This window comes from Enhydra lutris, unplaced genomic scaffold, assembly GCF_002288905.1.
Source record: "Enhydra lutris kenyoni isolate GAN:26980312 unplaced genomic scaffold, ASM228890v2 scaffoldscaffold5, whole genome shotgun sequence".
Classification (NCBI taxonomy): domain Eukaryota; kingdom Metazoa; phylum Chordata; class Mammalia; order Carnivora; family Mustelidae; genus Enhydra; species Enhydra lutris.
In genome coordinates, this window is record NW_019154089.1 from 5,005,083 (window position 1) to 5,076,504 (window position 71,422).

The 71,422-nt window shown below is 48.1% G+C and overlaps 1 protein-coding gene across 1 annotated transcript; it reads left to right on the forward strand.

Annotated features, from left to right (window-relative positions):
* The first annotated feature begins 35,679 nt into the window (after positions 1-35,679).
* On the forward strand, positions 35,680-38,161 carry LOC111141289 (TIFA inhibitor). Its single transcript, XM_022493739.1, has one exon. It carries the CDS (start codon positions 35,690-35,692, stop codon positions 36,281-36,283), a length of 594 nt encoding a protein of 197 aa, XP_022349447.1. The 5' UTR covers positions 35,680-35,689; the 3' UTR covers positions 36,284-38,161.
* The last annotated feature ends 33,261 nt before the right edge of the window (positions 38,162-71,422 follow it).

A 71,422-nucleotide genomic window follows, 5' to 3' on the forward strand; every position in this document is an offset into this window, starting at 1 on the left:
CAACATCTCACCTATTTAGAAATCACTCCGAAGAAACCTGCCCCTTCCTGGAGTGCCACTGAGCATTGGGCAGCCAGCCAAGGAAGAAAATGCCCAGGCTGCACCAGGGATGTCGCTTAGCTATACCCGGGATCCCAGTGGATCCCAGTGTCCATCCCTGATTTCTGCCTTGGCTCTGCACTCCGAGGCGGGGTAGCTAGCTGGGCTCTGAGACTGAGGGTGTCAGTCAAATGGCGGGGACTCTTGTCCAGGCCAGGTGCTTTGGAAGGCATGGGGCACAAGGCCCGCACACAGCAAGCAAGCCATCCCTCAGGGAGGAGTTTCCACTCTGGTGAGTCCTGCTCTGGTTCCTGGCTCCGTGCTCAGCACAGAGTAAGAACCCAGGATGGGCAGGTTTGGATGAAGGCGCTAGGGAGGAGGCCCCTGGGTGTGTAGCAGACTTGGTCCATGGCACTTGGTGACCAATTTGGTTAAGAGCTCAAGCAGGACCCACAGATTTCTTTTTCAGAAGAGCTACACTGGGATTTTTCATCCAAACAGAAGGCTCAATAGGGCTTCCCAGCTTCCCAGCTTCCCAGAAAATCTGAGGGTGCAGGATAGAGTCCTCACTTCCCTCAGAATCAGCCAGGCCTCCACTACCTACCACGTGTGCCGGTGAGTCCATGATTTGGTGCTATGGACTGAATGACCACCCCGCCCCACCCCCCCACCCACCACGCTTCAGGTATTAAAACTCTGGCCTCCAAGGTGACTGGATTTGGAGATAGGGCTTTCCGGAAAGTAATTAAGTTTCAATGAGGTCGTAAGGGTGGGATGCTAATCCAACAGGATTGGTGCCCTTATAAAAAAAGGAAGAGCAGAGAGGGAACTCTCTCTCCCTCTCTGCCATAGAAGGACACAGTAAGAAGGTGGCCATCTGCCACCCAGGAAGAGAGCTCTCCCCAGAATCCTGACCACGGCAGCACCCCCATCTGGAGCCTCCAGCCTCCAGAACTGTGAGAATGTTCCCTTCTGTTGTTTAAACTCTCCAGTCTACGGTATTTTGTTATGGCAGCTTGAGTTGACGAATATATTTGGCCTTTCCCTACTTTAGTCTCCTTATCTGTAAAATGGGTGTAACAATGGAGTCGTTAGACCCATTAAGGGAGCTTAGCCCGGCTCCAGGCATCATAGCAAAGGCTCATGAGTTTGGTCCGCCAGTATCATGATCATCCTTCCACGATGATATGCATCTCACCTGCAGCGATGTTGACCGGATGTGAGCCCCCGCCCCCAGCTGGGTGCAGACCCACAGTGGTGCAGTAAGATATCTAGCAAGCAAGACCTGACAGGCATCTCCTGGACTCAAAAAAATGCCCTCCTGGAAGAGGAGAAGGCAGAAAAATATTTTCCTAGTGGTTCAGTTGGATTATCCCCCTCCCTTGCTCTTGAGGCAGGGAAGGATCAGATCAGAATAAGGGAGAAGTAGTCAGCAGGAGGAAACAGCTGTAATGGGGGGCTCACCTGTGCCCCGTCCCCCTCCCACCCCATCTCCTCCCTTCAGCCCATTCTGGGGCCACTCAGGGGCACGATGATCACACAGAGTGAGGAGAGGGCTGTTGCCTTGGGGAAGAGAAAGCCCTCAAGAGCAGGCCACTGATCTCAAAGGGAAATAATGGGATTTTCTGGGATTCACATTGATCCCCAAAGGAGAAAAGCTTCTGTTTGCCTTTTTTAAGCCGCCAAACAAGGAACTAAAGCCTCTTTCAGCCCTGACACAGGGCTGTCCTTTCTGAAGTCCTTATTATCCCTGGGGCACTGGGAGAACAGGCCCCAGCACTGGGCCCTCCACACAGGGAGCTTTCCGCCGGGTAGAGGCCTGCCTGGTTTCCTAGCGACCCACACCCCACCAGACTGCAGGCGCAGGCACCTTGACCCATGGTTCTTGACTGTGGCCTGGCCAGGGCCGGGCTCCTCTCCTTGATTTGCTGGGGGATGTGTTTCCACATCCAGGAGCCAACACACAAAGCAATAGCTCTCCACACCCTCAGATACCACACAACACATTTGTTACCCCCACCGACAAACGAGGACATCAGTGATGGTAATAGTCCCATTAAGAGAGCGGCTAGTTCTTGAGTGATGATTTGATCCAGACTCCATCTTCTTCTCCACTGGGCCTTACCTCTGAAGATCTCAATGCCTGGTGGGACAGCCAGCCCTTATCCCAAAAGCCTACTCATGGCTCCAGACCTACCAGCAACCTTCCCCTCTTGTCACTTGAGCTGTTCCTCTCATAGCCACACTCTAGATGTGGTCATCATTCACCACTGCTCCCTCCATCTCTGAAACCTCACGTATACATCCACACACATGCACACACTCACACACACACACACACACACACACACACACACACACTCACACTCACACCACTACAATCCCACCCCCCAAACTCAGTCTCCAGCCTTCTCTCTGTCCAGCTCTTAGACCCTCTGTTCCTTGGACACTCCTCCACTCCAAGTGCTCTCTTCACTCCTGGCCAGCTTCCACAAACTCCAGAAAGAGAATCCCTCTTCCCCCTACCACCAAAGCCTGGTCCTTCCCCATCTACCAGTCACCCAGCTCACAAACCTAAGAGGCCCTTCCCATTCCCCTCACTTTCTCTTCCGGCTTCATATTCTCTTGCAGATTTGACTTCCTAAATATTTCAGTCTAGAAACTGAACTACATTTTAGTGTAGGTTAGATGATACACTACACTGAGAGATAAAGCCAAATCCATTTGTCGGGGGCACGGGGCACATGACTTGAGGCTTGCCTGTCTTTCCAGCATCAGCTCCTGACATTGTTGCCTGCCAACATGGGTACATGTACGTATGCACACACACACATACACACACACACCTGTGCATACACCCAGGCCCTGCCATATTTCAGTCCTGTGCTCTGCTCACACAGTCTCCTCTGTCTGGGTTGTTCTTCCCGTCCTCTGTGAATGGCCACCTCCTCCAAGAAACCTCCCCTCATTCCTGCTGCCACTGCCACCTCCTTGTGTTCTATGTCTGTGACACAGAGACGGCTATCTTCTCTTCTCCCAGGGTAACAGAATTTTTGGCTGGATAATGGTCAAGAAGAAAACTACATTTCCCAGCCTCCATTGCAGCTTGATGGGGTCCTGTATCTAGGTTCTGGCCAACTAGGATATAAACAAAAGTTGCATGTGGCAGCCTTCAGGGACCTTTTCCAAGAGAGCGATGAAGTGTACCTTTTACCTCTTCTTCATCTCTTCCTCCATCTGGCCACCTGCAACAGTGAGTGCCACCATCTTGAACGATGAGATGAAGGCCACAGACCAGGAAAGGAAGGAACCTGATTCTTAAGGCTATCATGGAACAGAACCATCACGTTAGCCACAGACAGAAGATCCCGAGAGAAAAAGCAACTTTTAACTTATTTAGGCAACTCTCGCTTTGGGTTTCGTGTCATTCCAAATAGCATCTTTCCATTTTGCCATCTTTAAACTGCAGGTGTATTGAGAACATCATAATGTGAAACAATCATTTTTCATGGGTCTGCCACTAGACTGAGGCCAGGGGGTATATCTAACGAACTCAACACTGTATCCCTCCAGCCAGGAGCATTGTAGGCACTCAGTAGCGAATGGATAAACAAATGGTTGCTTGATGAGTAGATGGGAAGGTTTGGAATGAAAGACTTACCTAGGGAAGGTGGGTGGGCATGAGGGGGTCACACTGCAGATGCTCACACTGCTGTCTTGGGACTTGGTGTCTTCCTTTCTAGAGGGCCAGGCGGCACAGCTTAGAAGGACAGGAGAATTGACACTCTGCATGGGTGAACTTTGACCAATGAGAGACAGAAGCCAGAAGACAAATTCTTCTCCCAGCCTTCTCTGGACTGGCTGGAAGCCAGTCGCCTCAAACAGCTCTCTGAAGATGTCTCCCAAGACAGTAGCAGCCAACTCATAATGCTCTCCCTTATATTTGTTTCCCTCCTTGCTTCTCTCACTCCCTTTCCCCCTTACTCTTGCTCTCCTGGGATTGAATTCCCCAGAAAATGTTAGCACTTGAGTTTTACACTCTATTTTTTTAAGAGGGCCCACGGGTATCAAGTTCAGAGGACAATGAGGGCTTTGGTATGGTTGTAAAGCAAGGGAGTGTTACAATATGAGGCCGGTAAAGTCAGCTGGTGCTGGGTGAGGCGCCCAGGAACGACTGATTGCCAACCCAGTGTCTGCTTCTTCTTGCAGCTGCTTGGGCACCGTGAAGACCGTGAGAGCCATCACTGGATAGTTTTCTGTGTTGTCCCTGCCACAAACTAGCCAGAAGTTTCCCTTATCTCCTCACTTGCTGTGAAGTCAAGGGCTTCTGTGATGCCCAGGTATTGGCAGAGAAGATTCAATATGTTGAAAGTGAGCCTTCCTTTGGCCCATCATTGCACTTCTAATAAAATATGTTCTAGGTCTACTGTCAGGTGTGTACAAAGTTGAAGGTATCAGGGACTCAAACCAGGCCAATTAGACTCCATTTGCTGGAATTAACAAGAAATTAACATCCTCCTTTTAGGTCAGCTCATAGGTTTAGCTGGTAGGATGTGAGCCTGGAATAGATCTTGCCTTCCACAGGGAGAGCCTGTCAGAGAAGAAAGCCAGAGAGGTGCAAAGCCAAAAATAAGGGAGACAGAATGGGAGAGAGAGAGAGGGAGAGAGAGCTGAAGCCATCATAGGAGCACCAGGATTGTGCTGACCTTGTAGTTGAAGCCAGACTCATGCCACGTGAAATAATAAATTTTCCTTTTCAATGAAGCCAGTTTGCACTAGGTTTCTATTATTTGCAAATGAAAATGCACTCAACCCTATAATAAACAAGGAGGTTTGTGGCATGCCCTCATGGAGCTTGGAGTGTGGAGGGGAGAGAGCTTTTTAACAAACTTTTCATGCAGATTTTTTTTGGTAAATGTCTTACTAGTAGTACAAGGGCCACAGAGGAAAGGTACAAGGCCTGAGACTGCTGTGGGTGGGGGAATTCTGACCTGGTCAGGGGGATGGGCTACTTGGAGGAAGGATGTGTGGGAGCTCATTTTGGAAGGGAGGCCAAAAGATGTTCACTCAGCAGGAATGGCATGTGCAAAGGCTCCTTGGTTATGGGGACAGTGCTACATACTAGGGCCTAAAAAGAAGGACAATGTGTTCCTAGTGCAGAAAATATAAGGTAGCATGAGGTGAGAGATGAGGCTGGAGAGGTTAGCAGGGACCAGAGCCACGGAGAGCCACTGAGGGAGGGAAGTGAGACAGAGGCTCCCAAGATTAGTTGGTGTTTTTAAAAGACCTTTCTGGCTTCGGACACTGGAGGTGTGCAGCTTGACCAAGTCGCACCCCCCAAACCTGAGTTTTCTGCTCTGTTACATAGTAATGATGCTATTCCTGGCCACGAGCTGACTGAAGAACTTAGAACAGTGCAGGACTCACAGTAACAGCCCAATCCATGAAAGCTGCTTTCCCTGGGGACAGAGGCTGTCCTGGGGCGTTGGGGTGGGCAGGTGGCAAGGTTGAGAAGTGGGGCTTATTCACAGGGTCTCTGATTCCTCAATGTATTGAATGAGCCAAAAAGCTCCCCAGAGGGCAGAGTCTGCTGCAATGGCTTCTCTAGGGAAGAAAGTGGAGACATTCACCAAAAAAAAAAAAAAAAAAAATGAGTCCAAGAGATGAGGACCTGGGCCAGAACCCATGGCACCCAGGAAGGTCAGGAAGAAGGGGAAGGCAGGAGAGTCTGGGAGGGCAGGGTGTGGCTAGGGCCTCAGGGGTAGGGGGTAGCTCATGCAGGGCTCCATTCAGGGGCAGCTAGGGCTGGGCTTTTGCTATTTTGCAAATGAGGAAACAGGCCAAGAGGGTGAAGTCACTTACTCAGAGTCACTTAGCTGGTGAGTAGCCAGGGCAGGCTTTGAGCCCAAACTCCTTCCTTCCAGAGCCAACAATCACTGAGCCAGATTCACACCAGCAACAAGAGGCAGATATCCAGGGATAGGCAAAGAAGCCAAGAGGGAAAGCAGTAAGGGACAGAAGGACCAGGCCCACCCCAGAGCTGCCCGACCTATCCTTCCCAAGGTCTGATTATCCAGCATCCCTATGTGCCCGGGGAAAGAGTATCCTTTTGATTCCTTCTCTCCCCAGCTCTTGTGATTCTGCAGTAAGTCCTGCTTCTGACAACTTGACAGAACAGAAGGCTTCCCGGAGGAGGAGGTATCAGTGATGCTGGGCATTGAGGGATGGGAGAGAGTCAGCAAGGGCATTCCGGGAGGGGGCACCTCAGATCAAAAGGCTAGAGACTGGAGCAGCCGTGCTCAGCCTGAGCAGGGATTGAGGGCAGCCTGGCTCAGAGAGGATGAAGGGACAGGGGGACACTGGGAGATGCTCTGGGGGCCAGTTTCTCAGAGGCTTTGAGCATCCAGCTAAAGAGCTGATTGTTTATCCTGTAGACAATGGTGTGTGACTCACAGGATGAAGGTGCCTCTTTATCATCCAGACCGACTTGGGAGGTGTGGGGGGTGGGCAGGAACTAGGTCAGGGCCTTGGAAGCCCATTGGAGCAAGTGTTTGCCTGGCGGCTGGTGGGCAGGGTGAGGCAGGTGCAGAAGGCTTTGGCCCTGGCCTGCCCCCCTCTCCCCAAAGGCAGCTCCAAGGCCCAATTCTGGCCCAGCTAGCTCCCCCACTGATCGCTTGTGCCCCTCTCTCCCCCCAGCCCAGCTAATCAGCTTAGGATGGCAGCAAATGAAGGCTCCAGAACCCCAGGGCCCTCACTCTGCAGCTACAAATTAACACTTCAATTAAAAGCCAGCCAAGCCAGACCTGACATCCACACTCTCCCTGGGTGAGCATTTAATTAAGACATGGTTTGGAAGTGGCGACCTCGGAAGGCCTCACCTTGAGCTGCCCATCGTGGCAACCTATTGTTTCCAGCTCAGACCATGGCATTGAGACTGCAGGGTACATTGGAAAGGGCAGAGTTGGTCAACAGAGTTCCCTTTCTTGGGGAGGGAGCCTCATCAAAAATATCTATTCCCGGGCCCCACCCCCAGGCCACTGGACCATGTCTCAGAGACGGATGAGCCCAGGGGCCTGTATTTTTATCCAGTATGGAAGTTGCTGGGGGTTCTAATGCCTGTGGGTGTTTGAGAACTCCTGCTCTGGTAGGTGCAAAAAGTAATGTGATACCTCAAAATGATCGGCATTTTAAGCCATGGAATGGAATATTAGAATAGGAAATATCAGAGAGTGTCCCATAGACTTGGGGGAAGTATTATTTTGTGAAACTTTTGCTTTAGTTATAGATCTGTATGTATATTGGATTGCTATGAAAAAAATATATATATATTATATAAATACGTATTTTACTATAGGTTTCAGAAAAAAAAAGTTTGGAAACCACACAGTCACTCCCCAGCAACAGAGAGATGGGCAAGCCCTCTCCAAAGCTTGAGGCACACAGTTCACAGAGGGGGCCCAGCCGTGAAACCTCACCAGAGCTGTTCCTCAGGTCTATGGGCCCCCAAACATCAGGCCCACTGTAACCTGCCTTCCCCCAGAAGTCAGCAGCAGACTGGGGGAGGGTGCAGCCCTCAGCTGCTCCTCAGGCCCCATTTCTGGCCCAGGATAAGCAGGTATTAGAAAAGGGATCCCCCAACAAGAGACCAGAGCTGAGGCTTTTCCTGCTGTCCAGCACAGAGTGCCCAGGCCAGCCTCCTAGGCAGCCTCGAGGCCTCAGGCAGCACAAGGGCTGAGCAGTCCCATCCACACCTTCCAGAGCTCACTGCCACTTGGGAGAAGGAGAAGCCGCAGCATTGGGGGGCGGGGGCAGGAAAGAACCAGAGTCCATCCGGAGGAGGCAGAGCAGAGGGAGGAATGGATAGAGGGGAGCCCGGGGGGGCCCGTGCGGGAGGGTGGAGCTGGCGAGCAGGCTGCTGGCCCGGAGTGCTACATTCCCCAGCCCTTGCGAGGCCACCCTGGCCCTGCCCTCTCTGCCTTGGAAATCCCTTTGAGCTCCAGAGGGCAGATGGGGGTCAGAGAGTGATGAGCCCTGGCCCCAGCCCCGTTTGAAATCGAAGCATCCCGGGCCGGGGGCGAGGCCTGAGAGGTGGGGTCGCCGCCCCAGGCCCGCAGCATCCTCCCGCCTGGGCCAGCCCGTTGCTAGGGCCCCTCTTCCGAGGCATCAGGTTATAGGGCCGCGTGGAGCAGCCCATCTGCCGACTAACTTCTCACTTTCCCCCCTAAGGCTGCCTGTGACCCGGCTCCCCAGGCTCTGGCCCGCGTGTAAAGTGGCGGGGGGCCTTTATTCCCACCGAGCCCCTTCTCAGCAGCTCAGCAGCCAAACTGCTCTTGGATTACATTTTGATGAGTTTTCAATTTAGGCCCAGCAGACAAGAGAGGGGAGGGGATGGGGGTGAGGGGGTGGGGGTGGGCAGGGGCGGGCAGGGGAGCGGGCGGAATAAATGCAACAGATGGGTCCAATTGTGCTGTCTAGGCAAATGAAGGAAGACATCTGTAGCTCCCGAATACTGGTGGTCTGAAACGCAATTAGCCCTCTGTGAAAGGGGCCCCTCGCAGCCCCCTCGGCCAATCCCCTCCGAGGCACTGCTCACGTTACAATGGCCTTGACCACAATCCATTGAGCAGAAAAAGGAAAAAAGAAAAGAAAGAAAGAAAGAAAGATTAATCCAGGAGTTGCTGCTCGCGGTGGGGCTACAGGGAGAGCTGGTATGCCGGAAAGGTTACTTACGCCTCTGCTTCTCCCTTTTTCTCCCTCTGTCTTTACAGAAGGCTGGAAGGTTCCTGCTGAAGAGAAGGGGCGAGGGGAATGTCTTAGTTTTGGGCTTGGTGAGGCTCTGTGGACCCACATCTTGAAGGGTCGCTGACTGCAAACCTCAATTTTCCACTGCCGTGTTTGGAAAATAATGAAGGGAGCCACAGTCCCTATGGTTGCAAGTGGGCCCCACCTCCTGCCCCCCGAGGGGTGAGAAAGTTGTTATGTGATAAGACCCCTTCTGCACGTGGTAATTATAATGGCTGCGGTGAGGTTCTGGGAGTTATCTTGAGCAGCTGGAAACGTGCGTTCCGCCTGACTCCTCGGGGGACCTGTCTCTTCCCCACTCAGGGAAGGGGGGAGCCCAGTTGGACTCCTGGGACGGGACTGGAGTCTCCTTTATCTATGCACATTTATGCTCAGTGGTACCTGGCAGGAAAGGCTGGGGGGATTCCAGAACAACAGTGCACGCTGCCCCTGGGAGGGTGGAGGGGGTTCAGGGCACCCTGAAGGGGGTCAGTAGCTACCCTCCTGGCTTTTGTTCTCCTCAGCTCTTTGCTGTCTGATCTGGGAGATGGCAGCTCCGCCCCAGGAGGTCAAAAAGAGCCCAAATTCTGGAGAAACCTGTTCTGGGGTTTCTGCTGCCTGTGTCTGGTCAGAGCTCTTGAACAGCCCAGAAAGCTTCTCAGCCGGGTCATAGGGATCCAAGAACCTATACAGACTGAGAGCTGAGGGGACGTGCTCCTGTTGTTCATTTTACTGTGGTAAAATACATATAACATAAAATTTACCATTTTTAAGTATATAGTGGTGTTAAGTACACTGTGCCGCCATTGCCCCTATCCATCTCCAGAACATTTTCGTCATCCCTGAGTGAAGGTCTGTATGTGTTAAACAATAACTCCCCCGTCCCCTGTCCCCAGCCCCTGGCAACCTCCATTCTGCTTTCTGTCTCTCTGAATTTGCCTTTTCCGGTACTTCATATAAATGAAATCCTAAGTGTTTGTCCTTTTTGATTGACTTATTTCATTTAACATAATGTCTTCAAGATTCGTCCCTATTGTAGTATGTGTGAGAACTTCCTTCCTTTCTTAAGGCTGGATAATATTCTAGCATCTGTATAGATCACATTTTGTTTATCCGTCCATCTGTCAATGGACCCTTAGGTTGCTTCCACTGCGGGCGACTATGAGTCAGGCTGCCACGCACGGGGTTACACATAGCTGCTGGGGTCCCTGCCTTCGATTCTTTTGGAAGTGGAAATGCTGGATCATACGGTAATTCTGTGTTTAATTTTGTTTTGGTTTTATTTTGTTTGTTTGTTTGGTTGGTTGGATGGATGGGTTTTTTGGTTTTTGGTTTTGTTTTGGGTCTTTTGGTTTTGATTTTGGTTTGTTTGTTTGTTGTTTTTTGTTTTCGTTTTTGTTTTTGTTTTTGCTTTTGGTCCTTTTTACTCCAAGTCTGGAAGTTTCAGTTCCCAGGAAGATGCAGGTTAAAGACCATATTGATGATGACTTCTAAGAGCTTTAGGCAGCTGATGTCTGGATTTCTGAACTCAGGCTGCAGGTGCTTTCGCTTGCTCTGAGTTAGAATTGTGTGCGATACAAGCTCTGGGGTGAGCTAGCTGTTGGAGCTGGTCTGGGCCTCCCGTTGCTTTTGGCTTGGGTCTCCATCAGGGCCTGCCCCCGCCCCCTGGACCCCATTAAGGCCTCCTTCCCCCTCTCTCTTGCCAGGTCAGGCTGAAGCTGTGACAGTGATCCAGCTGTTGGGAGGTTTTTGTTGTGTTTATAATTATTCTCAAGTGTGTGCGGACAAAGTAGTGGATGCTGGGACTTAATTTCTACAAGCTTCACTAACCAAGTGCTCTAAGATTCAAGGATTTCCTAGTTAACCATCACCTGATGCTATCTGGTTAATTGAGGAAGCCAGAACTGAAATGCATTATCTGTGCTTATGTGACTGTCTTCCTGCGAACTCCCACTATTTCCCCAATGGGCATATATGTCTTCCTCTTTCCCAAATCCCAGGTGTAGGGATAGTTTGAAAAAGTTGGTGACCACCCATCCCTGATTTTCTAGGATGACCCTGAGTTTAAGTGCTATATTCCATATGTCATTCCTTTGGACCTTTTGCATAGTCCAGAAATCCCAGGGTTTCATCCCCTAGACTCTCTCTCCTATCCTGGAAATGGGCAAAATCACCTATCTGAGCAACTCTTCCTAAGAGGGGTCTGACTACATATTTACAAGCCACTGTCTGAAGGCCCCTCATCTAATCAGCCTTCCCCCATGGGAAGACTGTGATTCTCCCCTTTGGGACACTGACTGGTCTTGGCACACCCTCAACTACTGGGATCCGTTAAGAATAAAGTAGGCTGTTTGCACGATCACAAAGGGCCCATATACTCAAAGCAGTCTTGAAAAAGAAGAACAAAACTGGAGGCATCAATGTTCTGATGTCAATCTATATTACAAATATATAGTAATCAAAACAGTATAGTATTGGCATAAAAACAAACATAGATCAGCAGAACCAAAAATAAACCCCAGAAACCAACCCGTGCATATGTGATCAATTAATTTTCTTTCTTTTTTTTTTTTTTAAAGATTTTATTTATTTGACAGACAGAGATCACAAGTAGGCAGAGAGGCAGGCAGAGAGAGAGGGAGGGAAGCAGGCTCCCCGCTGAGCAGAGAGCCCGATGCAGGGCTCGATCCCAGGACCCTGGGATCATGACCCGAGCCGAATGCAGAGGCTTTAACCCACTGAGCCACCCAGGCGCCCCACATATGTGATCAATTAATTTTCAACCAAGGAACCAAGAATATACAGTGGAGAAAGACTAACTTCTAACCTTGGGAAAACTGGACAGCAAAATATGAAAGAATGAAACTTGGACCGCCATCCTACACCATACGCAGAAACTCAAAATGGATTAAACATTTTGGTCTTGAACAAATGACCTTGAACATAAGACCCGACATTGTAAAACTCTTAGAAGAAAATGTAGGGAGCAAGCTCCTTGATATCAGTCCTGGCAATGATTTTTTGGATTTGACACCAAGAGCAAAGACAACAAAAGCAGAAATAAAACAAGTGGGACTATATCAAACTAAAAAGCTTCTCCACAGCAAAGGGAATCATCAGCACATGAAAATGCAACCTATGGGGCGCCTGGGTGGCTCAGTGGGTTAGGCCGCTGCCTTCGGCTCGGGTCATGATCCCAGGGTCCTGGGATCGAGTCCCGCATCGGGCTCTCTGCTCAGCGGGGAGCCTGCTTCCCTTCCTCTCTCTCTGCCTGCCTCCCTGCCTACTTGTGATCTCTGTCAAATGAATAAATAAAAATCTTTAAAAAAAATTAAAAAAAAAAGAAAATGCAACCTATGAAATGAGAGAAAATATTTGCAAACCACATATTGATAAGGGTTAATATCCAAAACATACAAGGTACTCATATGACTCAATAGCAAAAAGCCAAATAATCCAACTTAAAAATGGGCAAAGGACCCAAACGGATATTTTTCCAAAGAAGACATATACTTGAAAAGGTAAGACATATACTTGAAACAGGTACTTGAAAAGATTGTTAATATCACTAATCAGGGAAATGCAAATCAAAACCACAATGAGATGTCCCTTCATATCTGTTAGGACACATAGTATCAAAAAGACAAGAGTCAACAATGCTGGCAAGAATGTGGAGAAAAAGGAACCCTTGTGCACTAATGATAGAAATGTCCATTGGTGCAGCCACTAAGAAAAATAGGATGGAGGCTCCTCAAGAAATTAAAAATAGAACTACCATATGATAAAGCAATCCCACTTTGGCATACATATTCAAGGGAAAGTAAATCAATAAATCACTATTTTGAAGAGATATCTATACTCCTGTTCATTGCAACATTATTCCCAATAGCAAAGGTAAGAAAACAACCTAAATGTCCTTCAACAAATGAATGAATAAAGAAAATGTGATACACACACACACACACACACACACACACACACACACCCCTGCTGCATGGGGAGCCTGCTTCTCCCTCTTCCTCTGCCTGCCACTCCCCCTGTTTGTGCTCTCTCTCTCCAAAATACATAAATAAATAAGAGGCTGTTAAAAGGGTACAAGCTTTCAGTTACACGGTGAATAATGTCTAGGAATCTAAAGTATAATGTTATACATTAGAGTTGATAATCCATATTATAGCATTGAAATTTACCAAGGTAGTAGAACTTAATTGTTCTTACCAAAAAGAATACAAAGGGGGGAAAAGTAAATATGTGAAGTGACTGATGTGTTAATAAACTCAATGGCGTGAAGTCTTTCACAATGTATACATATATCTAATCATCACATTGTACACTTTAAATATGTTACAATTTGATTTGTCAATTATACGTCAATAAAGCTAAAATTGAATGAATGAAATAGTAATCTTATTTCATGTTAACATATAACTTTTTTAAAAAAAGATTTTATTTATTTGAGAGAGAGACAGTGAAAGAGAGGGTCAGAGAGAGACGGAGACTCCCTGCGGAGCTGGGAGCCCGATGCTGGCCTTGATCCCGGGTCTCCGGCATCATGACCTGAGCCGAAGGCAGTCGTTTAACCAACTGAGCCACTCAGGCACCCAACATATAACATTTTTAATGAAAAAGCTTTGTTTTTTTAAAACAAAGCATTGTGGGGCACCTGGGTGGCTCAGTGGTTTAAGCCTCTGCCTTCAGCTCAGGTCATGATCTCAGGGTCCTTGGATTGAGCACCACATTGGGCTCTCTGCTCGGTGGAGAGCCTGCTTCTGCTCTCTCTCTGCCTGCCTCTCTGCCTAATTGTGATCTCTCTCTCTCTCTCTCTCCCTGTCAAATAAAATAAAATCTTAAAAAAAACCCACAAATCTTTGTTTTTTAAAACAATAATTAGTAAGAAAGATGACATTGCTTTACAAGTTTGCAAATCTCTTTAGTATCTGGCTTAAAACAAGACAACTAGATTCACATATCTGCTTCTGCATTCAAGTTGGTATGATATGTTTTTGAATTACACGAAAATGCCATCTCAGATAAATATGTAGCTTGAAAACAAAGACCTTGCAGACTCCATGCAAGGGTCTCAGCTCCCCCTCCCCCCAGGGGTCTTTAAATACACTTTGAGGACCACTGGGTTATCAATGCCCTTTACCTTAACTACCCAGTGTGTGTTTCCTAAGAAAAGAACATTTAAAAAGAAAATCTCAGCATAATTTTCAAAATCGGGAAATTTAATATTGACATATGCTAATACCTAATATCCAATCTGTATTTAAATTCCCCATATTGTCCCAATAATGTCCTCTTTACCTATTCCCTCCCCAATCCGATCTAGAACCACACATTGCTTTTGGTCATCATGTCTTCTTAATCTCTTTTAAATCTAGAAGAGATTTTTCCAATTTTTATTGTTCATGACCTTGATGTTTCAGGGGTGTATAGGCCAATTATTTTGTATAACGTCCCTACATATAGGCTTTTCTGATGTTTCCTCATCATCAGATTCAGGTTTTACATTTTGACGGGAATGCCACAGAAGTGATGTGCGAGAAGTGAGATGTGATTCTTCTCAATGCCTCAGATGAGGAGGTACTTGATATGGTTCCAGGGTTGCTGATGTTAACTTTAAACGCTTGGTTAAGTGATGTCTTCTGGAACTCTCCACTGTATAGTTACTTTTTAAAACAGCTATTAAGTGATTTGTGGGAAGACTCCTTGAGACTAAATACTCTGATTTGCATCAAACTTTCACTGACAGTTTTAGCATCCATTGTTGATTTTTGCCTCTATTGATTATCACTTAATGTTTTCTTTTTTTAAAAGATTTTATTTATTCAGGAGAGAGTGCACAATTAGGTGGAGCTGTGGGGGAGGGGAGAAGCAGAATCCCCACGGAGCAGAGCAGGGAGCCCAATGTGGGGCTCGATCTCAGGACCAGAGATCATGACCTGAGCTGAAGGCAGAGGCTTAACCGACTGAGCCACCCACGTGCCCCTACTTAATGCTTTTTAACTTCACCATTCCTTCTCCATTCATCGGTTGGCATTATACTATAAGAAAATGTTTCTCTTTCCCACCACTTATTCATTCGCCTATTGGTTCCTTCATTCATGCATTCATTTATATCATTTTGGACTCATGGGTTCTTATTTTATTCAAGGGTTATAATCTTTTACTATCATTATTTGTTTTGGTGTTCACATTGTTCCAGGTAGGACTCGTGGGTGCCTCTTCCATCTGGCTTCTAGACATTTTGATTTGTCCTTACCATTCTTTCTGGCATAAACAGATGTCTCATGCTCATCTTGTACATTTCCTGACGCAGCCATCCTCCAACGAGATTCTTTTTTTTTAGTAAGGAATGGTATTTAGCAACCAAAATCTAGTTATTGTAAGTAAGCATTGTAACTGTTTGCTTCTAGATGTTTTCTTTGTACAAAGCTAGAAAATGTGTGTATGTATGTATATATGTATATTTGTTCATATATGTATGTATTACATATATTGTATGTACCAATACTTCCAATCATACAGTTCTAATCCATCTCACAGAATTCTTTCGAGCCTTCCTCTATTCCATATTTTTTATTTCATTCTCCAACAGTGAGAATCTAACTCTCAATATTATCTACATATTTACTCACTTGCTATTCCTTCAATACACAGAAAATTGCTATACTCATGTAGCCATGAAAAAAACACGTTCTAAGTTGAGTTTAATGTTTGCACTTCTATTTTGCCTTACACTGAGAGTATACACAAAGTACTGTGTTCAAAAGTTGCATGGGTTAGTTTTCTTTTTCTTCCTCCATTATGGCCATGGTATTCATTGGAAACCCTGATTAGGCTCATTTGGTTCAACTTTTAGGATTTGCTCCATCTTTGTTGATTTCATGGAGCCTGGACCCTTAACTACTAACTATTGTTGCAACTCTGATTCAGGTGTGGACCCAGGTAGCATGGGGCTTTTGGACATAGTTGTATAGTTTTTCCTAATACCATAATAATACATAGTTTCATCCTGATTTACATTTCTGGGATACTTCCCAAGAGTCTTTTACAAACCTAGCATCTGCAAATGCTCTTCCCTCCTTCCAGACTTGTCCTGCTCCTGGTCTTTGTGACGCCGTTCCTCCCCACAGACATCCCCTCGTTGGTCTCTCTGGAATCAGGCCATGTAAGGCTCAGGTGAAGGCCCACTCCTCCAACCTATCAGGATGGCAGGTTGGGCCCAAGAGGGTCCTCTCCAGATTGCCAAGTATCACCCAGAAGGGCTCCTGTTGTAGCCAGGGCCCTTCTGCTCCTGCCTCAGCTTCCTTTAAGGGAGCCCTGGAATGAGTTTCAGGGTACACTGAACCAACGCTTCATATTCAGTGGAGCCTGAGGGGAGCGGGACTTGGGAAGAGCCCTGGGATCATGGTCTAGAGCCAAGCCACTTGGTTTCTCTGTGAAGAGTCCCTCCTAGAGGGACAGGCACAGGCAGTGGGCTTTGGGATGTGAGGAGTGAGGGCTTACATCTGGAGCAGAACCCCTCCTCCTCCTCCTCGTCCTCTTCCTCCTCCTCCTCCTCCTTCTTTTTCTTTACGTTATGTTAATCACCACACAGTACATCTTTAGTCTTTGATGTAGTGTTCCATGACTCATTGTTTGCATATAACACCCAGTGCTCATCCCAACATGTGCCCTCCTTAATACCCATCACCGGGCTACCCCAACCCCCCACCCCAATCCCTTCTGGAACCCTCAGATTGTTTCCCAGACTCAACAGTCTCTCATGAGAATCCCAGCTTTTTTTTGTTTGTTTTGTTTTGTTTTTCCAGCATATATTTACTTGTCAATATATAACAAATATCATATATGTGGTATGTGCATCATAATTTTCATTATTATATATTCTCTTTGCCAGTAATACTTAAAAGATATAATAGGAAAAGATATGTCCTTTATATTATCTGTTTAAAAAAAATGTGAACCCCTTCTTCTATAAGGCCAGATATTTCTGCTATCACTGGCCCCTGGCAGCCCTCCACCCCCACCCCAGGGACTCACTCCCCTTGCTTCTCTCTACTGGATCCCCTACATGGGGAATTTAATCCAGAAGAGGGCAATTTAAAATCAGATGTCAAATATCATTGTCTCCTGTGGCTCAAAAGAATGGCCTCATCACCCACAAAGCCCTCTCACTTCTTAGCCACCACCCTTAGCTCTAGGACTTCGGTCAAGGTTCTAAGGGTTCAAACCCTTCCTTTGCCTGAGCAATGAGGCCTACAGACCCCTGAGCTGCCAACTGCTACCTGGGGCTCATGAGGTTTGGGGAGTCCGGTTCGGGTGTTGAATGTCTTGCCACTGGGAGAGATTGTGCGCGGCCAACTTGCAGCTACCCAGCCCCCGCCCCACCCCATCCCTGCCAACACTCATCTCCTTAGATCTCTAGCCTACGGGATGGACTCTGACCTCCCCATCAGGTCATCCCCTGCCCGACAGTGCTGCGGAGAGTGGCAGATGCTGCTGAGTCCCAGGGTTCCGGGCAGTCGGTTTCCACTTGGGGACAGTGAGTGTAAATTTAGCTCTTGTTACCAGGACACACCTCGCTCTGGGTGCACTTCTAATAAGGCAGCACATACACGCACGCATACACTCAAGCTGTTAGACTGTGGACACGCTGCCGCTTTCCAATGAGGGAGGATTTCAAGGGTGTATTTTTATAAGGAAGAAATGACATAAGCATCCCTCTTTGTTATTTAAATTTCATGAAAATCAACTATAGATGGTGTGTAATTGAGCACAAAATGGGTCCCAGAATATATTCTGAAATGACGGGAGCTCTTTTATCGGGTTATATCTGAAGGAAAGAAAGTCAAAGAAAAGCAAAATCTCCATGCAAAATAATGAACTATTTGAAGGGAGGGGAAAAGAAAAGCGAGAGACGGGGGATCAAGCACAGCTGGGAGAGTATTCAAGGGGCTGGTTTGGGGAAGTTACTCAGGAGTGGGGGATTAGAGACGGTGTGGCTTCTGGTCATTATTGGTTGACTTGGGCACAGAGGCAAGGCTGTAAACAGAACTGTGACCAGGAACCAGAGCCAGGCCAGTGAAAGCCTGGAGGGCCCCTCGAGGTGGAACCGGCGACCCAGGTCCTGGATGAGGACAGAAGGGACTGCAGGTCCTCAGAAGACGTGTCCCCACACCTACCCTCTGTATTCTGTATCTGGTGGCCCCCAGAGGTGGTGTGCCCCGGGGGTCAGACACCCAGGGGATAAACAGAGCTGGCTTGACTTGGGAAAAGCTCTGCAAGGATATGTTCTCTAACAAGCCCCCCCCCCCATCACTGGCCCTAGTGGCCCCCAAGTACATCACAGCAGCACAGCCTCTCATCTGCCACTCACCCTGAGTACACCTAGACCTAAGACTGTCCTTCCCTGAACCTCCAGGGTCCCATCTGCCTAAAAGAAAAGATAATGTTCCCAGAAGGTCTTGCAGTGAGGATAACATAGGAGACAGGGCCGAGTACAGTGCTGGCCGCAGGAGAGGTGTTGAACTGAGGATACTATTTCCTCTTTCTGTCAGCCGGATCCCCCTCCACGCCCTCCCTTCTGCCCTGTTTCCCTCTGCAGGCTGCTGCCCCAGCTCCCCTGCAAGTTCAATCTCCCTTCAAGGCCAGGTGCAGCTCTGAGCCCTAGGATGACGGCAGCTCCAGAGAAGTCGCCCTGAGTGCCATAAATGAGCCAGAAAGTCCCCAGGAAATGATCTCACTGCTGTTCTTGGAGCTGCTGGTGCTGCTGCCATGCCACGCAGCCTCCAGAATGCCCTCCCCTGATATCCCTGATTTCTTGAGTGCCGACTGTCTGCCTGGTGCTACCTGGTCCCGAACACTCCCTCAGGCACAGCCTATGAGAACGCTAACCCCAGCCTTCTCCCCAGATGGTGCAAGGCCACCCAGCCCAGTGATCCCCTAACCCCCAAGTTCCTGCCCAGGACCCTACTATCCTGGTCGTGGTCACACTGAATTGCAATGGCCTTATCTGTCCTCCTCATTGGACCATGAACACTGAACACTGGGCACACAGCACAGGCCCCGATACTCAGCAGGCGTCACCTTAAGTGTCTGTTAAAAGAAGAACAATGAAGACGCAGCTCGTCCTCTGAAGGCTGCCAACTCCCATGCTCTGGGGGACCCGAGCAGGCGAACCTCCGCAGCCAGAGCCTGAAGCGTGGCACTGCAGAACACAGAGCATGGAGCGGGGTGGGAGCGCCATCTACAGGCAGCTTCTCAGACTGGCAGGGAAGAGCTGACCTGGGGCGAGGACCCAGGGCACCTGCAGGACCATCCTTACCGCTGTGATAGCAAACTTGATTTGCGACGCTTCTCCAGAGCCCACACTCCAAACACTCTGCACGCTGCCTCACAATCCCCAGCAAATAGGGTCACCTCACCATAAAAGTTCCGGGAGTGAGTAGGAAGCCCTGGATTGCTTTGAGAATATCCAGGCATAGCTTCTCTTCCACCAGGAATTACCAGGAAACTCTCCTCCGTGGAAGGCTGAGGGCAGGTACCGCAGAGCTGAGGTTAGGGCCTGCTCGCTGGGACACCAGCAGGCTTTGGGGTCAGACAGACCCAGCTCTGCTGCTTACTAGCTGTGGGATTAAGGCCATTGTCCTTACTTTCTCTGTGCCTCTGTGTCCCCACCTGAAAAACAAGCTCCATGATCACAGGGTTACTGGAAAGACGAAAATCATGTCTGTAACGCAGATGCCCAGACGCCCACTGTTTCCAAGGGTCAGGCTTCTCTTTCGTGCCCAAATAGCACAAAAGACCCAGGCTTCGCTCTACTTGGTCACTTGGTATGGCCAGCTTCTATCAGATTCCCCTCCCCAGGGTTTTTGGGAATCTGCAGGTTGAATTTCCCCTTCCCTCAAATCCTGGCTGCAGTGCTCCTGACTCACACTCTCCCCCACTTTCCTCCAGTGACCTCTTGCCACCTCATAACAAACTTTCCCAGATCCTGCTGATCCCCTGACCTCCTTACCTCAAGTGTGGCCAGATATGCTCCCCCAGTACCCCAAAACCCAACAGGACCAGACTTGCCTGAAAGAATAACAGGAACCACAGAACATGCTGGAACCCCCCCAGCTAGCTCCTTCAAGTGACCAGGCTCAAAGTCCTAAAGCCATCCTGGCCCCAGGTTCCTCTTGACCCACTCTCTCTGGGGCTCCTAGCTAGCACCTCCACAACAGAGAGCCCAGTCATGTTGTGCTTCCCCCGTTCCAGAAACATCCAGCTTTCTGCGTTCCTGAGAGGAACATTGCTTCCTTTATATTTCTGTAAACAAACCAGCCAGAGATACGGTTCTACCATGAACGAAGACCATCTTTCATGTGATTGTAAAAAACAAAACTCTCAAGTATTTTTATTTTGTTGCCTGGAAGCTCTCCATCCCAAAGCAGCATCTTGGATTTTTTTTTTTCCTATATAAAATCACATGTCTTGTGTGTTATTTTTTCCCCCCTTTTCAGAACACAAAGCAATAGCTTGCTCTCAAAGTTGTCTCCTGCAGACTGAAAATCAAATAACAACAGTTAACATTTATTTCATGTTTCCTAGTCTGAGACCCTGCTACAAGTCCTTTGCCTGTTTTAGGTCTTTAAATCTTCACAAGCATGCCAGAAGGCAACCACCATGTGATTTCGTAGAGGAGGAAAAGTGGGGGAATACGGCTCTGCCAATACTTTTCAGCCCAGTAATACTGACTTCAGACTTCCAGCTTCCAGAACTATACGGGTGTAGAGTCTATGGTAGTATGTTGCAACAGCCATAAGAAGGAAATGTCCCAACCTACCAGTTTATGAGCAAATCCTCAGGGCCAAACCCAGTGCCCAACACACAGCAGGTCCTCAATACCTATGTGCTAAATTACTGAATGAAAGAAGCCATAGCTAAACCAAACTATCAGAAAAATTAATGGAATGGGGAAAAATGAAGCAGGCAAACATTAACCCAAAGAAATATGGTACAATTACGTTATGAGCAGAGGAGATGGTAAGGCAGAGGAAAGCCACTGGGGATTGTGTAGACAACCAACAGCATGATCTTGAGATAGATAAAGCTAAAATTTCACTAAATTGAGAGGATCGAAGGGGGAAAGAGATCAGAACATAATCATAGTAGGAGACCGTATTGTTCCTCTCAAAAATGGATGGGTCAAATGGCAGGTGAATATGATGGTAGATTTGGGTGTCACAGTTAGAAGTTGGGTCTAATAAATGGATGAATGGAGAGGAAAGCCTGAAGTCAGGCCAAGGTTCCGAGAGAAGAGGAGAGGCTGCAGGTCCGCTTGGGAGATGGGGATGTGGCTGGGCCAGAGAGCAGAATGAGGGAGGGGGGATGGAATGAGAGAGGCAAGGGGCAAGCTTTGGAGAGAGAAGTGGTGCGGGGACAGGTCTAAGCATCTCAGTCGTTGGCTATCTTTATAGTCTGCTCTATCGCTGACAAGGTCTGTGACTTTAGGCAAGTGACTGAAGCTCTCCAAACCTGTTTCCTCCTCCATAAAATGGGGGTGACGGGTGGATATAATATAGTCATCAAGAGGGTTAGAGGAGACAATAAACGTCGTAAGTGCTCAGTAAGTGACAGCCCTTCATAGCATTTGAGAGTGGGATGAGGTAGATAAGCAAGTGGAAAGGTGGGTTTACCTGCTCTGAGGGCAAAGCAAGGAGTGTGTGTGTGGGGGTGGGGGGGTCTTTCCCCTGCCACCAGCCAGTTTCCCTCCAATGTTTTCTCTAAGAGACATATGATCTGAGTTCTGATGAGCATCCCCTCATTTCCTGCCTGGACTCCTGGGGAGACCTTGTATAGCTCCCCTCCACTCCCAAGGGTCAGGGCTGACTTTCCTGAGGGGTCCCATCTATGCTCAGAGCATCTTTATCTGAAGGCAGGGTGTGGGCTAGTTAAGGTCACAGACTTTAGAGACATCATAGGAATCATTAGTGTGATCTTGGAGAATGACTTAACTTCTCTGTTCCTGAGTTTTCCCCATCAGTAAAATGAGGGTAATAATGGCCCCTGCTTTATAGGCCTGCTGAAGAAACCAAATTAATCCCTGTGTATAAAGTGCTCGCAGCAATTCTGCCGCACAGTATCACAGGTGCCTGAGAGTTAGGGCGGCCTTCCTGGGGCTCCATGGGGGAACTCGATCCCCCCACCCAAAGGTAAATCACCCTAACCAGTCTGAATGCTGGCACAGCTGTTTGCAACAAGAGTCCTGACAGTCATTCCAGGGAGGACAGAAAATATCAGAAATGAATGCAACATTGTGTTCTTGATTTTGATTTTTTTAAATGCTGGTGTTGGGGGGGGGGATTTGCGGAATTTAGTTCATATCAAAACATCCTAAAGGCCCTTGAAATTGTGGAGTACAGAATGAAAGGGGGTCGGGGGAGGTAGAGATGCACTTCTGTTCCCTCACATCTCCTAGGCCCCTCTGCAACTGCCTGAAGACAGATGGGGTTAATGCCACTGAGAGGGAGAGGAAGTGAGGCGGGGGGTATTCTGGCTCCAACAGAGGAGGGACTCTGCTCGGGTCCCAGCAAGCTGATTGAGTGTGGGACAGCCTGCCCCACTCCGCAGCCTGTCCTCCAAATATACAGGCGGGAATCCAGCAATCATGTTTCTTGCTATTTACTCAGATGAGCTGAAAACTTAGTTCCACACAAAAACCTGCTCATGGAAGTCCCTAGCAGCTTGCCTTATAATCACCCAAAATTGGAAGCAACCAAGATACTCCTGAGTGGATGAATGGATAAAGAAGCTGTGATACATTCAGACAATGGAACCTTATTCAGCACTGATAGGAACGAGCCATCAAGCCGTGAAAAAACCTGGAGGAGCCTTAAATGCATATTACTAAGTGAAAGAAGCCAATCAGAAAAGCTATGGACTGTGTGATTCCAACTATATGCCATTCTGGAAAAGGCAAAACTACAGAGACAGTAAAAAGATCCCTGGTTGTCAGGGTTTACAGGGGAGGGAGGCGTGAATTGGCAGAGCACAGAGAATTTTTAGGGCAGTGAAACTGTCATGTATATTATAATAGTGATTTTGGTCGTTATACATTTGTCCAAACCCATAGGTTCTACAGCACCAACCATGAACCCCATGTAACCTGCGGGCTTTGAGTGATACTGATGTGTCCGTGCACGTTCATAGATTATAATTCATGTACCACTCTGGTGCAAATGTTGATAGGGGAGGAGGCTGTGTGTCAGCACAGGTGAGCGGGTATGTGGGAACTCTCTGTACTTCCTGCTGAATTTTGCTGTGAACCTAAAACCGCTGTAAAAATATAAGTCCACTTAAAATATATATACAGACAAGACCTTCGGAACACACAAAAGTTGCCCAACAGTGCCCCCTAGCACCCACAAACTATAAACTTGCTTAGAATAGGGCTTGGAGGTTAAGTATCAGAGAGCAAAAGACTGGGGTAGGTTTTGCTCCTGTGAACCACGCTTATCCATAACTTGTGTCTATGGGAGTTAGAAGGACGGGTAAGGGAGGGAAGGAAAGGTAGGTTGAGGCTGGCATTTGGCAAGCCCTGACCCTGGGGTGGTAGCCAGGTCCAGGTTTCCAGGCAGGCCAGGACCTAGCGCTCGCAAAGGTCTGCCAAGGTTGAGGGGGCAGCTCCTGGGCTTTTTTTAAGTGTTGGAGGCATCCCGCCGTCTGTGGCAAGCCTGTTAGCAGTCGGGTTTGCCTCTGAATGACCAAGGGAGTTCCAGCAAGATCCAAGACGAGCCTGAGAGTGTAGGGAGGGCTTCCTCAAGCAGATGACACCAAGGGCGGGTCTTGAAGAAAAAGAAGGAGTTGGCTGAGTTAATAAGGAGGAGCGGGTGTCCCAAGATTGGAGGGGAAGAGCCAGGAGGAGCTGTGACAACCACAGTTGTCCTGGGCCTCAAGTAGAAACCCCAGTCTTTGTGCAGCTGGGCCTAGAGGAAGGGTCGGTACCCACCCCAGGGACAGGTGTGTGGGCAGCAGGCAGAGAGGTGGACAGGCAGAGAACAATTGTTTATGCAGCATGGGCACTCAGAGTCACTGGCCATCACACACTAGGCCACTGGGTCACAACTTCGCCAGGCCTCAGTGATTTATGCTTCACAAGGTGACACGGTCCCAGGGAGCCTCTGGAAAACCACTTGGAGAGAGAGCTCTGTTGTCAGGATTTCTCATTTTCTCATCACTTTTCCATTTTTATGATGGAGTGCCCCCCCGGGGCCAAGGGAAAGGGAAAATGCTTTTTATATTATATGAGGGGCCATGTGGAAAAGACATATTTCCCACGACATTCGGTTCAGAATGAAGACGCACATTTGTAAAGCATATGTGAAAAATGTCATGCATGAAGGGTATGAAATATTTGTTGTCGTGGCTGGGCTAGTTTGGTGAAATATCATAGGACAGGGAGAACAATTTTAAGAGTGAGAAACCCCTGGGGAGAACGTGAGCTGCTGGTCTTAAGGACACCTTCGCAAAGCAAGGTACCAGACGATGTTGGGGAAAGAGGAGGGTGGGGCTAGGCTCTGTGTTCGTGTTGGCTTGTACTTGCACAAAGAATATCTGGAAGGAAGCACAGGACCCTGGTGAGAGAGACTTTTGAACTCTGCTTCTTTTTTTCTTTTCAGAAATTGAGGACTATGTGAATCCATGACTTTTTCAAAGCATTACCTAAAACAAGACCAAAAAAAAAAAAAAAAAAAAAAAGCCTTTCACTCTGTGACCCTGCATCTCAGAAACAGAACTAGAACATTCAGAGAAATACTGCACATTTTGTCTGGGGAAAAAAATTTCCTGATACACAACTTCCTCCCTCTAGCCATGAACCCAAGCAAGTCCTCTGGGTTTGGAACCATCCAGACTTTACAGCTGGACACTGCAGCCCGTTTCTCTGATGGTCCCGGGGGCAGTGACTGCATGTGTTTTATGAGGGGCTGTGGTTGTACCCTAATAAATAGGACATTTGACAGGACAGCAGAGATGGGAAAACAAGTTGAGTGATGAAGGCCAACATGTGGCATCAACCAGCCCTTGGGGCTTTGATGGGGTCCGGGGAAGAGCCAGGAGGATCGGTGAGCAATGATGACAGCAGAACCCTGGGAGCTTATAGGTTGCTGTGGTTCTCCTGACATCTGGCTCTCTGAAACTTCTGAGCGAGCCTTTGCTTGTGTGCAGCCCCCTCTTGGGAAACCCACTCCTCCTTATTAACTCAGTCAACTCCTCCTGTTTCTTCAAGACCCATCCTTGGCGTCATCTGCTTGAGGAAGCCCTCCTTACACCCCCAGGATGGTTCTTGGACCTTGCTGGAACTCCCTTGGTCTCATGCTTCTGGGTCTGCCTGGCTGGTCCTTGTCTGAGAGCCCGTCTCCTGCATTAGCCTGGATCTCTACGGTGGGGGGTTGTCTCCTGTGCTTGGCTAGTGCAGAGCCCACCAGGGGCTGGAAGAAGAGGAGGCCAATTGTCCCTGGGCTCAGCCTCTTCCTTTGGAAGAGGTCCAAGGGTCCTGTTTGCAAACACAAACAAGCTGAAACATGGCTCTGGAGCCATGTTGGGGTCGGGTCCTGAAGTGGGCAAGTGTGCTAAGCTTCTGTGCTGTTCTGTGTGTGGAGACAGCTATTAGTTCCTACAGATTCAGAGTGCATGACCACAGAAGGTGGTCCAGGAGCTCCAAAGTCTAGGGATCCTACTGCCAAGACCCCCGCTCCCTGGAAGTTTCCAGAGTCTCATTTTTTTGGGTCCCAGACTGAAATGCAGGTCATGTGGGATCTGTCACCTACTCAGTGGGTTTTCTGAACGTCACTGGTTTTGAAATTCCAATAGGTATTAAACTGGTAAAGGAGAATTAAAAGCAGACAATTTAATTTTGCAAAACAAATCCACAGAAATTACAAGAGGGCCTTTCCTTTGTTTGGGCAAAATCCAGCCAGATTGCCCTAGCCATGGTGATGGCAGCTTCCGGAAGTAGCTTCTGAGGCTCACAGCTGCAGAGCTAGCCCAGACAATTTTTCTTGGCACCAGAAGCCTCCGTGACATAGCATTCTTCCCAGGAAATGTGGGTCCTCCTCCAGCTCATGATGACCATTCTAAATGCAGGAGGTGACTTGAGGTGTGAGGGCTGGTGGGAGTGAAAGGACACCCAGTGTGGGCAGCACAAGACCCTTCCAAGTCCCACTTCTGGTAGCACTCTACACAGAGGGGATTCATTTTCCTTGTGGCTATGAGCCAACAGTTTAAAGAATCTAGGAAGAGTTTAAAAGACCAAATGCAAAAGTTTTGAAATGCTGTGACCTTCTCGGTTTTATACGTCTACGGTACTGAGGGCTCGGAATTTGGCTCCCGGGCTCTGATTCTGGGGCCCAAACCCACGAAAACAGGTACACAGTGTAGGCTGTCTGGCTACAGCTTTGTTTAGAAGCCCATTAACAGACACAGAGTGCTCGCAACTAACCCTTACCCTTAAAATCTGTGATGCCAAGAACATCAGGAAAGAACCAAGAGTGCGGGCCTAGGATCCAGTTCACGGGCAGGAGGGCAGGAAATGATGAAGTCGGGCGCCTGGCAACTCACAGCCTGGATGAGTCATCGATCTTCCCACTAACACCTCCATGAGATTCATATTGTTAGAAACAAACCCGTACTGCTGGCAGGGTGCTGTGGTATTTCCGACAAAGAGTATTTCTGTGCAACAATATAAAGATGGAAACAGGATATTAACAAAAACTACAAGGTGAATCTGAGTGCTTTCTGTTTTGTGTTGTTATCAAGATATATAAAATACTTTATTCAACCTGATACGGTCAGATTATGGTACATTGTCACCATTAATCATAAATCTTATCTTTAAATAACTCTTTGTAGGAAAACTGTGTATCCACATGAATGTGGACCCTGACCTTAGATGGTAGAGGAAAATAATCTCAAAATGGATTAAAGATCTAAAATGTAAGAACTAAAACTCAACAATTCTTACAGGAAAAGCATTCTGATACTGGATTTTGCAATGATGACTTAGATAGGACACTAAAAACACAGGCAAAGAGTAAAAACAGGTACATTGGGTTACACCAAAATTTAAAACTGTGCATCAAAGGATTGATCAACAGGGAGAAATGGCAACCTATGGAATAGGAGACAGTATTTGTAAATCCTGTGTCTGATAAGGGGCTAATATCCAGAATATATAAAGAGTGCCTACGCTTAACAATAGGAAAACAACTCAATTTAAAAATGGGCAAAAGACTAAAGTACCCATTTCTTTAAAGAAGATATACAAATGGTCAACATCACAGGAAAAGATATTCAATATCACTCAGCATCAGGGAAATGCACATCAAAACCACAATGAGTATCACTTCACATTCATTAGGACGGCTGTTTAAAACAAAAACAAAAACAAAAACAAAAACAGGGCACCTGGGTGGTTTGGTTGGTTAGGTGACTGCCTTCGGCTCAGGTCATGATCCTAGAGTCCAGGGATCAAGTCCCACATGGGGCTCTCTGCTCAGCAGGAGTCTGCATCTCTCTCTGACCCTCCCCCTTCTTGTGCTCTCTCTTTCTCTCAAATAAATAAATATAAACTTTAAAAAAATTTTTTAAAAACCCAGAAAAATAACAAATGTTGGCAACAATATGGAGAAATTAGACACTTGTGTGTTGCTGGTGGGGGAGGGGGGTGGGTGTGGAATGTAAAATGGCGCAGCTACTCACTATGGCCACAATGGTGGTTGCTGAAAATGTTAAACAGAAAATGACCATATAACCCAGCAATTCCACTTCTGAGTATATATGCAAAGGAACTGAAAGTGAGGAATCAGACAGATATTTCTTTTTTTTTTTTTTAAGATTTTATTTATTTATTTGATAGAGATCACAAGTAGGCAGAGAGGCAGGCAGAGAGAGAGGAAGGGAAGCAGGCTCCCTGCTGAGCAGAGAGCCCAATGCGGGACTCGATCCCAGAACCCTGAGATCATGACCTGAGCCGAAGGCAGCGGCTTAACCCACTGAGCCACCCAGGCGCCCTAGACAGATATTTCTATAGCATATTCATGGTAGCATTATTCTCAATGGCCAGAAGGTAGATGGAGAACCCAAGGGTCCGTTGACAGATGAACGGATAAACAAAATGGGGTACATTCAATGAAGTAATACAGTGTCCAGCAGTAATACTGTCCAGCCTTAAAAAGGAATGAAATTCAGACACATACTGTAACATGGATGAAACTTAGGGAGATTATGTTAAGGGAAATAAACCAGTGACCAAAGGACAAATACTGTTTGATTCCGTGTATGAGATATCTAGAGTAGTCATAGAAACAAGAAGAGAGATGGTTGCCAGGGGCTGGAAGGAGGGGGGAAATGGGGAGTTTTTTAATTGGTTTAGAGTTTCAGTTCTGCAAGATGAAAAGGTTCTGAGATGAGTTGCACAACAATGTGAATATACTTAACATGGTGAACTGTACGTTTAAGATGGCTAAAATGGTAAATTTTATATATTGGACATCTTACCACAGTTTAAAGACAGATAACTATTTGCAGAGGGAGAGCTGTTTATTTTCCTCCCTCCTGTTGCTATCAGATCTGCCCAGAGAATTTCTAGGCACCAGGAACCACCTAAATTCCCACACGGAGGTTTTTTTTCATGGTATGTTAAAAGTTTGCCTTTGAAGGCACGCTAATTTCAAAATACACTTTATTCCTAAACTGTAGTTAAAAGTATTTTATTTATGCTAGGCTTTTACCTCACTTAATTAAAAACAAAGAACTCATGTTTGATGTGTGTTACGCTGTGTTTGAGGCCATCTTTCCTAGCCAGATGTATCCTCTAAATAAAGCAAGCTGTGTTTCTTCCATCCGGGTTCTTGACTGAAACAGAAAGCAGCCCCAGGCAAATCCCTCTGACCAGGCAAAAGCTGCCCCCTCTTAAAGTGTTAAATGAAGATGATGGCTATAGGGCACGAATGATAATCCCCTTTCTCCAGATGAGGACAATGAGGACGCCAGAAGGGAAAGGAAAGGAAAGGTGACTTGCCCCCAAGTCTGTCCACAGCAAAGGCATGGCTGGTTCAGGGTAAGGGCTCCCTCTGGGTGCTGTGAGGGATGGTAGAGGGAATGCACGCTGGCCAAAACCAGGCCGTCCCCTCCTTCACCAAGCCCCTGCTCCCCAGGCAACCTAAGGGATGGCCCTTTGGCTCAGTGGGGAAAAAGGAGGTCAAAAGCATCAAGTAACTTCTGGGCTTACTGGTACCAGCTCCATGTGGCCTGACCATCTCACCAGATGATAAGAGCCAGGAAGGCCTCAGAACTCCAGGCGCCTATCCCCACCCCTGCCTCAGGCATTGGTCGGGGCTCCAGGACTTACCCCTTAAGTAAATCCTTATTATCAGATTTAGCAGTAAGTAAAATTGACATATATTAAGCATTGAGCACAATCATGAAATTAGGCTTAGCAGTGACTCCCGGAAGAGGGGAGGGAGCGTGGGCCTGAAGCAGCTCCTGAGAGCCGCCTTCTCACCATTTCTGGCTCCTTCTGCAAGTGGGGGCTACCACAGTCATGCTGACCAGCCCACCCTCCATCTGGAGGCCCAGCCAGCACTCTGGAAGGGAACATAGAGGGAACAAGTAATTGGGGACCCCCTGATTGCTTCCCCCAGGGCTCAGCCGAGCTGGCCAAAGGTTGAGAGATCACCCTGAGGGGACTCAGTTAACGGTAACTTTTCAGACCTATGGTTACCTTGCAGTTACCATTCTTACTAGCCAAGAGCATGGGCCTGGGTGAGACAGAGTCATTTCCAGAAACTGGGTACTGACTCCCACCTCCTCCACCAGGCTTCCTCCCACATCCCACCCTGCAGAGTAAGCCCAAGTGTCCCCTCCTCCGGGAGGCCCTTCCTGGTGTCCTCCACCCCCCCATAGGTTAGACTCTCCTCCTGGGGTTCACAGTTTTGTGCGCTCCCCCCACCCCCCACAGCATCTGTATCTATGAGTTACAGGTGCTCTTTTCGTTACCTGAGAGCTCAGTGGGGACAGGGAACAATCAGTTACGATCAAAGCAACAATCGTACTGTGTATACAATATGGACAGAGTCACAACCACAACAAATAGTAACTCCATCCATATTCCTCTTACCACGCATGCGTGAGGCCCTGGCCTAGGCTGCGTACTGCGCATGCATTTCTTCTCTGGGGGCCTCTCTCCAGAGAGCCCCAGGGTTACGCCGCTTTCCAGAGAAGGAAGCTCGGCTTCTTGTCCTGGCGGTGCTGGGCACCCAGGCTGTGTTCCTGCGCAGGCCACTTACCCCTTCGGAGCCTGTCCGTCCCGGCCACCATGCTTGGAAGCGCTACTCCATAGGGCCTCCCGCTCCTGCTTCCTGCTTTATCCCCTCGCTCCATGGCTTGGTGTTCTCTGGTGACATTTGCGGCGGAGTCACCTGGGGCCATTTCAGGCCATTTGGAGTCAGAGAAGCAAGGACTCTGTCCCCGTGCCACTCACAAGTGCTGGGCCTCCCTCATGCTGTCCTCCCCAGCTACCCGTGGGTCCCAGGCCTGAAGCTTCCATCCTTTCATCACCCTGCCCTTCCGGATGAGCGCAGGCCACTAGGTTTACGGGTGCTGCCACCTGGTGGTCACAGGGCGCCGGCACATAGCGGGGTGGCTGCCGCAGGCTTGGCAGGCTTGGCAGGCTGCAAGAGGGCCCCTCTCTCCACCCAGCGCACGTTTGCAGGACGCAGGACAGCTGGGCTCCAGAGAATGCCACCTAGAAGGCATGGCAGCTTCGTGATTAGACCCAAGCGCGCGGCAGAATGGGTTCGAGTCCTAGTTCTGCCGCTTCTCACATACGGGACCTTGGGCCAGAGGGCTGATCGCTGTGAGCTTCAGCTTCTTCTTCTTCTTCTTTTTTTTTTTTTTTTTTTAAGATTTTTTATTTATTTATTCGACACACGGAGATCACAAGTAGGCAGAGAAGCAGACAGAGAGAGAGGAGGAAGCAGGCTCCCTGCTGCGCAGAGAGCCCAATGTGGGGCTCGATCCAGGACCCTGGAATCATGACCTGAGCTGAAGGCAGAGGCTTTAACCCACTGAGCCACCCAGGCGCCCCGAGCTTCAGCTTCTTAATGGGTCAAATAAGTAACCTTGTCCTTCTGTGTTGGGGCCACGTGCCCCAGCCATCACCTGGAGATTCTTCCCAGGGCACCCCCTTAACTTCATTATCATTTAAAATGGAATTTCTGGTAAATTTCTGCAAATGAGGTATTCAACTCCAAATTATGTTCATTTTAAGCAAAACATGTGGCCTTTGGAGAATTTGGGGTGTGTGCAAGCTGCCAGGCTGCTCCACCAGCCCCTCTTGCCAGCTGCGTCTTTAGCTCTTCTGCTGTTAAGGGTTCGACCACGAGCAGCACTCATGCACCGGCTTCTTAAGGCCGTTCTCAGCACGTGGTGTGTATCTCATTTAGCCAGAACATAACAACAAATTACCGTGATTTCACAGAGCAGAGATCTGATTCAGAGAGGCTGAGTAACTTGTTTGAGGTCATGTGCTTGCTAGAAGAAGGAACCAAGCCTCACACCAGAGTCTGTCTGACACTAGAATCCTCGCCTGCTCACCATTGTAGAAAGCTCTAGAAGCTATTGTTCTGTCCCTGAGTTCCCCTAAGCAGCACACGACAGGGACATTAGCTCACTGATGTATACTCCTCAGGGTCCCAACATCAACCAGAGAAGGGCCTCCTGGCCCAAGGTCCAAGAAGGTGAAACCAGACCCTCAACTCCCTCTCGCCTCAGGGGACTGCCAGCCAGTGACCCACAGGACTTGAGCAGGACTTCTGGCTCACCTTTGGAAGGTACAGCCCAGGCAGGACTTCCTAGTACCAGATGAATTCCTTGGCTGTTTCAGTTCTCCCTTCCTGGAACTTCTCCGAATTTACTGAGGGCACAGGGGTCATAAACACATCTTTTCTAACCACCTCCTCTCCTACGCCAGGGCTGGGAACGGGGATCTAGCCTTCCTCTCACTGAATCATGGGTGCAGGGTATAGTAGGGGACGCAGTGTCCCATCCCTACCGGAGGAAAACTAAGGTCCAGAGAGGGGATAGGACTCACCCAAGGTCACACACTAAGGGGCACCAAAGCCCTTGCCTGGTTCCTACCTATTGCTCACTGCCTTGGGCTCCTCAGGGGAATGCTGACATCCTCTGTGGACCCTGGTGGGAACAGGCCTCCCACACACACCTGGCCCAGTTCTGTGTGTGCTAGAGCTTAGACACACAGTGGAGAAGATGGACTATGGGGAGGTAGCTGGTAGCTGATGCTTGGTTCCCTCCAGGAGCAGATATACTTCCCAGCTCTGGGGAGCTGGTTTCCTGGGGGACCCCCAGTGGTGGTCTCACACTGGCTGGGGTACACAGGGATGGATGACTGTTTTCCAGATCTTCCTATTGTTCTTTTTAGTTACTAAGCAACTAACTAGAGTCTACATGCTCAGAAGAGAGAAAGCAGGCTAGACCCTGAATAGTGCCCGAAGGGGCTTAGTCCCCAGGGTGGGGCCTGCTGAGATATCTGGGGCTACAAGGGTCACCCATGAGAAGTGGGTAAGCAGGGACTCTGGGACAGTGGGACAGATCGGGGGTTACTGTGCATGGCATCACCCACCTGCACACCCTCCAAGAGTCCCCGGGATAGCCTGGGTTTGAGAGGCAAAGGAGGAAGGATTATAAGCTGCTTCATTCTGGGGCCTTGGGGCAGGTACTACCCCTCCTTAGGGCCTCAAGTTTCCCCTGTATAAGATGGGTGTATGTCTCTTGCCAGCTTGGTGGACACAGTGAAGCCAGTATGAGTACACAGGTGGGCTGTGAAGACTTGGGCCACATGAAAGTTTAGCACCATGGTGACACTGGGTCACTCCCAGGATGGCCAGGGCCCACAGTGCTGGGCCAGCACCCATCGCAGTCTCTTCTAGGCTGCCCTGGAAGGCCAGCAGAGCCCAGGAGGGGTGGGCATAAAAGATGTCCTTTCTGCTGTCCTACAAGAGAGGCTGCCTGCCATAATCAGCCATTAGCCCCCGTCCCCTGGGTCCCTGCCCTTCCATGACACTCTGTAGATGGTTCTGTTGCCCACAGCTCCCTTGGTCACTCCCGGTCCAGCTATAATGCTCTCCTCACAGTCGCTCATGTATGGGGGTTCCCCTCATTGACCCTCTATTCTAGAAGCTTCTCCTTTCTAAGAGGCTTGGGATGCTTCCCCCCCCCCCACCCCCACGCAATTGGCAGCAGAAAAGAGGAACTCTACCAGTTACCAGCACTGGACTCAGCTCTCCAGGTCCCCGGGGATGGGCCACAGACACAGGCAGCACGGAAACCCAGCGGAAACCCCACTTCTCAGGGGCCTCTGCTGGCAAGGATCCCAGGCTAGGGTTTCTCAACCTCTCAGCACTGGGGTTGCACTTCTGCAATGGGAAATTATGCTCCCATTTTCTTTTCTAAAGGGAAAAGGGAAGAAAGCAGTGACATGGAGGCATGACGTGATGCATCAGAGCCCGGCAGCAGAGCTGTAACCGCCAGCCCCAGACCCAACTCGGCTCAGCCCCACATGCTCCTGAGAGCTCACAGCTGCAATGTCAGACTTAGAGGGGCCCCTGGCAGTAAGGTAGGTGAAGGTCAGGGGGACTGGAGCCACAGCCAGGGGAGAGGGTCTGGTGGGACCGGGAGCAGGAGCCCTGCTGGCTCCTCGTCAGGTGCCTCTCAGAGTGTCTCATCCTACTGTTTCATCCAAGAGACGGCACTGGTAGGGTGGCTTTCTGCTTCCCTAGAAAAACTGGGGGGTCCTAGAGACATGAAAGGGCCTCATCAGGGCTCTGTCCTGGCGGAGGATTTCTGTCAGCTCTGGAGCGCTCAGTGGAGCAGCGAGTCACGTCTCACGAGCAGTGGTGAATTTTAATTTCTGGGGGATTCTCTCAGGATCCCCGTGCCATGGGATCTGGTCCTGGAAGGGAACTCTGAGTTTCTGGCCAGGCCTGAGGACGTGGGTACCCTTTTCGGCTGTCCTGGGCCCAGCTTACCTTCTGAACATCCGGAGGAGGTTTCCTGCAGGCGGGGTCCTGGGATATGGATGGAGACATGTGTATGTCTGTGCTTTAGGGAAGAGGGAGGGTCCTGAGGAGCCTGACCCCTGACTATCAAAGTGCAAGATCCTCGCCGTTTGCCTGCTTCACCCAGAAGGTAGAAGTGTCCAAGGATCTGGGACTGAGACTACCTGTGACAGGTTTCTAGTCCCACAGCCCTTGAGGACCAGGCTTTCGTTTACAGTATACCAAAACCTGATTTCACAGGATTCTCATGTGTGTGTGTGTGTGTGTGTGTGTGTGTGTGTGCGTGTGTGCGTGCGTGCGTGCACCTCCACATTTAGCCATTTAGCAAATGTGCCCCCAGACAGATGTTGTGGTCGGGCCTGGTGAGCACAGGGCAGTGGGACACAGGCCAGCAGCTCAGACCACAGCCTGCCCCCGGGGGGCCTCAGGAACCGCAGGAGGAGCAGAGTTCAGGGAAGACAAGACAAGGACCCACATGACTCTGGTGTGGAATGAGAAGACGGGCTGAATGGGGGTCTCTGGAGGGGGGTGCAGGGCAGAAAGAGGAAAAGAGCTTCATAGAAGAGGCCACCTTTGAACTAGGACTTTAAAGATGAGTGGTATTTGGGTAGAGTTTGGGACGGAAGATGACCTGTAGCAGAGAAAATACTGTAGGCTGAAGCCTGGAGCCGGGAAAGTGTAGGATTAGTTATTCAAACCCACTCATCCTTCAGTTCCCAGTGCAGGCAGTGGCAGGCTTTGCACCATATGGCATTGGTGGCTGTGCTAGAGAGTTTAGATTCCTCAAATCCATGTGGGAGCAAAGCCGACTGTTGGAAGTAGCTTTATTGCATATGTGCCAGTGAGATTCTAAAGAACAGATTACCAGAGGTGGAGTGGCTGGGACAAAGGAGGTGCACACTTCTCACTGTGGCAGAGAGTGCACTTGGCCTCTGTGTTACTGTGTTACTCGGCCTCTGCAGAGTTCCTGTCAGTTCTTGAGTGAGATCTCTCCATGCTCTCCACCTTCTTCCTCAGGATCTGCCTTCTGCCCACATAATAAGACATTCATGCCCAAAACGTGCTTGGCATGGTGCCAGGTCCATGGAAGCCCTTGGAACATGTTAGCTGTTTTTATATTTTCTCTGGGTCTCCAGGCAGCCTTTCTGGTCCCCCAGGAGCCAGCTGGGCTTCCCGATTCTGTGTCTGTCCACAATTCCTGCTGCTAGAAGCATCTGTCTCCTCCGTCAGCTGGGTGTTCTGGAGATCAGCAGTTTCTCCTGTTGCCTGTGCTCATTCCCAGCAGCTGGTCAGTGCCTGGCTCAGGCAAGGGCTCAGCAAGGGTGTTTTGGGGGACTGTTGGATACAAGGAAGGTGTGTCCTGTCTGCCTGTCCTTCTCTTCCATGAAACAGAGCAAGATTGTCTCCAAATGACAGTAGGCCACCAAAACCACACCATGCAAGCTGAAATGCCTTATACCTCACAAAGATAAGGATAGGCATCCTTATATTACAGAAAAGAAAGGTAAAGCTCAGAGTGGATGAGTGGTTGAGTCCTACTCCCAGAGCGTGCTGGAGGTGAAGCTGAGGCTAGACCCAGCACCAACTCTAGTCTTGGCACCATCCTGGTTTGGACGGAATCACCATATCCACACTCAGGGCTCTGCTGTGTTTGGCTGGAGCTGATTCAGGGGCCCTGAGGTGGGTAAGCAAGTCTAGGCTCCAACCACATTTTTCTCTGTTCCCTCCTTCCCAGCCTCCCGTCCATGGAGCGAGTCCTCACCGTCCTGCATGTGAGCCTGTACCATCCCGAGCGGGACCCGGCCATCTTTGCCAAGGTCCCACCACAGCTGCAGCATGGTACCAGCCCGCTGCTGGTGGGGCGGGCCCCGGAAGCCCACCTCCAGCTGCAGCTCCCCCACCTCTCCCGCCGACACCTGTCCCTGGAGCCCTACCGGGAGAAGGGCAGCGCTGTGCTGACCTTCTGCCTGAAGGCCCTGAGCCGCAGGGGCTGTGTGTGGGTCAACGGGTTGACTTTGAGGTTCCTGGAGCAGCTTCCTCTGAGCCCAGTCAACAGGGTCGCCTTCTCCGGCATCCAGGTGGTGGTCCGCATAGAAGGGGGCACCTCGCTGGAGGGCTTCGTCTGCTGCTTCCATCTCAGCCCCTCACCCCTGATTCACAGGCCACAGGCTGAGGAGACTGATGAATGGGAGAGCACCTCCCAGGGGCAGCCTCCCCCAGGTTCTGGGCCACGGGCACCAGGTCACCAGGGGCTTCTCCATTGCCCTTCCCTGCCTAGCCCTGGAGGAGGAGCAGAAACACAGCTCCAGAAGGAGATCTCAGATAGTATGTTGTGCTAGCCCCACTGGCTGCCCAGAGCAAGCCTCGCCTGTATGAGAACTTGAACTCTTGGAGGGACACCACGCAGAGGTTGACCAGCAAGACCTGCCGGGTAACAATGAACTGATTCTGCAAATATGCACAGCCTGGGGAGGGGGTTGGGGGGGGGCCGCGGCACACCCTCCGTGCTTACAGCTCTGCAAGGTAATGGGAGCTTCCTATACTTTTAGAGGCCCTGAGGGGTTCGGAGAGCCTCTCTCAAGCCTTTCCCCACCTTTCCCTCCTCTTGTCTGCCTAGGAGTTACTTTATGTTGCTAATTTCGTGTGTTGCTTAAGAGCTGGAGTTTGAGGTTGCGCCAGGAATGCATGGACACATGTAACAATTACGTTTGTGGTAGCTCGGGGTTACCTTGGGCTTTCAAATACCCACAGGCACTCCGGGCTTAGGGAAGCCTGTGTTTAATAAACTGCAAGTATTTCATTAAACTGGCATACCAATAGGATCCCCTGACCCCCAGATGGGCTGCATGCTCGCCGTGTTGTCACGCAGAGGCGGGGGTGGGAAGTAGAGAAGAGGTGTAAGAGGAAATTGGAAAGGTGGGGGCTCACATTTCTGGAAAGGATGCGGGCAGAGCTCAGGGTTTCCCTGCATGGTGGGGAGCTGGGGGCTGAGCCTGCCTGGAAATTCAATGTCCCAGTCATCCTCAGGCTCCCTCCCTGTGTCATTTCTGGATCAAAACCTTGGCTGATCAGAGGGCAAGGTCTTCAGGGAAAGGTAGCTTCCCAGAGCAATGGGCTCTTTCAGAGGGTGGGGAGGGAGGTTGTGGTAGAATTCAACTCAGCCGTTTGACTCAAAATGGCCATTAGGGGTGGGGTTGTCTTTCAAAAATAGGGGACAAGTAGTGAGCCAGGCGGACCAAGGGTGGGACAGCTTTCTCAGTGAACAGGGGAGCTGAACACAGGCACTCACTCTTCATGTCATTCTAGTGGCAGTGGGGGATTGGAAGTGTCATTTAAGAACAGCATTCACCTGTGTAAGGAAGTGAGGGACGTACAAACCCGGGGGGTCGTCATCATCCTAGATCCTGCTCTAGGATATCTGAGACACTGAGGCCATGGGGCTGCCTACAGGCTGGCTCACATCCTCTGGCCTCTAACCACCTCCAACAAGTATTTCAACACTCTCTACTTCCCACCCATGAAGAAAAACCCATTTGCACCCAAGGCAGCCTACAGGGACATTCAGCTGCCCTGCCCATTCCTCCCTGAGCATCGCCTCCCGGGGGAAGATAGCAGTGGGCAGGACCCTGGCCTGTTCTGGCTGGGGAAGCTTCCCTTTTAATAGGGAATAAGGCAAGGACCCCGAGGTTACAGGTACAAGGCACAGGAGGGCAAGGGCTATAAGGAGAAGGGGCTGTCCAATACAATGAATGGCCCCTCAGGTCCCCCAAGCAGTCCTTCACTCAGTCATTCAACAAACTTTCACCAGATGCTATGCAAAGCCCCAGGAACCCCCAGTGAACTAGTCAGGCAAAGGCCTTGCCCTCAGAGAGTTTATGTGGGCTCACGAAAGACACCTGTGGAGGAGCTAATCACTTCATTACTTGATCACCACTATTACTGGTGCTGTAAATGCTGTGTTTTCTCTGTCTTCAAGCTGGAGTTAACATTCACAGTACCATTAAGTGGCCATGTCTGATGAGTGCTTACTGTGTGCTCAGCGCTCTGCCAGGTGCCACGTGACTTGCTCGGCTGAATCCTCAAAACACCCAGACAGATCATGGTATTAACACATTGTATTGATGAGGAAATCAAGACTTAGAAAGGGCATCTTGTGTGGCATATATGAACAATGGAATAGTATGCAGCCACCAAAAAGATGAAATCTTGCCATTTGCAACAATGTGGATGGAACTAGAGCATATTATGCTAAGCAAAATAAGACAATCAGAGAAAGACAATTATCATATGATCTTTCTGATATGAGGAATTTGAGAGGCAGGGCGGGGGAGTCATTGGAGGCAAGGAGGGAAAAAGTAAAACAAGATGGGATCAGGAGGGAGACAAACCATAAGACACTCTTAATCTCAGGAAACAAACTGAGGGTTGCTGGGGTGGGGGTGGAAGGGGAGGGAGATGGTGGCTGGGTTATGGACATTGGGGAGGGTATGTGCTATGTTGAGTGCTGTGAAATGTGTAAGCCTGATGATTCACAGACCTGTACCCCTGGGGCAAATAATACATTATATATTAATTAAAAAAAAAAAAGGGCATCTTGCCCAATATCACGTCACTCACTAGCTGAGTGATCTTGGGCAAATGACTTAGTCTTCTCTTGCCTCCCTTTCTCCCTCTGGAATGTGGGTAAGATAATAGTACCCATCCACCAGGGATGTTATGACAGTCTTAGGAGGGGGCGGGTGTAAAGCTCATAGGGAACGATTTGTCATACGGTAGGCACTCAGTACAGGTTAGATATCTACTGTTGTGAGATCAGAGAGATGGTACATAATAGGTCCATATCCAGGGGCTCACCTGGGATGCATATATGGAGCTAGAGAAGTCTGGAAGCCTGACAGACTGGCTGCAGAGCCCAAGAGCTCTTCTGCACTCTGTGATCACCTGATAAAGGATTTTGTCTTTGCCAGAGACCTGCTGGGCAGTCAGGGGCAGGCTTTAACCTGTTGCTTGCGCCAGAAGGCCCAGTATTCAGAGTCAGTAGGATGGGAGACACCCTGCGAGGGCTGGCAATCAGAAGAAGCCCACTGTTTTGGAACAGCCTTTATATTTCACACACAGATTCTAAATGCAGCGATGATCTCTCCAGAGAGCAGAATGTTCCCCCAACTATGCTAGGGAGCAGGAGTGCACCTACAGAACTGGGAAGCCACATCCTGGAGACTGCACCTGGTCTTTGAACATGGAACAGAGGAAGCCCTCTGGGGCCATGCACCCAAGAGTCACAGGGGGCAGCTCCTCGCCTCCACCAGGGAACTTCTGTCACTGAGAGGGGTCCTCTCCCTTCCAGGAAGCAGCAAACCCTCCCAGCTGGGGGTCTCCAAGGGGAAATGAGCTGCCTCCTGATGAGGAATCTGAGATTCCGAGTCGGGCATCTGGGGGTCCCTCCGGGAACACACAATGAATCACAGGGTAGGTTAAAGGACACATGCCAGAGACAGGGCTGGAGGGAGCCAGACTCTCTTAATTCACAAACTCTCCTTGCAAAACTCCTTGCTTGCCTCGCAAGCAGGGAAGCTCTGCTCCAGGCTAGATCTCATTATTCTTGAATAGAGAATCATCCCTGAACCCACTCCCATTGTCATGCCTGATACCTCTCTCCTTGGCCTGCAAAGACAGCTCGAGCAGACTGGAGGGAAACTGACAATGACATCCTCTGCATTCTCTCGCTTCCACACACAGGGCAGTGCACGTGTGAGGGCAGGCGAGGGGGTTCGTGTGCACGCCTGCACTGACATGAGCTGTCTGTGCCCACTGGGGTGGCTCCCGGCCAGGGCTCTGCAAGCACTGGGCTACCTGGGTTGGAATTCCTGCTCAACTGTGTACTCATTCTGTGATCTTGGATGAGTGAATTTCCCTGTTCCTCAGTTGCTTCTGGAAACCGTGAAAGGTAATGGCTGGCCATGGTGATAAAATGAAACCCCTCGTATAAAGCACCTAGGACAGCGCCTGGCACATAGTAAGTGCTCCATCGAGTTTGTTTCATTGTCAAGTTCAAGGGAATGAATTGAACGCAGGCAGGCACATCGTCTCAGCTTACACACACACACACACACACACACACACACACACACACCCGCTCTGCAGAGCTACACCAGTTCCCCTCAGACACCCCCCAGAGCACTGCAATTCTCTGAGACCACGTCTGGAAATGCAGAAATCATCCCCTGTGCCTTTTAAGGCATTTCAACCCTACCAGTCCTCTGCTTTTGCAAGAATAGGAGTCTTCCAACCTGTCTGCGAGACACTGCATCCCCTCCAGCCCCATTTCGAGGGAGACCGAATGCTGCAACCGTTGTTTTTGTGTCTGTCGCCCTGTGAGGCTTCGGGCTCTGCACAGATAGGGACCACGGGTTGTCTGTGGCTGGGTTCCTGGTGGCCATCAGGGAGCTGGCCAGAGAATGGATGGACAGACAGACGGGCGAGGAAGCAGTCACCTCGGCTGTGTGAAGGCATGAGCCAGGCAGGCGAGGGCATGGCCGAGGCTTGTAGTGATGGGATCGGAGACGGGTCGGCCAGCTGGGACAGCAAGCCCTCAAAGCCGTGGGCAGACAGTAAGTCTCTGGCTGCTCTTGGCCCCAGTGAAGAGAGCCCAGATCCTCTAGCTGGGATAGAAGGTGACCGGTGCCTCTCCCTGGTGCTGGGGCTTCTGCAGCCCAAACCAACCAGGAATCTGGGTTTTCGGAATTCTGTCCAACAACCGCTGCAGGAGGTTGACAGATCTGACAGGTCCCCCAGTCACTGAGGATAGCTCTCGGGCAGCACTTCCTGTCCCAAGAAGAGGCACAGAGACACCCCCCAGGAGACCCCAGAAGGGGCTCCAAGCCCAAACAGTCACGAGTTGGGCTGGCAGGATTGAGTCAGGGCCCTGGAGGCTCACCACATCTCCATAGGATTTGGCCTGACCCTTCTGCCCCAGCCCCATACAATGGAGGCCACCCTCCACAGAACCTCCTCCCCCAAACACACACACGGAACAAGCTGCCTCCCTAAGCCCACACCCTGCCTGCCTGCCTGCTCAGACCAGAGCTGTCCCATAAAGAGATACCCTCTGGTACAGGAAGCTAAGACATCACACTGCCAGGGGCATCCGCGTTTACAAAGGACTGGAGAGGGTGATGTCTGCTCTGAAGGAGTGGGTTTGGTTGTAGAAAGAGGGGCATTAAAGGTTTCACAGGAGGCCAGTAAAGGAAACATTTCCCTTTCCCCTCAAATGGACAGTCACTTCATCAAAGTATAAAGCAGGATGCAGTCGAAGGGCTGGCCCAAGGTCTGTCTGTGACTGACTAGAGCTGAGACCGGATTTTAACAGAGCAAAGAACAGACTCTCTCCCTAACAGCCCACCAAGCGGCCAGGCTGCTGTCAGCAAAGATATGTGCAGAAGCAAGTTAGCCCCATGTGGTGTGGACCATTCATCGCCTCCTCCAGGACTCCCCTACACCCCCACACTGGGCTGTGCGGGGCGGGGGTTGGGGGATGCCCCACTTCCCACTGTATCTTCTGTGTGAGCTCAGTTCTTCCCTCTCAGCTTCCAGCCCCTGATAGCTGGTGGTGGGGATGTTGCCGTCAGGTCACCTGGTCCCCAAACCGGACCCTCCAGCTTTCTGTCACTGTGGCAGCCCTGCCCACCTCCTGGGGTTTGGGTTGCTGGCCGGCACGCCAGGTCCGAACCCGTGTAAGCCTTCAGGAGAGCAGCAAACAGACCGAGCTCCTCCGCCTCTAAGAAGAGATGCCAAGTTAATGAACTCTATTCACACTGCATGGCTGTGATCCCTTTTACCTTGAACATGAACTCACAGGCGGATTAAACTGAACTAAAACCTGCCATTTGAGTTACATTCTCAGCTGATTGGAAACATGCATTACCTCCCCATGACCGGGCTGCGAGAAGGGAAGTTAGTATTTTTCTTTAGAGTTTGTAAACTCTTTATGGCTGAGGCAGCTTTAATCCTGCTGGGGGAAAAAAAATGATCCGGGAATAAATTGCTCTCATTTACCTTTGTTTTCCAATCACACGCTCCAGTGGGAACGAAACATCCTAAGTGAAGGGATGTGGGAAGCCAGGTGATCCCCGACAGAAGAGTTTAATTACTTTCTTCTCTAAGCACGTGAGCTGAAAAGGCTTTTAAGTGCCGTTTGGCACGGGGTTTGCTCCACAAAAATGTGCACTCCTCGGATGATGCCAGCTCTCCCCGAGCTCCTACTATTTTCCGCCTCTTCTTTCCAGGGGCAGGTAGCCTCCTTCTCACCACCATGCCCGGCTCCAGACCTTTGGGAACCAGGAAGGAGTCTGAGAAAGGGCAGATTTGAATAAAAATCAAATCACACTCCTGGAAGGACGGAAAGACTCGTAGGGTCTGGAGTTCTGAAGGGGCCTTTCTTTCCTCCTCTGTGCTTTCTCTGATCCTCTGGGTTAGCTAACAGAGAAATTACACAGAGCAGGTACCGAGCAAAACCATCATGACGCCCAGGCTCGGAGCCAAGCATTCTAACTGCTGGAAGGAGCCCCAGCTGAGACATCTGCCTCGTTTGCCTTTAAAGATACATAGGAGGGGGTAGGGGTGGGGGATCTTCCCAATAAAGCAGAGACAGGGGCCTTCCAAGGGAGAGCTCTGTCAGGCAGCCAGCCATGGGGTTTCCATAATTGCTTCTCTGAGGGATCAGGACACCATGATATCATTCTTCCATTCATCTGCAGTTTGCTGCACGTGGGCTGAGAAGATGGACCCTATTAGGTTGCCCTGCTTGAGGGAAGGGACGGTGGGGGAGGAAGACGGTGCATATCAGGATCCAATCAAGAAAACAAAAACGACTCTAAGTATTTTTAAAATGTGACTCAGGGTATGGGGTACACAGGCGATGTATCTCAGAAATCAGCCAAGACAGGAGTTGCTTCCATGGCTCCCTCCCACTCCTTGGGCTACAGAGGTGACTGAGAGGTGGTATTGCCAGAGCCAGAGTGGGCATTGCCCGGCACAGAGCTAGAGCGACTGTGAATTTTCTCTGCAGAAGCTGGGACCTCAGAGGCAGAGGCCACCCAGAGGGAGCTGGAGCCGATGAGGAGACACACCTGCTGCGAGATAATGTGCCCCTCTCCCAGGGCGAGGGGCTGAGAGAGAAGATGAAATGTTCTGGCTTCTCCCCTTGCCCCCTCCTTGTGGGCGGAAGGCAGCCAGAAGGCAGCTGATGAGGAAACCTGGGGAAAGCACCCTTCAGGGTGATTCCCTCCAGTACGAAGCAGAGGAGAGAAGGGAGAGAGACGGGTCTGAGGGCCAACAGTGAAGACCAGCACAGTGGGGAGTATAGCTCAGTGGTAGAGCATTTGACTGCAAGACCAGAACAGCGACTACGCCCACGGCAGTGCGCCTCAGCCTCTGCCTAGGGTCCTGGGCCACCAGAGAGGGAGAGGAAAGAGGGCGCCACTGCCTGGAGGGCTCCTGGAGGCAAAAGGAAAACACAGATCTTCCACAGGTCACCCCAGCCACATAACCTCACATCTAGGTACTGACTCTAAAACTCACGTCATCCCTCAAGCCTCTGATATTCATATATGAAATGGGAATGCCATCCCCACCCCCTCCCCTCCGTGGAGGCTGAAGCACGCATAATGGAACTTAGCATGCACACCTTGGAAGGCTCCACCCATGCCAGCCATCAATGCTGACGGCCCCCTCTCCCCAAATGTTTCTTCCTCTGGAAAGCCCTCCTGCCTCTTTCCACAAAAGAATCACCTCCCTCCTAGCTCCAAGCCTGTTTGGGGACACTCAGAGGGGTTTTCGGTCAGCGATCCACAGTATCAACCACAAGTGGTATTTCCTTAGCTGGGAACACGCGTTCTTGCTGTGCACTCGGTCCCACGCCAGGAACCTCCCCGCCAACACAGCCCGGAGCAAGGCACAAGCGTGTGGACGCGTCTGGCACACGGTATGTCCTCAGGAAGGGTCTGTCGCCTGAATGACAAGAAGGTGAGCTGGGAGAAGGAATTTGGGTGGGGGGAAAGCAGACCTTTAAGGAATGAGGCTTTGAGAAGAACTTCAAATCACAACAAACCAGCCGGCTGAACAGGGCAAAATGTACTTTAAACAATTAATGACTCCAGGAGGGGAAGAGGCCAGAGCGAGTGGTTTGCTCAGTGAATGGATTCACCGTATCTACTGGACGCTGAGTCCAGGAAGCAAGGACAAATCCCCGTAAGGCAAGGCAAGACGCATACCCCTGATTGTTCTGCTCTCTGCCAATAGGTTTTCCCATTTGCAGATGAGTCCTGTCTCCATGGCTCACCGCAAGTGCCCAGCGCGGTAGCATCCAGAAACACGGGCGTGAGGTGCAGAGCTCCCAGACTTGGACCTCTGCCCCGGGGAGCCCTGGAAACAAGCAGCCTGGATGCTTGATGTCAGAGGTTTCCAGAATCAGCCCTGGGCCTCATTACTGAAGAACACATGGTCCCCTATGGACACTCGTTGGAGGCCAATGAGGGAAGCGAATAATCAGGAAGCTTCATCTTTCACTTCTACGTTCCTCTTCCCCTGGGCCTGCGGTTGCCGCACAGATTTCAAGTTGAAACATCAGGAAAGCCTCCTCCTGTCCTTTGACTTCTTCCCTGTTCCACCCCCCACCACACATACAGACTCATGCACTTGCCTGCCTCTGGTCTCTGTCGAACACCCCGGGGTAAAGTGTTGGTTAGAAATCCACAGGGCAATTAGGAGCTGGGAGTTTGGCTCCTCAGTTAAAGAAAGAGAAAATACCTCTACCTGAGATTCTCAGCAGGCTTTACAAAACCAAGGTGAATGTTCTGGCTCGGCTCAGAGGAAACACAGAAGCTGAGGAGAGACCTCATTATAAGAACGGTAGGGGCCATTTTGGGGAGGCCAGAGTGTTCTGAATAAAGAAATAGCATACACCCTGGACACAGGGTCCTGGGGATGCAGGAAGAGCTAAGTCTGACGGAGAAAGCAGGGGGTCGAGGGCTTCCACTGGGCATGGGCGGAAAGACGTGGAGAAACTCACCAAAGACTCAGCAGCCCTCCCTTTGCCAATCTCTAATGTCAGACGTGTGCTGGGAAATGGTTAACCCCCAGCTCCCTGGGGATGGGGGAGCTCTGACTGCAATGCTTGACAATTTCTGATTTCCCTGATGAAAATTCTCACACCATGGTCAGTTTCAAGGTATCAGGATGACAGGAACTAGAAGGAGATGCATGGTGAGCACACTGTCTGGTCGCATTTCCACACACAGATACAGTAACTATCAATCCCTCCAGAGCACAGATACAGTAAGATACAGTAAAATGTTTAGGGAACAGTGAGTTTTTTAGTATTTGTTAACTATGTTTTTAATATAATTTATTTGGCTAAATAAATTCATGCAATTTAATTTTTAATAACGACTTGGTTTTTTAAAATTTCTAAATTCAAGGAATTAACACATGGCATATTATTAGTTTCAGAGGTAGAATTCAGTGATTCATCATATAACACCCAGTGCTCATTCCATCACGTGCCCTCCTTAATGTGCGTCACCCAGTTACCACATCCTCCTACCTACCTCCCTTCCAGCAACGTTCAGTTTGTTTCCTATAGTTAAGAGGCTTGTCTCCCTCTCTGATTTCATCTTGTTTTATTTTTCCTTCCCTTCCCCTGTGTTCCTCCATTTTGTTTCTTAAATTCCATATATGAGTGAAATCTTGTGGTATCTGTCTTTCTCTGATTGACTTATTTCGCTTAGCATAATACCCTCTAGGTCCATCCAGGTCATTGCAAATGGTAAGATTTGCTGAGTAGTATTGTGTTGTATTTACCTACCACATCTTCTTTATCCGTTCATCTGTTGATGGACATCTAGGTTCTTTCCATAGTTTGGCTATTGTGGACATTGCTGCTATAAATACTGGGGTGCACGTGACCCTTCGGGTCACTATGTTTGTAACCTTTGAATAAATACTTAGTAATGCCATTGCTGGGTCTACTTCTAACTTTTTGAGGAAACTCCATACTGTTTTCCAGAGGGGCTGTTTAATAATCAGCTCTTAGAAGACAATTTGAGGCAGCTTTCAGCACAATCAGAGAAAGTTGCAGCCCCTGAGAACAGTGGGCCCGAGGAGCCAAAAAACGTGACAATGTCTTGAATTGATTATGGTGCCTACCAGAAGGGCTGGAGAGGTCAAGGTGAGCCTTCTAAGAAAACTGTGACGTTTTGCCATTTAGAAGTGAATACGTTTATATTTATAACGTTAGATACTTAAAACAATCTTAAGAGGATCTTAAAGCATCCCATGTTACAGATGAGGGAAGTAAGATGCACCGAGGGGAAAGGTGCCCAAACCCACGGAGCTGGTACGTGGGGGATTCTTGCTCTTCCCCTCACCTCCTCTATCCATGCACACCTGGTGGGGGGTAGCCCACAAGCTCTGGCTGTCCCACTGTCAATGCCCGCCTAGCAGTTGTAACCAGACACGGTTCACGATGGAAATGCTGTGCCAGGACCATGGAACCCACCCCTTGGCTTCAGGACATGCCAGCGAGTATTAGCTAAGAGGCCATGCTCTCTTCTTTCCCGGGATCTCTCACTCTCAGAACTCAGGGCAGTACAGGTCGCCTGGCATTTTGAGGTCACCTTCTTTCTCAGAAGGAAGGAACAGTATTTCTCTGGGCCCTACCTCATCTCCCTGCCCTCTTAGACACCGGATGTTGGAGACACTGGTAAACTGATCAGCTGGGAGCAGGGAGACTTCCAGCTCAATCTCTGAGCTGTAGCCAAACCCCGGGGCCTTCAGGACCCGGAAAGCAAGGCAATATCTGGTTGACCACCCAGGCTGTGTGTGAGCATTACCCAGCATCCTTTGGGGGTAGTGGCCAGACAGGCCCCTCCCTCCGCCTGACAACACAGAGCAACTGGCACTGGATCCCCAGTGAGATCAAGACCTTTGTTTAAGGCTTGGATCCTGGAGCCAAACTCACATGTGGCTGGAAACCAGTCCCTACAAAATCTTCCAGTGCCAAGTGAGCCCCTCTCCTACCGCCCACCTTCTCCCGGCTTGGCTACTACAGCTCTGGCTTCTGGGTAGGAAATGCCCCCATTGTCCAGGCCACATCCCTTCAATGCTTTGTCATTTCACATTTTCTAGCATGTAGGTTTGGTATGCTTGGTGCTTTATGGCTGTTTGCTGTGTAATTCTGTTCCTGTCCTGCCATTCAATTTGAATTAAATATCAAACAGATGTGAGTCATTTTTCTCTCTTTTTAAAGAAAAAGTTTAATATTAGGGAGCATGCCCTCCTATATGATCAGGAAAGCCGTTCAGAGAAATAAGCCCCTTCAAATTAAAAAAGAATCACATTGGTTAACGTTAAGATGCTTTCGAGTGATACATTTCGAAGTGCTAAGGGAAGGTGTTTCCAGCAAGCTATAAAGCAGCCAAGACAAAAGAGGAGAAGATATACGGCCACAGGCTGATGGGGAAATTGGAGCTCAGAGAGGGGGCAACCCCACCTGGGGAGGAAGCTCTAAACTTGGAGATGAGGTTCACAGATGATGGAGGGGGAGGCCATCTTCCCCAAAGGCCTGGGGGTGGGGCACTCTGCTCCCTGCAGCCTGTGTGGTCAGAGTGGGAAGGGAGTCCAAAGAGAGTCAACCTGACTTGGGTACCCATTCCCTGTCCTCACACACTTGGGCCCGTCTGGCACATCTCCCCTAGCCTGGTCCTGTGGATGATGGTGTAGTTAAACATGCTGACTGGAGTAAACCCTTGGCCCCCACTGCAGTCTCTTGGATAGTAGGGTCTTTGGCCTTTTGTGGGTCTTGGACACCTCTGAAAATGCAGAAAAAGCTATTGCTAATTGTTGGACCCAGGAACATGCTCGAACTTGCATACGACCTCAGAAGCCCAGGTCCCCTGATTTAGACTGCCCCCTACCCCCAAGATAGCCATGGCAAGGAACATTTTATCACCAGGACACTCAGCCCACAGGACCACAGTCCCTCTGTCACAGAACATGAACCTACATTCTCCAGCACCCATACGCTCGGCACCGTGTACAGCCTTTTCACGTGCTGGAGGAGCTGGTCAGTCTCCAAAACCCCTCTGGCTTCTTGGCAACATGCATGCCTGGAGCTCAACATTATTGGACCTGCCGCCATTCATGGCTGTGAGCCAGGGCTTCTCTGGTGCTGGCTCAGGCACTGAGTGTTTCCATGTGGTCCTTTTACTCACTGTACCTACAAGGCAGCTCTCCAACTACAGCCGGCTGATTGCAAATGACATTTCCATGTGGTCAGGGAAAAGGGCCAGAATGCCTCCGATTCCAGCTGGTTCTGGACATCCTGAATGTGGAGATGAGGCTCTGCACACCCAACATTTGGCTCTAGGGATGATGTGCAAATGCCCTGAGACCCTGCTCCACGGGGAGCACAAGGCCCTGCTGATGAGAAACAGAACCAACACTTCCTAGAATTCTGCAGACAAAAGAGAAGGTCGAGTGGAGGGATTTAGAGCAAAGAAAAGCCTAGACTTTGGAATCAGACAGCCAAAGTCTGGATCCGGCTCTACTTACTAGCTCCATGACCTTGGGCAAGAGACCAAGCTTTCTCAGCCTCAGTGTCTCCCATACATTAGCAGGAACACTGCCCGTCTTGTGGGGTGTTCGGGAGAATGAAACCGGATGACACATGCAGGGTGCTGAGCGCAGAGCTTGACTTACAGTGAATGCTCAGGGTTTGGAACTTACCTGCCTTTGCTGTTCCCTCCAAGATCACCAGCCCCCTGTGTGATGGTTCTCGTCGGGGCCCAGGGTGCCGGGAGGTTGGTCACAATCAGGTTTACCCATGAAGTAGCCACAGTGATAACCACAGGAGGAGACAGAGATGCAAAGGGAGGGGATGTGGGTTACTGTTTCATAACTCTAGTCTTGGGGGGAAGGAAGAAGTGGGATAGGAGAGTGGAAGAAAGCAGCAGAAATATCTGCAAGTGGTTTTAAAAGAGGAATTGAAATTCACAGTCATTGCTGCCATTCCAACTGTTATTTTGCACCTGGGACAACTCAATGAGAAGCAATGGAGAGCCATTCTAAAAGCCCCAGGGGAGAGGGAGGTGCCCAGAAAGGGGGAGGCCCGGCTCTGCCCTCTGGGGACTCAGGGTCACATCCAGTTTCTAGAAGTGTGCTGAGCAGGGACTGGCAAGGGTGGAGCTGGTCAGAAAAGTTTCCTAGGAGGCAGAGGATGGAGCTACTGCCTTGAGGGATGGGAAGTACACTGAACAAGAGAGATGGCCACCTTCCGTGCCTTGCAGTGCACCAGGCAGGGGTCCCAGGACAAGGCAGCTGGCTCTCAGGGCTCTCAGTTTAGGCTCCCTCTAGCCCTCGACCTACACAGCCTCTTGGGGTAGCCATTCATTTGTGTTTCATGAAGAACAAGAGATTCCTGTCTCCAGTGCTGCTCAGGTGCCCAGCCGTAGAGCTCCTCACCGCCATGAAAGCTCATTTCTCACCCCCTACAGCTAGGGGCAGCCCTGTGTCAGTCAGAGCCCTGAGGACATCCCTGAGGAACCTCCCCACCCTCCTCGGGGGGCCTAGGCCCACATGGTGTCCTGACAGAGACTTAGCCCCATTTCCCCCAAGTTGCCCAGGACACCCTACCCAATGCCAGAACCTCCCGAGGGTGCCCGTACTCACTCTGATGACCCCGCACCTATGGCCCCCGCAGGGGCTGAGCCCTAATCACAGGCTTTTCTCCATTCTTCAAGATCACATACATCTTGCCCTGGACTGATGACTCAAGGTCTCATCCTAGTAGGACCTTGATAACTGACACGCATTCGTCTCTCTCTCTGTTATTTCATCTTCATTTGAAATTATGCATGTATATATCGAATGACTTAAATATATTTACATAAGCAACGACTTGCACCGCCCTCCGATCTTCCCCAAGGTACACATCTTCCGACCATTGTACTCAGGGAGCGTGGGCTTCTTGTCTTCGCTTGCTTCCTGGGCCTTTTACATGACTTCATACCTGTCATAGTGGTCTTACAGGCATCAATGACACGCCTCAGTCTACAACCAATTGATGGGCACTTTCATTGGTTACAATTTTTTTGTTATGTCTAAATTACTCTACACTGTCCAAAGAAATATTTTTCCTTTTGAGACATCTGTTGGGGATGTTGCCAGGAGCTGGAAGCTCAGTTGAGAGCCACGTGAAGATTCTCTGTGCGCCCATCGCGGACCATGGGTATCTTATTAACCTGTGCGCCAACACAGCAGCATTCGTTCCTCTAATGCACATCGGAACCCCGAGGTGGGAGGGGTGGGAGTGAGCATTTGCCCAGAGCCCCCCAGTGTATCTCCCCGTGCCGTGGGAGCAGAAGCCCCGAGTGCCTCTCCCCACGCACTGAGTGACCCATGGAAATGCCCCGATGGCAGCATGAAGGTATTATGGAAGGAAGAAGGCTGCTTCTTTAGGCTCTGGAACAAACCCTGCAGATGGCTGTCTCTGACCAAGCCCCAGGCTACCTCCCCAGCCCCTCCAGAGACCTTTTAAGCAAGGGAGGGAGTGCTTTGTGGATCCTTAAGCCCTTCAGAAGATGTGCAAATGGGGGTGGGTCAACCACATGAAGCGTTGGCGACAATGTGTAAACCCACCTTGGGGGCGCTGCTAATCTTTCAGGTCAGGTCCTGGTGCCACCGGGCGCCCACTGCAGGCATTGGGGGCTGGGGTGCCTCCTGCCAAGTCCCCTGCGTGATCCTGTGGCACAGCTGGGCAGTCTTGGGTCTCCAAGGGCCAGCCCGCGGGACTGTTCGCCGGTTCCCCCCTCTGCCCTGCTGTGGCCTGAGTGCCCTGTCCAGCCTTCCCTACAGGCGAAACCACAGCAGCTTCTGGGCCACAGAAGCCCCGGGCTCACAGGCATCCCTGGCCCCCAGTTGTGCCCCTGGGTGAGGTGCACGGGGCTAACCAGAAACACCTGTGTACATGGAATTTCCTGCCCCAGTTCAGCCTTCATTTCCTCCGCCAGTAAAAACCCAAGGCGTGCAAAGGTGAAAGAAACCAGCCAGTCAATCACCCAGACGACGGCCACCAGGGCCGCAGAGACAGGACTTTCTAAATTAAATTTTAATTCCCACCCGATGGCCTGGCCGGGCCAGCCGTGATTCAAACCGGGCAACCGGCCGCCTCGGCCAGGCAGATGCCCGCTCAGGTCCTTGCAGGAATTCACCCCCCCCCACCCCCGGGCCGGGGACAGTGGCGTCTGCCTTGGCCCTCAGGTTGTGGAATGAGACCCTAAGAATGAAAGGGACCCCCTTTCCCCTCAACCTCATTGTGCAGCTGCAAAGGCTGCCCAGCTGATTAGCGGCTCACTGCCCCGGGGCTGTTTGAATTATTAGGTGCTGGGGAGATCAGAGGCCACCAGTGACTCGGGGACATTTACCAAGACAACATCAAAGCCCAAGGTGCCCGGGGCCGGAGTGTAGGATAACGGTCAGAGCCTGAGGGTCTGCGCTCTGTCCTGGCCCAGCGGGTTTAGGTGAGGAGAGAGTCGTAAAAATGCCTCCGTTTTTCCAGAACATTTTTCCAGCGATTCCTGCTGAAAAGAGGAGGGTGGCTTGGGGCAAGAAGAAGGGCGGTGTTGAGCTTCCCATTTCATGATTAAACCAACCCAGGAGGTGTCTGAGATCATGACTTCCCGGCCGTATGGCCGGCTGCAAACAGGTCAGCGGACTGAGAAGGATGCCCTGATGGAGTCCTGACTCTCTATCCCCCATCTCAGCCAGCGATGGGAGGGGCGGGAGAGTGGCCTGGAGAGGCAGCACTGAGGTCACGCAGACCTGGTCTCCTAGCCCAGCATGTGCCCTTAACAAGTTACTTCTCTCAGCACCAGGGACTTGGTGCCTCAACCAGGGAATCCCGACAGCCCCTCCTTGTAAGACTGCGAGCCTGAAAGGGGCACCCGGGAGGTGCTTCAAGCCCCCAGAAGGTGAAAAGCCAGGGGGCCAGATGAGGCAAACTTCATCTGATTCTCTCTCTGCTGGTGGCAGATCAGCGATAGTCACCAGGGGAACAGAGGTGAAGACCCTCTCTTCAGGAGCACCTGGCCCCATTCTGGACACCCCAGGCCCTACCTCTCATTCAGCCCCATGTGCAAGATGCACAGGTCCCCTTTCCCATCTTGTCTGATTGGTCTCCACATCAAAGAGGTCAGACAAGAAGATGCATCATTGGTGAGGGCCGGTGAGCCAGCGGATGGGGAGATCAGCACAAATCCTTCCTAGATCTGGAGAAGCAACCTCTAGGGCAAGCCGCCAGGGGCTGCAGGCCACGACTGTCTCCCTGGCAGAGAACTGCAGAATGTTCCTTGGGAAGTGGAAAGCATCCCAGCTTTTTAATAGCTGCCATCTGCCATCTTTCTTTAAAATAGCTTTATGGTTTTAAAAATAATATAGGCTCATTATAATATACTACAGCTACACACCATAGCATAAGCGAATCTCACCAACAGCATTGCGCCAAAGAACCCAGATACGAAACCGTTCACACTGCATGCACGAGTCCATCGGCACAAAGCTTTAAAACAGGCGAATGGAAACTGGGGTTTAAGTCAGGAAATGGGTCATCCTGGGGGTGGGAGTGACTGGAAGGGGACACAGGGGGACTTCTAAGAGGTCTGCTGATGTTCTGTTTCTTGATCAGAGCTCTGGTTTACACAAGTATATTCACTTAGTGAAACTCCGCGGAGCTACATATGCCTATAAACTTTACTGCATGTATGTTATATCAATAATAGATTTCCTGAAAATAAATTAGTGGGTCAGTGGTGACACTGGGTGTACAAATAAATAGATAGAAAACACTCATGATCAGCGTAGAAAATGTGGTGGTTTTCTTTCCTAAAAAGGGAAAACTTGGAAAGAGCTCACCTATTTTACCATCCAGAGTTAATTCTTCTAATATTTCAGTATTTTTTCCCCTTCCTACCTCTTCCCAGGTATGAGGCATGCTTATTTATACATGTAGCATTATTCTTGTATAGGAAATTATTTGTACAACTTTTTCCCCCTTGTTATCATATTGTACGGATTCTTGCATGCATTCTAATCACTCCTGAAAGCGATCTCTAGGATGCTGTCTTGTGTCACTGTGTGGGCACGTCATGTGTTCACCCATTGGTTTCCAAATGTGGTCTAAGTTGCCACTCCCTCTGGGGTGGACATTTTGCAAAGTCTGCAGACATTTTTGGTGGTCACAGCTTGGCGGTGGGTGGTGACTACTGGCATCTAGTCATCTAGATTTGCCCTTCATACCACTAGACATCCTATAATACCCAGGACAGCTCCTACAACAAAGAATTATCTGACCTCCAATGTCCACAGCTGAGGCTGAAAATCCGTGGATAATCCTGTCCTTATTGTCATACCTACAGGCTACTTTCAGCTTTTCCTGTCATGAATGAAGCAATAGCACACCTCCCAGATAAACCGTTCTGTGCAACTCTTTCTCCTTAGCGTCTGTTTCTGTGGGCAAACTCAATGCTATGGCCACTTGAAAGAGCTTGATCTATCCTTCTGGGCTATCTTCCCGAAATCGGCCTCAGTTTACACTCAACACCTGGCCCTTCCTCTATGCCTTTAGTGACAAACTAGAGACTTTTCGTCTTTTAGAAACTCACAGACCTCCCCTACCCGTCTTTGCTGGGCTGCCCTCTCTCACTGTGGTCCATTTGCTTTCTCTTAAAGCTTCCTAAGAAAGCAGTCCCCATCCCTCTCCCCTCACCCTTGTCCCTATCCACCCCTCAGGGCATCACAGAAGCCTCTGACCCCCCCCCCCCGACTCTACCACCACTGTCCTCAGAGTACCACAGGCCCCCCTTGAGCCAAATGACAAGGTGGATTTTCCACGCTCAGTGTACCCAATTGTCAGCCCATCAGCCATTGGCGAGCTCCCCACTCCCCAACTCTCTGAGAAGATTGCCAGAAATTCCCAAGCCCGCTACCTCTCAGGGGCCATAATCCCAGGGCTCAGACATCACCCTTTCTCACCCAGGGGCAGAGGGAATTCTAGCCCAGCCTGCTCTCCAGAACTCCAGACCCTTGTTTCCAATGGAAACAATGTAACTTGGCCTCATTCTGGAGCTAGAAGACTTGAGCCTTCCAAATCGCACCTTCTCTGGGTGAGCTTTCTAAAATAAAAATCATAACTGCAATATGTAGATTGGCTTTGAATCTTGATTCATAGAAATCAACCTGGAAACAAACACATTTTGGAGAGACTGGGTTATTTGGCTATGAACCTTGTTTCAGATTTTAAGAAATTACTGTTAATTATGTGAGGGGGGGATAACAATGGTAGTGTAGTTGTATAAAAACAAAACAAAACAAAACAAAAACCAAACAAACAAAACTAATTTATAAAAGATGTTCCCTCTAAAGAGTGTGACTTGATTTGCCTTAAGATATTTTAGCAAAGAAGAAATACATTAAGAAAATTTGGAAAAACATTAATAATTGCTCACTTGAAGTATGGGCTCATGGAGGTTCACTATACTCTGCTCCCCACTTTTTATGGAACTTGTCATACATTCAAAAAACCCCACAAACCTGATCACAGCACTCTCCTGCTCAGAATATTCCAGGAATCTCTAGAGTAGATCCTAGAAGATCCAGTCCAGACTTTTAAATGTGTCATGCCAGCCTGAAGGGTCAGGCCACTTTCCATTCTCCAGCTTCCTGTCCCCTCATCTGTCCCCACGTTGACAGATGATCCTTTTCACTGTGTGGAGAACACGGGGACTAACCCCGTCTGCTCTGCCTACAAAACTACTCATTTCCAAGCATCTCTTCAAAACGTTCCGTCATTTCCAATCTTCCCGGTGTCCTCCAGTCTCTGACCCTTCGGGCCAAGTCTCAAGACCTTGCCCTGTCCACTGATCAACTATTTCTTAGTGGCTTCTTGTCCTATGTTCCCCATCCCACCCTCATCCTTCTGGGGACTGAGCTCCCTGTGGGGGAGAGCTGTGTCTGGGGGAGAGCTGTGTCTTGCTCACTCCCACTTTCTAAGACTGGTGTGTTCCCAGAACTTGGTTGGGATTCAGTGGAAGTCAGAGGAGTGAATGAGTGAGTCTTTTTCCTTCTTCCTCTTTCCCTCCCGGAGATGAACAAAAATTACATTTGAGTTTTTTAGGCTAGGTTTTTTCTGTGCTGTTCTCTGCCTGGGACATGACTAGAATCGTTTCTGAAAATGAGTTTCAGGAACTCAGAGTAGAAGTGTAAACCAATCTCAAAGAATACTTGAGTTGCCAGGCAACATAAGGACACAAGCACAAACTCTCAAATATCAGCCCAGAAATGTTTTGTAATTGCTCAGGGTGGTTCTCTTTGCTAGTAATCTGATTACTTACATGCACAGAAAGGCAGAGTCAATAAATAAGAGTAAATTGCATCAGCCACTGGGAGAAGAATGCCAGAACTGAGATCATGTCCCTCTGATGAAAAAAGAGCAATCCTGACCCTGGTCCTGGGAGAATCAGAGACAAAGAAGACAGAAGGACCAACTCCAGAAGGGGCCAGAACCCCAAGCCACTTCCTGCCCCTGGCCTTTGCTGTAGCCAACAGACAAGCTTGGCTGGGAAGGGGCAGGCTGGAGAAGGGTGTGGGCCAGGGCTCTGAGGGCTGGCATGGAGGTGGGCAGATCCCACCGTAAGCCACAGGCTTACTTGTGGGATCCCTGTCAGTCTTCTGCTCCCAAGACTGCCACCTTCATGTACAGCCTGGGGAGACCTGTGTGCCCGTCCTCACTCAGCTGGTGCATGGAGTGGCCTACCTTCCTTCCGCCCAAAGTGTAAGGTTTGAGTGTCCTGCCTCAGGAAAGTGCAACAGGCCCTTCTCTTTTGCTTCCTTGTGTTTCCCAAGCAAGGCAGGTGGCATGACCGGCTGCACAGCTGCATGCTAAAGGAGGCCCTTGGCTCACCCACATCGGAGACCCTTGGCAAGCCTGCTAGAAAGGCACATTGCAGAGCCCCAACACAGTCTTACTGATTCAACAAGTCAAGGAGTGGGTCCTTGGAGCCCGCACTGTAGCAAGCTCTTCCGATAATTCTTTTTAATTCTGGTAAAATATATACAACACAAGATGTGCCATTTTAACGGTTTTCCAATGTTCAATTCAGTGGCAGGCATTAAATACCTGCACACTGTTGTATAATCCTCTCCACTGCTCCCCAGACTTTCCCACCACCCCAAACAGAAGCTTTGTACCCAGTAACCAGTAACTCCTCCAAGCCTCTGGAAACCCCTAATCCACTTTCTGACTCTATGACTTTGCCTATTCTAGATGGTATGTGTAAGTGGAATCGTACTTTTGTGTCTCACTTATTTCACTTGGCATAAATATTTTCAAGACTCATCCATGTTGTAGCATGTATCAGAATTCCATTCCTTCTTCCGGCAGAAGACCATCCCATTGTATAGATGTGCCACATTCTGTGTACCCATTCTTTTGTTGGTAGACACTTGAGATTCTTCCACCTTTTGGCTATTGTGAATAATGCTGCTGTGAACATCGGTGTGCTGGTATCATCTCAAGACCCTGGTTTCCTTTTTTTTTTTTTTTTTTTTTTTGGTGGATGTACCCAGGAGTGGAAATGCTGGGTCACATGATTCTATATTTAAACTTTTCGAGGGATGTCAAGCTATCTTCCCCAGAAGCTGCAGCATCTTATATCCCACCAACAATGTGTGCGTGATGATTCCATGCCCGTCCTCATTAATGCTTGTTATTTTCTTCCTTTTTTTTAAGGTTTACTTATTTATTTTAGCAAAAGAGAGAGCAGACACAAGCAGGGGGAGGAGCAGATGAAAAAGAAGAGAAATCTGCAAGCAGATTCCTTGCTGAGCACAGAGCCTGACGCTGGGCTCCATCCCAGGACCCTGAGGCCATGACCTGAGCTGAAATCAAGAGTCGGACGCTTAGCCCGATGAGCTACCCTGGTTCCCCACTAATGCTTGTTATTCTCCGTGTTTTTTATTATAACCATCCTCGTAGGTGTGACATGGTTTCCCTTTGGGTAATTCTGCTCAACATTCAATAGAGAGAGACAGGGACTCACAATAAAGGGAAGGGGGATCTGGGTCACTTTTCAAAGAATGAGTCTTCTTTTTCTTTTGCAAATGAACACTGTCTCCTCAGACTAAGCTCAGCTCCATGACCCATCAAGGGCACCTCAGAGTCCTGAAGAGAATTTGAAGGGTTTGGGGGTTGCCAGGGTGGGGGTAACCCTGGGAAGACTGGACAGATGAGAGTGACCCAGCTGGGGGCGGAGCCATGGGCTTGGTGACCAGGGAGCTGTGGAAGCTTACCGCCGGGGATCCACTTTTAATAAGCTTTTGCCAGGGGAAGGGATTGAGTCCGAGCCTCTCTCCAGGGTCTGATGATTTTATTTGTTGGCTCTGTACAATCACTCTGCCTTTTAGGAAGAGCTGCCATGAGAAGGCACAGCGGGAAAAACTCCACGCAGCTTTTAATAAAAAGCCACCTGAGTCAGGGGTGGGGAGACAAACTTCTCCACCTTCTCCCCGAGACATCGGTGGAATAGAACTTGGTGGGTAAGGAATCAGGCTTTGGGGCTGACAATCAGATGGGGTTTCTTGCATTCCAGGATTTAAGTCCAGGCTGAGTGAAAATCTCTCCGGAGGCCGGGGATGCCCCTGATGGCCCTCCATCATCCTGATCAAGAGACAGCTGCCCATTAGCTGAGTATCTGGCAAGGGTGGGGTGGGACCCAGGGCTGACCCCCGAGCCCCCGCAGAGGCTGCCTTCTCCCAAATGTCAAGTCCTGCCAGAAGAAACACTCGCTGCTTTAGGTAGAATTTTGCTTCTTCGGCAACCCCGGCCCAATTAACATAGCAGAGCTCTGTGGGTAAGCTCGCTCTCAATGGGACTTGTAAGAGCCACAGTCAAGAGATCAAATAACCCCCTTGCTCTCCGCGCAACAGGCCTGGACTCCATCAGAAGGATACGCCCAGCCAGCCAAGACATAACTCCGGTGCAGACAGCAGGGCAATGAGGCAAGCAATAAAAAGGCCTAATCTCTTAAGGCAACATGAATTGTTGGCAAGAACATAAGGGGAAAGCAACATTAGCCAAGGATCATTTTCCTCTTGTTACAGATGCCTGCTGACTGCTTGGAAAAACCAAAGTGGGAAAAAAATCCTGCTAGCAACAGTGGGCGGCAAGATGCAATTTACAGAACTGGTTTGCCCGAGTTTCCAACAGCTATGTAGTTACCCTTCTTGCAATCATCAGTGACTGCCATGGGCTGAGGGCTTCTTCCATGACAGGCATTTTATACTTAATAGCTTGCCTAATCCCGTGATTCTAAAAAATTAGCAGTACCCATCATCCTCTGTCAATTTGGTTCAGTGTAAGGAACAGAAGTCATACTAGATATTTCCAGCAAAAGGGGGTTTTTGTACCAGGAATCAAATGCTTCCAAGACTCTGTTAAGGGCTGGAGGAGCACATGCAAGGAAGCGACAGCCAGCTGTCCGCTAGAAGGACCCATCACCTAGCTGAGACTTCTGGAAGCTCTTAGAGCTGCCACCGTAGCCACCGTCACAGCTGCCTCTCCCAGCCTGAGGCTGGTGACCTCATCCTTGTCCACTCCTCAACTCACCAAGGCCAAGCTTGCCAGCAGCCTCAGCAAAAGCAGGAAAGCTTTCCCCAGCTCCACCTTCCAGACCTCCCATGAGCACCATCAACTGGTAGAACTTAGTTGTCATACAGAAATCCAGATACAAGTGAGTCTGGGGGTTTTCCGGGCTCCCTGAAGGAGGAGCGTGGGATGAAGAATGAAAGCACCTCCCGTTCCCATCACTCAGTTGCAACCCGACAGGTTAAATCATTCGTATGGAGTTACGCAGCTAGTGGGTAGTGGAACCATGACGGGAGCTCAAGTTCACGGGACGGTGAAGTCCATCCTTACCCATAGATTTCTGAGCAATTAGAGGGGAAAGCACTCTACATATTCTAAGCATTTCTATTAATTATAATTACACTGGGAGTTAATATTAGGTTTCGGATTAGATTGCCAGGAGATTACTCTGAACTGTACAAAGATAATGATACTGGCAATTGTGAGAAATGAAGCATTTCAGTTTCAGAGGAGAGAGGATAAAGAAGGCGTGTGTGGAAGAAAAAGATATGGGACTAACTGGGACTTAGCTGCAGGGTAAACCTGTTTCCCGCCTAGATTCCCATTCCAAGCTACGGGTCCTTGGTCCCCTGCCACGGGCGGCCTGGAAGAGCCCTGTGGCACTGTTGTTGAAGGATTAGCACAGAAAGGCAATACTCACAACTGCTTACTCACAATTAGATGCCAGGCACCGAGGATTAGCTCACTGCATCCACATGAAAACTTGTAAGGTAGGTGACTGCCTCCTTTGAATTTCATAGGCACGGAGGCTGAGTCTCAGAGAGATTAAATGACCCACTCAAGGTCATATAGCCAGTTTGTGACTAAGTCAGAACTGGCATTCAAGTCTGCCCAAGTCCATATGTTACGTCCTTTGCCCCTGGCTATGCATATACCCCATTGACTCTACAAGCTCTGGCAGCCCTTCACAGCACACACAGAGCTGGATTAAGCCAAAACAACGGAACACCAGTTAGGCGAACGCTACCTGTGGTGCAGTACTGGGGAACGACGCCTGGTACCCCAATCTGGAGAACTCTGTGAAGACAGACCTAGGCCTGGGCACAAGCTGGGGCTAGGGCAACGCTCTACACAAGGGATTCTTTCCAAGTCCATTAAATATTATTCCCACTGCACCCCATCCTGTAGGATGGGGGGCAATTCCTAAAACCAAGTTGTTCCAAGTCGACAAACCCTGGCGGCTTGCTGTTCCAAACCTCCCATTGTACGCACAGAGAAACAGAGATTCTAAAAGAGGAAGCAACTTGCCGGGGCAATTCAGATGCTGCAATCAAGGGGAGGGAGAATCCCAGATCGCTTTGGTGTTTCCTCACCTTTGGAGCTAACACTTAAAGGAGAACCCAAGTGACATACTAGCAACTCAGTATCCTCAGAATATCCTCCCGTAGCACCACTACTTTCTAAGGTAGTGATGATGTGTTATTTCTTGATGCGGGTGATAGTCACAAGACTACACCGACCTTGTGAAAGTCCATTGAGCGGTTTTCTTACAGGGGTTTTTTGTTTGTTTTTCGTTTTTACTTTTCTAGATTACGTCAAACTTCAATAAAAAGCTTACTTAAAATAATATTGGCCAATTAGATCTCCCCCAGGACCAAGAAAATATTCCACATTTTAGCTGAAAAGCAAGTTTCCTCTCATCTTAAGAGGCTGAAAAAATCATATGCAGTGTTGCTGTCAACTCAGGATTTGAATAACCTGAGGAGGTGAATGATCCAAGGAGGTTTGGGGGCTCTTTGCAAAAGCAGAGACATTCTTTTTATTTTCCTTTGGAAGGCAGAAACAGATGAGACCTGTGGCAGAGACTTGAGAGCTGTTCACGACCATTTACCTATGCCTCCTGGGCAACCCCCAGGCTATACTTCCCAGCCTCCTTTGCAAGCAGGTGCAGCCATTTGACTGGATGCTGGCCAATGAAATACCTGAAGTAGGTATAAGTGATAGATATAAATTCCAAGTCGGGTCCATAAACTTTCTTATGTGTAACCATTGACTACGTTTTCCCAGCTACTGGCTAATTAGAGAGTTCTCTGAGGTCCTAGAAGAGGGTGGAGTCATGACAAAAGGAACCTGAGTTCCTGTGACATCAGGAGGAGGAGAGTCATGTAGGAGAGTCCCTTGACCAGAAAAACCTTTGCTAGGACACTGCACAAGCAATAGATACACTTTATTGTATAGTGAAACGTGCTGCTTATTTGTTTCCCCAGTTAACCTACCCTGAAAAATACACGAGTCATTTTGACATTCAGCAAATCCAATTCTCCAAATCACCCCTACCTTCTCAACCTTGAGCCAGCCCCAGAGTATTTTTTAAAATCCGAGAGGCCAAAGTGGAGTCTTGCCTGTTACTTATGGATTCTTAGTGCAGAAACAGTTTTAACAGGTACAATTCACCAGTTCCGGGTGAGTTTAGGGCAGGAGACCAGAGGAAAAGACTCATTGTAACAAGGTGTGAGAGTTGGCAGTCCTGTTTTTCTTCTAATCGTTCTGTCTCCTCCTCCTTCGCTGACAGAGTTCAAAATGGCAGCATTCTCCAGCCGTTCAACTCAGGGGCTAACGGCTCCATACCACCAGGGGGCAATGCTAGAACAGCTGGTGCACACCATGGTAACTGAACCATTGTGAAAGGGAGAGTAAGAGTCAGCCTTTTTTTTTTTTTAAGATTTATTTACTTATTTGAGAGAGCTAGAGAGTGCCTGTGATTGAGGAAGGGGGAGGGGCAGAGGGAGAGGGAGAGGGAGAGAGAATCCGAAGCACCCCCCACTGCTGACCTTGGATATCGTTACAGGGCTCCATCCCAGGAGCCTGAGATCATGAGTGGACCACCCAGCCACTGAGCCACTCAGGCATCCCCGAACTTTTTTTTTTTTTTTTTTTTTTTGAGTCAACATCTATGGAAAGGGCAGGAGGCAGATACCACAATCATGGAAAGGTCCGTGGGTGATGGAATGCGGCACAGTGAGGAAAACATCTTTGAGATACACCCCCCACACTTCTATCTCCCTTGCAACTGTTCCAAGGACTAGCTCTCTGTATTTTTCCCACATGTATTAAAGTTTTCCAGACTACCAAATGACTTCACTTATATACAGAATTTAAGAAAAAAAAAAACAAAGAAAAAATAAAGAGAGAGAAAGAGAGAGAGAGAGATAATACAAGAAACAGACTTTTAACTATAGAGAGCAAACAGATGGGTCCCAGAGGAGAGGTGGGTGGATGGGTGGGGGGACAGGTGACATAGGTGATGGGGTTAAGGAGGACACTTGTGAAGAGCCCCGGGTCATGCATGGAAGTGTCGAATCAGTACATTGTACATCTGAAACTAATACAACACTGTATGTTAACTATACTGGAATTAAAATTATAAACTTAATAAAAAATAAAATTATAAGTGAATATTATGTCTGATCCTCCATCAAGATTTTTCAAAACCTTGACAATTTTCTAGGAAAATATATATTAGCAAAAAAATAAAATAAAATAAGATTCCCCAGCTGAAAGATAAACTGCAGGTAGCAAGGAAAATTGTACTAAAGGTAACTTCCACCAGCACACTCAAATGTGGAAAGCAGTTAGAAAACAAAGACACTGAATAAAAATAGAAATAAAACGAAAGGCATGTGAGGGGCAAGCCCACTCTTGTCTCTGCTGGGTTGGGGGCCCACCAGACTCTGTAAGGAAACACCAGTTTCTCTAGCAGGAGCCTGTGGTTTCCCATGAAAACCCAGGCTTGAGTTCTGCTTCTTGGAATGGAGAACTAGCTTTTGCCCAGACCAAGCTTCTAGCTGAAAAAAGCTAGGGGGAAAAAAAAAAAAGACAAAAATATATATCTTTTAAACAGTTTAATGGCAGTAAAAAGCAAAACAGGATTTCTAGAAGCAAGATCTCAGAGAGAAGGGGAGCCCAGTAATCTGAACCGGATATATGGTGTTCTTTTTTTCCTCCTGAGATATTAGCTAACTCAGGTTTTCAGGTTGAAAAGCCATCAGAAAGTGGCAGCTGAGAAGCCGAGTAGAACTTACGACAGCCTCTCATCATTCTGCAGGAGCGAGGGCTGAAGTTGGAGACCTGCCAATCAGGAGAGGGTGTGATGAGCCTTCAGGTCTTCCGTCGGGGTCCCAAAGATTGATACCCTAGAATAAAAGAGTCTTACTGCAGATTTCCTAGAATAGAGAGCCAGAAGCAAAAGCTTGCGTGTGGACACTTTACTAAGAAAGGCACTTGCAGAGAGGCTGGAGTGAGGGAAAAAGGGAAGTGAGGCGGAGCAGAAGGGAACACATGTGCAGGGGAGGGCACTCTGAGCCCCAAAGAACACCAGTGCTCCTCAGCACTCCCCTCAAAGTCAGGGAAAATCGGAGCCCATAACAGACCAGAGCAGGAGAAGACAAAATGACTGAACACGAAGTGGTTCCCTGGAACAGAAAACGTATGTTAGGGGAAAACTAATGAAATCCAAACAAAGTACAGAGTTTAGGGAAGAGTCACGTACCCGTGTGGGCTCTTTGGTCGTAGATGCCCCACAGTCATGTAAACCCTTAGTAATAGGGGAAAATGGGTGTAAACTATGTGGAACTTTCTTCACTATCTTTGCAACTTTTCTGTCACCCTAAAACTAACACAAAATTGTATTTTAAAAAAAGAGTAAACAGTAGTTTCTTTTTTTCTTTTTTTTTTTTAAAACAAGTAGTTTAAACCAAATGAATTTTCACTTTGAAAACACCCATAATAATGTCTTGTGGGATTGTAAATATGTATTTAACATTGCTTGTAATTAAATCATACACATATTAAATATTAATAAACATAAACACACATAATTATATTTTATTGGGTACATAATTAAAACAGATAGCAATAGCAGAAAAAGCAGGAGGAAGGAGATAAGTGAAGTTAAGAAGTTCTAAAATCCTAGTATTATCCAGAAAATTATAAAAATATTCATTTATATTGGATTTTAATAAATAAGAAATGCGTATTATAATCCCTAGGTTCATCACTAACAGAATAGCTGTTGAATATGGAACTCAAAACTAACACAGAAAAAATAGAATAACAAAAGTATATGATACAAAAGAGAGTAAGAAAGGAAGTGGAACTTAAAGAGGTGGGACAAATAGAAAATAAATGGTAAATTGCAATGCTTAGCCCCAAATATCAGCTGTAACATTAAGTATAAATGATGAAAAATTAGATGTCTAAGAGCATACTTAGAAACAGCATTAACCAAATGCTACTTTAAATATACATTTTTACTGTAAGGATACAGCATTATTAAAAGTTAAGGGGATGGGGGGTCCTGCCTGGCTCTGTTGGTAGAATGTGTGACTCTTGGTCTAAGGTCATGAGTTCAAGTCCCATGTTGGGTGTGGATCCTACTAAAATTTAAATCAAATGATAATAAAATGACATAAAATAAAAATCTGAAAATAAAAGTAATGGGATGGAAGAGACATTCAATTCAAACAGTAATCAAAAGGATGCTGGTGTAGCTCAATGGACTTTAAAACAGAGCATTACTAGAGATAAAGAGGGATAGTGTATATTGAAAGGGTCAATCTGCTGGAAATATGTAACAATTCCAACTCTGTAGACACTTCACAACAGAGGCTCAAAATATAAAAAGCAAAACTTGAAAAAACGAAAAAGGAAAGAGACAAACATACAACTACAGTGGGAGGCACTAATACACTTCTCTTGGTAACAGAATGAGCAGAATAAAATCAGTAAGGACTGAACAGAATTAAACTATACAATAAAAAATGTTGACCTAACTAACATACATAGACTACTACCTCCCAACGTGAGAGAATGAATATATGTTCTTTTCAAGGGCATGTGACCATTGGCCCAAATTGAACACATGTGGAGCCATAAGGCAAATTTCAAGAAATGTCACAGAACCGAAATCCTACAGAAGATAGTCTCCGACCACAGTGGAATTAAGTTAGAAATCAGGAACAGTAAAATTACTAGAAGAACAGTTGACTATTCCGAGAGTAAGTGATATACTTGTAAATAACTCACGGATCAAAGAAGAAATCTCAATAGAGAGGAGAAACCTACTCAATAGCATTGAAGACACAGCCCGCTAAAACTTGTGTGCAATGGAATGAAGGACTTGATCCTCCCCCCCAAATTCCTATGTTGAAACACTAATCTCCAATGCAACAGCATTCGGAAGTGGGACCCTTCGGAGGTCATTAGGTTTAGTTGAGGTGATGCTGGCGGGATTCCCATGATGAGAATAATGTCCTTCTGAGAAGAGGAAGGGACCAGACTCCTCTCTCTCTCTCTTTACCATGTGAAGCTAGATCAAGAAGGTGGCTGTGCGTAGACCAAGAAACAGGTCCTTACCTAGCACCTTGATCTTGGAATTCCCGGCTTCCAGAACTATAAACAGTAAATGTTTGTTGTCTAAACCACCCACATTTATGGAATTTTCTTATAGCCACCCGAGCTGGCTGAGAAACTGTGGAATATGGTCAGTCTGGGCTTAGACGGAAATCTGTACCCTGAAATTCACGTAAGTGATGAAAGGAAAGAGCATCTGTGTGCAGGAAGTTAGAATAATGACAGCAAATTCAGCTCAAAGAGTTCCCCCTCCAGGTAAATAAGGTAGTTTGTGGCAAGGCAATGTCCCCACTGAGAAAACCTAGAAAATTCAGAGAACTTATAAAAATCATATATTCAAAAGCATCAGAGAACTACAGAGGCAATTACAGGAAGTAAGATTTCACTGAGGAGCGATCTTTCCACAAATGACTGCAGGATATATATTCCTTTCGAAAGATGTATATATGGTCAATTCCTTTTCAGTAAAGATGCCAAAACAAACCAAACAGATTTTCTCATCAACTGGCAATGGAACAACTGAAGGTCCGAATGAGGGAAAGCAAAGCTTTACTTCCCCACCTCACACTATACATAGATTTAATTTGCCATGGATAGTAGACCTAAACGTAAAAGCTAAAACCATAAAGATATTCTGGAAAATATCCTCGTACTCTGGGGCCAAAGATTTCTTAGATGAAACTGGAAAGACAAACCTATAAAAGAAATCATTGATAAAATGGAATTTATTGAAAGTAAAAACATCTGTTCATCAAAAGACTATAAATAAAATAAGTGGGCAAGCCACAGACTGGAAGAAAATATTTGCAAGATATATAAGAAATAGTTGGTGTCCAGAATATATATGAATATATATACGACTTAACAGTTAAAAGAACAAACAGTCCCACAAAAACAGGCAAAAGACTTGACAGACATTTCACAAAGGAAATATTTGAATGGAAAGTAGCAGGGGTGGGGAGCAATGAAAATTCTTCTGTTGCTGGTAGGCACAAAAAAGGGTACAACTGTTTCGGAAAAACTCCACCAATTTTTTTGCATGTTAAATGTACACTTACATTTGAACCCAACAATTCCAATCCGAGGGGTTTACTCAAGAGATATAAAACATGTTTGTGACCCAACTTATTAAAAAATGTTCATCACACCTTTACTCTCAAAAAAACCGCCAAACCAAACATCCATCCATAAGAGAATGAATAAACAAGTCGTGATACATTTATACAATGTATTGATTGCTATTCAACAATAAAAATTCATGAAGTATTAGCCCACACAGTAAAATGTATTGATCCAGGAACAAAAACAATGGAGCATGAAAGAGGTATACTGAATAATTCCTTTGTATGAAGTTCTAAGACAGGCAAAACCAATCTGAGGTGAAAAAACATTGAAACGTTAGTTGTCTCTGGGGGTAGAGATTCACTGGGAAGGAACTCAAGGGCGATAAAACTGTTGTGATTGTGATAAAGGAGATAATCCAGTGAGATATCCATTTGTCACAATGACACAGGTAAAATGTGTGTACCTCCATATACATACGTTTTACTTACTTAAAATAAAAGATTATTATCCTCATCAATTTGATGGGTCAGGCCACACCCCACTGCCCATCTTTTAAAAATCAGTTTAAACTGGGCATCTACACCAACCAAAACTTCAGGTCAAGAGCTCTGAGTTCCCAGATTACATCAGATCGGAGTGGAGTATTCTACACAGCCGTTGAAATTGTACCTCCTAACTTCCTTCCTTAGAAAACAGTCAGATTCGTCTATACCAGAAAGAAGCAGCTGAGGAAAAACAACTAATTTCACCAACAGAAAACTCATTTTGCTTGTCAAAACACTTGTTTTTCTACATATCCTGATACTTACTTTTAGAGGTTTGGATTCTTCCATGTTTGATTTTGTACGAGAGATTCTGAAGTATCAGGTGGCCTTTGCCTCCTTTTCCAACTGATCTAGACAAAACAGTCATTCTGGTTTGCACATTCCATCTTCTGAGAACCACTGACAAGTCAAGCTGTCAGGCTCGTGCTTTCCATGATTTATGAAAGTTTTCCTTCCTGTGCATTTCCTTTAATACCGTTTTCTCTGTAGCCACAGCATCTTTATTTATATCTATATCTATCTCTATACATCTGGTGGGGGAGGGGCAGGGGGCAAGGGACAAGCAGACTCTGTGCTGAGTATAGAGCCCCATACGGGTTCAATCTCACAACCCTGAGATCATGACCTGAGCCGAAATTGAGAGTCAGATGCTTAACCGACTGTGCTACCCAGGGGCCTCTCTTTTCTTATTTTTAAAGAAAAAACATTGAAGACCTTTGTGCAAAATTCCTCATTAAAAAAAAAAATCATCATCATCATCATGACCATCAAGGTGAGGTGTGGTTGGGAGAAGATGCAAGAATGGCCAAATTTGATAATTGTCCACGGGACTTTGGTACACTCTCCTTATTTTGTAAATGTTTGAATTTTCCCATAACGGAATTTCTTGTTAATGAAGCTGCAATAAAGTTTTGAGACTTCTTTCAAGTAGAAAAAGCAGAAAAGTGGTTGCCAGCACGAATGGCAGTCTTTTCAGGAAAAATAAAAACGACCCACGTGGTAACACAGATAGGCAGGGGAGAACGAAGAGCATCACAAAGGGTAAATATGCGGGTAAACGTCAATGACTAGAACCGTACAAAGTAATCCTAGAAATGGAGTGGAGTTTAAATTATATGTAGGAGATTCATGAGAATAATGAGAAGTTGAGAGCTAAAGTATTCTAGGTGAAAATAGTCTAGGATCGTGTTATTATTGGGAAGATAGGAAAAAAACAAATTGTTGGTATAATGTCAAGGACACTTCTTGTAATATGTGGCAATTTGTTGTAACAGTAATCAGAAACTAATATAGTATCCACTGAGAGTGTTTGCCAAAACCAATCTTTATAATCACGGTTGTGAAATGCTGATTTTCCAACTCCAACCTTCTCTCAACGTTTTCTTGTTATTTCAGTATTCTACTAAAGGAGGAGAACGTCTTCCCCTCCTCTTTGTAAGTATGTATTTTTAAACATACATGTTATATATAAGTATATATACATAGGTGTGCATATGTGTATTATGAGATCTTTTTATTTTCAGTATGAACTCAAGAATCGCTCACATTGTCCCAGATTTGGCTCATGGGTGCTTTTCAAACTGGCTGTTTTGCTCTTATGACTTGACCCCTTCGTGTGTGTATGTGTGTGTGTGTGTGTGTGTGTCTATTTCTCTTACTTTCTGGCTTAATAAGATATCTCAGCCTCATCTTGTATACTTTCTGTTCCAGCCTTAGGCTCAGGCATTTCTCCAAGAAGCTCTGCCTTCTTTTAGTAGGAAGTAGGGTCCTAGATGTGCTTATTGCTGCAAGGGAGGTCTTTGCTTCTTAGCCCTTTCAGCAGCCAGAGCTAGGAAACATATGAATGTATGTACACATATACACACACACACATATACATACACATTTATGTGTATTTTATTTTTTAAAATAAGATTTTATTTATTTATCCCAGAGAGAAATAGAGAGAGGAGGGGGAGGTGCAGAGGGAGAGAGACAAGGAGACTCTGCCCTGAGCGAGGAGTCTGAGAAGGAGCTCGATCTCGGAACCCTGAAATCATGACCCACGCTGAAACCAAGAGTCAGACGCTTAACGGATCAAGTTTCATATTTTGGTATTTTTAGAAGTGAGTTCACACCTCCAACCCCAGTTCACTCTCACACAGCTCCATCTTACCTTCCTCTATTCCATATTTTCTAAAGATTTGTTTATTTATTTTAGAGGCAGAGGGAGAGAATCCCAAGCAGACTCCCAGCTGAAGCCAGAGCTGTTGAAGCCTGGAGCCTGACACGGAGCTCCATCCCACGACCCTAAGACCATGACCCAAGCTGAAAGCAAGAGTTGGTCACTCAACGTCCTGAGCCACACAGACACCCCTCCTCCATTCCATATATTTATGTCCCTTCTTCCCTAGTGATAATTGGACTCCTAATAACAATATTTACTCATTTGCTAAAATCATAATAGACCTAGAGATGTCTTAGAAATGATTTTCCCATGCCACTACGAAAAACAAAGTCAGTAAAAGTGGTTCAGGATTTGTTTGTAATTCTTCCCTGATGCCCTTTCTCATCACCAACTGAAAGTATCAAATACTGTATTAAAAAATAAAGCATATTACTTCTTTCTCCTTGCCCTCAGGAGGATTATGACATTCACCTGAGATATGCTTGGGTTCATTGGTTTTAGTTTGGCTCAGTTCTAAAAATTTTCTCCCTGTTAGTACAGATGAAAGGCTAGTTTTTGAATGTGTAGAGCACTAACCTGCTTCCGAAAACCAGAGGTATGCAAAACAATATACTCAGAGAAATAGCTCTGCGTCCCTTTCTTTCTGTCTCTCACCCTTTATAGGTAACTGTCCTCGGTGGTTTCTGGTTTACCCCACCCCAACCCCCCGCATTGTCCTCTGTAGAGAGAATATGTATGTGTTCTTCTTTTCCTTATATTCCTACTCAAATACAGCATCCCATATACGGTCACACTCTGCATTTTTCAATTAATGTTATCTCCTGGAAATCACTCCATAATCAGTTTATAAAGATCTTCATCACTCATTTTTACCATGTGTAGTCCTTACTGTGTATACACGTTGTATCACACATATGTGTGTATACACATCCTATCTCCTACGCTTGGATATGTAAGTGTTTGCAATATTTTGCAATTACAAATAATGAAGCAATGAATAATCCTGTGGGTTTGTATTTTCCTGTCACTCGGGTGTATTTTCAGGGTAAAATCTATAAGCAGTATTGCTTGGTTAGGGGTAAACTCAGAGATAGCTTTATCAAATACTGTGGAAGTCCCCTCCATAGAGCTGTGGCACTTTGTATCCCTGCCAGGAATATATGAGAGCCTGTTTCCTACAGCTCTGCTAGCAGAGCACCGTTTCCAGCTTTTGAACTTTTGCAATACCTTGGTATAGTTTTATTAGAACTTTCCTTGTGAGTGAAGTTGAACATCTTTTCATATTGTAAGCGCCATTTTTATATCTTTTTGTTAATTGTTCACAACTTCTGAGCACTTTTTCAATAGTTTTAATTTTCCCCTACAATTTTCTTTTTTTAATATTTGTATCTATTTATATGAGAGACAGATCACAAATAGGCAGAGAGGCCCTCAGAGAAAGAGGAGGAAGCAGGCTCCCCACCCAGCAGAGAGCCCGATGCGGAGCTCGATCCCAGGACCCCGGGATCATGACCTGAGCTGAAGGCAGAGGCTTAACCCACTGAGCCACCCAGGTGCCCCTCTCCCACAATTTTCACAAGAGATATATATACACATATATATGACTGCTAGGGACTGAATTATGTCCACTCACAGTTCATATCAAAGCCCTAACCCTCATTGTGAATATATTTGGGAATAGGGCCTCTAGGAGGTAATGGACATTGAATGAGATAAGAAGGATGGGGCCCTAATCCAGTAGGAAACACCAGAGAGTACCCCTAACCCCCATCTGCACCCTTGCCCTCACCCTCACCCCCAGCACAGGCACACAGAGGAAAGGTCATGTGAGGGCAAGGGACTTTGCTTTGGAAGAGAAACTGAACTGAACCAGAGCCTTGACCTTGGATTTGACAGCCTCTAGAGCTCGGAGAAAATTCTATTTTTTAAGTCCCCCAGTCGATGGCATTTTCTTATGGCAGCCCAGACAGATTAAGGTGGGAACAATACTTTTTAACCTGTGTTAAATTTCCCCAATATTTTCTTTCATTTTGTCATTTATCTTTTGACTTTATGTTGGATTTTTTTCCACGTGGAAGTTTTATTTTATTTTTTATGTGTCAAAGGAGGAGTATTATAATAACCTTTCCAATAATTGTGCAGTCATTCTCTAATTCTGTACCCAAACTTTGCAAGCAGTAGTTTCTTAAAGTTGCATAGATTATTAAAACATCAGTGAACTGTTCATACTCTGTGACATTGTGCTTTGAGCGGATTTTCTTTTTAACCTACTCATGATGCTGCAGTATCATACATTAGTCATTTGGAAAATGCTAGTTCGCTAAGTTGTACTATCATATATCAGATATATAAGACCTTTCCAAATGTGTGCAGATTTTATTATACAATATCAGAAAATCATACTTGTTAATACCATCACCAATCTCATCAGAAAATTTTTAAATATTGGGAAGCTGTCAAATCACGGTGGCAGTTACAAAAATGTTTAAATCTGCTTCTTTCGGGAAATTTTTAAATAAGTGAAATGAGCTCGCTGTGTGTGTGTGTGTGTGTGTGTGTGTGTGTGTGTGTGTTGAAGAACCCCATGACTGCTAGC

Excerpts from the sequence above, each read along its gene's own strand:
- LOC111141289 (XM_022493739.1), top strand. The coding sequence starts at position 35,690 with ATGGAGCGAGTCCTCACCGTCCTGCATGTGAGCCTGTACCATCCCGAG.